This window comes from Canis lupus, chromosome 36 (assembly GCF_048164855.1).
Source record: "Canis lupus baileyi chromosome 36, mCanLup2.hap1, whole genome shotgun sequence".
NCBI classification, from domain to species: domain Eukaryota; kingdom Metazoa; phylum Chordata; class Mammalia; order Carnivora; family Canidae; genus Canis; species Canis lupus.
Window position 1 is genome coordinate 29,526,439 of NC_132873.1, and position 72,089 is coordinate 29,598,527.

At 39.9% G+C, this 72,089-nt stretch overlaps 1 protein-coding gene, 1 long non-coding RNA gene and 1 other non-coding gene across 9 annotated transcripts; all 3 read left to right on the plus strand.

The window, feature by feature from the left end:
• The first annotated feature begins 24,144 nt into the window (after nucleotides 1–24,144).
• Nucleotides 24,145–41,358, plus strand: LOC140625385 (uncharacterized). 3 transcript variants are annotated; one of them, XR_012024710.1, is made up of 5 exons: nucleotides 24,145–24,239; nucleotides 35,831–35,949; nucleotides 37,863–38,003; nucleotides 38,862–39,087; nucleotides 41,064–41,358. It is a non-coding gene; the product is annotated as an uncharacterized lncRNA (long non-coding RNA). The 3 variants fall into 3 exon arrangements; XR_012024711.1 differs by lacking the exon at nucleotides 41,064–41,358 and adding an exon at nucleotides 39,686–41,007; XR_012024709.1 differs by lacking the exon at nucleotides 41,064–41,358 and having other exon boundaries at nucleotides 38,862–39,672.
• Nucleotides 41,359–46,127: 4,769 nt separating this feature from the next.
• Nucleotides 46,128–46,232, plus strand: LOC140625922 (U6 spliceosomal RNA). The gene has a single exon (XR_012025190.1). It is a non-coding gene; the product is annotated as a U6 spliceosomal RNA (small nuclear RNA).
• A 7,988-nt stretch (nucleotides 46,233–54,220) lies between these two features.
• Nucleotides 54,221–57,931, plus strand: LOC140625388 (serine protease 58-like). 5 transcript variants are annotated; one of them, XM_072812660.1, is made up of 6 exons: nucleotides 54,221–54,297; nucleotides 54,959–55,035; nucleotides 55,578–55,758; nucleotides 56,188–56,441; nucleotides 57,041–57,189; nucleotides 57,679–57,931. In XM_072812660.1, the coding sequence occupies exons 2-6, from the start codon at nucleotides 54,978–54,980 to the stop codon at nucleotides 57,826–57,828; spliced, it is 792 nt and encodes a 263-aa protein (XP_072668761.1). In that variant the 5' UTR covers nucleotides 54,221–54,297; nucleotides 54,959–54,977; the 3' UTR covers nucleotides 57,829–57,931. The 5 variants fall into 5 exon arrangements, with proteins under 5 accessions (XP_072668761.1, XP_072668758.1, XP_072668759.1 ...); XM_072812657.1 differs by lacking the exon at nucleotides 54,221–54,297 and adding an exon at nucleotides 54,304–54,618 and having other exon boundaries at nucleotides 54,943–55,035; XM_072812658.1 differs by lacking the exon at nucleotides 54,221–54,297 and adding an exon at nucleotides 54,304–54,618 and having other exon boundaries at nucleotides 54,943–55,035; nucleotides 55,581–55,758.
• Nucleotides 57,932–72,089: the final 14,158 nt, after the last annotated feature.

Below are 72,089 nucleotides of genomic sequence, written 5' to 3' on the forward strand. Positions count from 1 at the left end.
TCTTGATTTCGACTCAGATTGTGATCTCAGGGTTGTGGGATTGAGCTGCATCAGGCTCTGTGCTATACATGGAGCCTGCGTAAGATTCCTTCTCTCCTTCCTCCTCTTCTACTCCTCCCCCTCCCTCTCTTGAAAAATAAAAATAAGATAAAATGAGGGTGCTCATGAACTTTGAAGGAATAAAAGATCATTTGGATTTAGTATCCATGTGTATATTTTTCTCTATGTTTTATGAGGTGGTTACATAAAAGGGACTTCTAAAATAGAAAAGGATGACAAAAATGGGCTGAACATTTCAAACAAAGTTCAGTGTGAAATCAGTAGTATATTCAGTAGAGGTGACGGAGAACAAAGATGTGGGGGAGAAAGGAGAAAAAGAAAATCAGCAAGCAGTAAAAATAATGATTGGGGTCAGTCAGTACCAGTAAAATCAAGAAACTTGAATATGATGGAAAAAGCCATGGGTAGTTATAAAAGAGGCATTTGAAATAGGAAATGATGTGAGATGAGAAGATAATTTTAGTACAGTTAAAGGAAGTAGCAGCTATGGGTGCTAAGAGAGAGGATTAATTTTAAATGTGTCCCAGAAGTAAAAGAAATATTTTTAAGGGGTGGGGTAAGGCTGATGAGCAAAGCCTAGTGGAGTGTTATATGGCTATTTCAAGCAAGATTCCACATAGTGTATTATATCCATTTTTGGACACCATACTTTCACCGGAGCCCTGATGAACTAGAGGCCGGTCAAGACATCAGGCTGGTGAGAAATGGCAGCTCTCCTCAGATATCCGTAGGTCCCCCATAAGGAAGAAAAATCGCATTTGGCTCTATATTGTTTGAAAGAAAGAACTGGACTCAAGGAAAGGTAAAGGGAGGCAGGTTGTGCTTGTACCGTAATGTTCTGACAAGTAGACATGCCCCCGCCACGGAAGGGCCGTTGTTCAGTGACGCTTCCCATCTTTGCAAGAATTCGAGTGGAAAATATTCAATAACTAGACCAGCTAATCGAATGGTTTCTTTTGCCTTATAAGGCCCTTTCTGCCGGGAGGAACCCGTGATTTTGCAGGCAGTGGACTCAGGGCCTCACAGCTTGGATGCTGCACTTTGATCTTTGACGGGGGAGCTGCTTCCCCCCCCCCCCCCGCCAAGAGGAAGGGAAGCCGGACAGACTTCGGTGACCATCCTTTTGGCACAATCTACTGGCTGATACATTCAGGGTCAGCTACTGGTTTTTGCTGCTTCTTGTTATTAATTCTAGACCCACAAAGAAAAGTTTTTGAAGGCTTTTTCTCTTTGTTTTTTTTTTTTCTCTTTGTTAATTAGAACATGAAACCAGTCAGAGTCCAAGCAGAAAACAGATTCGCATTCAAACTGAGTAATTCGAGGAGAGTTAATAAAGGAACAGTTCACAAAGGTGGGGACAGTGTTTACAGAAACCAACAAGGGATGGCACCGTCTCCCAGGGCTTGTGATGGGGACACATGCTACCCCAGGCCTGCAGATGGAAGATACGGAGCCGTTTCCAGGTCCTGGAGAGGGTAGTCTGAGTAGGAGTCTGAGTAGGAGAGGCCTGCCTGAAAGGAGAACCTGTGGCCAACATGCAGCAAGAGAGCCAGGGGAAAACAACCTAACCTCACTCTTCTTCCACTGGTGCCTCTTGCTGCCAGACCTGACCATGAGCTGGCACGAGGGGAGCCCGCTGATACCGTGGGTCACCCTCCTGGGGCACAAGGCCACACAGAACTGGGAGGAGAGAGTCTGGAGAGGCTAATGGAAGAAACCACAAAAAGCAAGTCCGTCCCTAAGGGACGTGGCTTGAGCAGTATGTGTGCATCGGGGAGGAGGAGCCTGGAGCCTCGGACCCTGCCGGGTCACGGCTCTCTGCAGGGTTCCTCCAGGGGCCACGTTTAGTCCCCTCCACTTTCAAGGAAAGCATAGCGAGTAACATTATTAAAAAGAGGACATGTAGAAGGCCTTCATTTTGGTTCGGTATTCGAGCTCCCCTGTCTTGGAGCAGAGAGAGAAACATCTATACGGAAAGGCCGTCTTGCTGCCAAGTACTGGAAGCTTTGGGGCCCTTTTACTTTCTGGCATCTCTGTGAATGTTGGGAGTTTCTGGGAATTGCAGGATGTTCTAAGTGGGGAGGAAAGTCAGATTGTACTTTTTTTTAAAAAGATTTTATTTATTTATTCATGAGAGACAGAGAGAGAGGCAGAGACACAGGCAGAGGGAGAAGCGGGCTCCATGCAGGGACCCGACACAGGACTCGACCCCAGGACCCCAGGATCACGGACTGGGCTGAAGGCAGATGCTCAACCCCTGAGCCACCCAGGTGCCCCCAGATTGTACTTCTTTGTAAGCATTTCTAGTAAATTTACTAGGAAAGTGTCACAAGAAAGAGGTCTGGCCTCCTCAAAACTCCAAGGTAATTTGTCATGAATCCTCTCCTTATCCTTAATAAATATTGCTTTTTTTTCATACTTAACTTTGTATTTTATATTTTATATTCTCCTTCTGAAGAAGGATCAACCAAGTAAGACAAGCGTTAGCCCTCGCAAAACCTGGACGCACCTTACCTACGTGGAATTTTCATTATTCTCAAACGAGGTCAGCAGTCCGTTCAGAATGTAGGAGTGCGAATGGCTTTGGAAAGGAGAATCAAAGGGATTTCACGTGTTAACAGTGGAAAGTTTACTCACGAGAGAGAAAGAGCACCCGTGTAGGTTGTTTCTGTGAATAAAAGAATGGCTCCTATCTACTAGCAAACAGGCATCAAGAAACCGAAGTTTAAAAAAAAGTAAAAAAAAAAAAAAAAAGAAAGAAACCGAAGTTTAGTCTTTGCCACCTTGTGGCTGTTGCTCCATCTCTCTCCGCAGCGGTGTTCCTTGAACACACACTTTATATAAGATGTACCTACCTCTTAACATCATCTCGGGCTCGGGGTCTACTTCACCAACCTCATTTCCCTTCCCTCTACACCCCCTCACCCCTCGAAGCTGCCCCTCCGCTAGAATATTGCAACTCCATGGAAAAGTCAAAGGACAATTCCCAGCGTTGTCATTGCACTTTCCGACTTGGCGCCAGTTCTCCTTTCAGCTGTGACTAGCGTGACCTCTGACCCCTGGCCTCTATGGGATCCTTTGCTTTGAGGATTGCATTTTACCAGTTTCTGCGTCTATTGGAGTTCCTTAGTCTTTTTTCTCGTGTGTGTAATCTAGGCTCAGAATCACTGCCCTATTAGACTAGCTCTGCCCGTACTGAGATCACACATGTCTCCTTTTCATCTTTTCTCCTCGGCTTTCACGTTGCCAAACCTCCTTTGCTCCTTCTTTCTGTTTTCTCCTCTCTCTAATCCATTTCCCTGCTCAGTCCATACAGTAGGGTCTTCTTTTACCCAGAGCAGGGGTACATGGCTTGATCAGGCTCTGTCCTCCAGATCTGACCTTCCTTGATTACTGCCCAGAGTGACTGTAAACGTGGGCATCTCAAGCCACTCACCAGATATCACTCCACCTCTTACGACCCTGTAGGAGCCTTGCATAATCCCACAAACCCATCCAAACCCTTTTCCAGGAGTCACATCATTTCCTTATTTAAGATTCACTTGCTCAGGGATCCCTGGGTGGTGCAGCGGTTTGGCGCCTGCCTTTGGCCCAGGGCGCGATCCTGGAGACCCGGGATCGAATCCCACATTTGGCTTCCGGTGCATGGAGCCTGCTTCTCCCTCTGCCTGTGTCTCTGCCTCTCTCTCTCTCTCTGTGACTATCATAAAAAAAAAAAAAAAAAAAAGATTCACTTGCTCAAATCCCCTTTTGTCTAATTCTATCCCTGCTTTTTCTAAAACTGCATGATGCACTTACAGCCACTCCTTCGCACCACTTACTATGTCTCAGACTCCATGCTATGTACTTAGTTTGACCTGAGTAAGTGGCCCAAAGTTATAGGCTTGGCAAGGATCTCAGGCATGTTTGAAGTAGGTATCTCTGTTCTCAGAATCCATATTGTCAACCACTGTCCCATGTTTCTCAGAATTTAGGCCATTGACCACCTTCACCAGAGTCACCTGGGTGCCATTTAAAGTGCAGATTCCCGAGTCTCACCACACATCTATGTAAATGATGAAAAGGAATCAGTTATATGAAGATCTAATGAAAGAATCTTCTAGACAAAGAGAACAACAAATGCTGAGATGATAATAAGCAAGGATCAGAATAAAAGCTAGGAAGCTGGAGCATGGTGAGACCAGAGCGGGTAGAAAGGGTCCGATCATGAGGATCTCCAAGCATTGGGTACAGTTAGATAGGGCGCTCTAGTACAGCTGTAAGCAGATGAATAAGCTCTGGCTTACATTTTAACAGATGGCAGCTGCCTACTTAAGAGTTGTAGAGTCGTGGAGTTGTCTCAGGGACGCAGCTGCCCAGCCAGGGCATCTCCTTGCATCAAGAGAGGCCATGGATGAATTTTTGCAATTGGAATGTGAGAAGGAGTCATTTATGTGTCCCTCTTGGGCAAAAGTACCAGAGAAAGAGATGTGCCAGCCTCACTTTTTCTTCCCCCTTCTGTCAGCTAGATGGGTGTTAACTGCACATATTAAAGATAACTAGGCTATACCCTGTGCTAGTCTGGCCCTGACAAAGAATCCCCTATATGGGACTATTAGGCAAGTGAGAAGTAAACTCCATATTACTCAGATATGGGGGTTTCTTTGTTACAGTAGCTACTGTTACCTTAAATGATGCAAGTCATATGACTTATGCTTTGCTGAAATCATGTCAGCTACAGTGTGGACAATCGTCTACACTGGTGGAAGGGGGTGGCAGCAAGGATAGGAGCAGGAAAACCAGTTAGGTGGTTCTAGTGGGGTTGATTGTGTCTTAGATTAGGTTAGTGGCACTGGAATGCCGTGAAGTAGACATACTAGATATACCTGGGAAATTTTTTTAATGAAACCAGCAAGACACACGAATGCAGTGGATGCTGAGGGTGACAGGGGAGAGAAATCAGGGACTGTGAGATGTTTGGCTTGAACTCACTGCCATTTTCTGAGATGGAGACCAGGACATTCAAAATCGTCCCTTAACTGCAGTTCCCCCAGTTAGCTCCATTCGTCCTCAATGATCTCTTAGCTGTGGCCCTTAGACCCCATTATTCATCACTTGTGACCTCATCCATCTGCTACAGATCCTGTATGTACTTCACATGTTAATGCTCAGAAAAAAACTTGGCCTACAGTCTCTCAGCCTGAACATCTGATAAAATGAAAGTCATAAATATGAAAAATGGCAATTTTAACCTCAGATGGATTTAAGTTGCTTTTCTCATTGTCACCAAGTTAGAGGACAGAAAAAGAAGGATTGTATATTTTATGTCTGCAATTATGTCTGTAATTAAGATCATCGCCTGCCAAAAGGCGATGATCTTAATTACAAGTTTCCATAGTTCTGGGCTGACCTTGATCTGGTGTACAGTTACAAACACCTTGTAACCACCTAGTTCTGATGAGAGTTATGTTTATTGCTTCCTTTCCTCTCTGTGTCCTCTGAATGCGAGTCCACTGGGAGTCACGGTATCTCCAGGGCAAGATTCTCTAAGCGCTGTAGGGGTTGGAGATGAGCCTGCTCAGGCTACAGTGGTCGCCCAGCGGTGATTCTCCCTTTGGCTCCCCGGAGAGGTGGTTATTTCCTCAAACATGGTCGTAGGAGAAGCTCTAGTGTCTATTTGGGGCAAGCAAAAGGAAATCTCCAGAAAGGTAAGGCCAGACTCAAGAGGTAGGCTTTGCCTAGGAATATGTATAATGGTTTAGGGGAAGTACTGTGGTTCTTTTCCTTCCCTTCCAACCAAACTGTCACTATTAGCACTTGAGTTTTCTGTGACTCTCACTGCCATCCATAAGTGTGCATCGGTGGAACTAAGCCAAGTCCCCAGCTGTGAGGTGTCTCTTCAGTCTTAGGGGCGAAGGGGACTGAGGGTGAAGGGAGAAGGGGAGCGTTCATTACATATCCCTTGAAAAGCTATTCTTGTAGATCCATCAGTTCCCACTCTCCCCCCCAGCCATGCCTTCACACACACCCTACAATTCTCCATCTGTTTCCAGCCCAGTAAGTGGGAATTGAATATGAGTGGTTTCTGCAACCAACTGGGTGAGAGAAATGAGCAGTAGTGATGACTCTATGCGTTTGTTTTCATTCATTCATTCACTGATTCATTCATTCATGGTGTCTGATCCAAAGATGAAAAAGATACAGCCCTTGTCCTCGGGGAACTCTATTTGTAAAAATAAAAATACGAATTAATGGGATAACAGAAGTGTGAGAACAAAGAACTCTAGATACAACAGGAGGACCAATTAGTCTCACAGGTCTCTTGAGTGTTTATGTCTGCGTGTACGCGGGCAGACTGGACAAAGGACAAATTTTGCAGAGGACATGATATCAGAGCGATCTTGAAGGATGGGTAAGATTTCATCATGCAGTGAAGGGAGAAAGGCTAAGGAGAGGAAAGATAGGAAAAAGCATGTGAAAAGGCTTTATACTCTAAGTAGAATTGTGTCCTGAGGATATTCTTGGCTGAATAAATCAGAATGCATCACAACACCAGGATATGATGACCTACCAACAACGGTAACGGCCCGTATTGTAACCATAGAATCTCCTGTTGGTATCGTTAGTGATGCGAGCTGGAAACTTGAGCATATTCTATCGTAAAGTTATTTGTAACATAAGGCAGGGTTTACACTCTGTTTTATCTGCTTTAGTTTCATTTTCAATCTGTAATTTGACATGTACTGTTCACTAGGTATAATGAAGTGGATTTGCTACTAATGAAAAGTTGAAAAAAATGATGGTAAATAATCTACACAAAACTCAGATAAAACCATTTGAATCTCCCACTAGATGGCATAGGAAGAACCTAGAATAACAAATACCTAATTCTCCTGTTAGACACAATAAAGAGGAGTTTCTATTTCTATAGCCTGATTCTGAGTATTTTCTATTAAAAGCAAATACTCTATAAGTAATAATTTTGTAATTATGTTTCTTCTTTAACAATGATTTATTTTAAAGCAGTAATAAATGTGTGTGGTTTAAAATTCGTAGTAAATAGGAGACTATGGTGAGAATTTATTAAACTCTTTCTTAAACAGATTAAAACCATTCTTTTTTCATCAAGCTACTTTTTGTTCATTTTTAATTTTTCCAGGCTTTTTCCATATAGGGTCTTGGAGAGCCCAATTAAGGGTTTATCTTAGTGATACCACTCTCAGAGATTCCTGACTTGGGGAAGGAAATAAAAGCTAATAATTCTGTATTCTTGTGACCCAGGTAGACAAGGCACAAAGTCTAGTCAGCTACCAGCCACAGATTTTATAGAGCAATTAAAAAGGAAGGAATCCATATTTACTGATTAGGAGTAACAGGAAACTATCACGTGACCTGTGTAAGTAAATCCACATTACTTTAAGAACACAAATAAGTATTACCCAAGGCAAAAAGAAATCCTACTTAGGTCTAACACTTGACCTTTATTTTTTAAAAGATTTTATTTATTTATTTATTCATGAAACACACACACACACACACACACACACACAGAGGCAGAGACACAGGCAGAGGGAGAAGCAGGCTCCATACAGGCAGCTGGATGACAGAACCCGTCTAATCCCCATGTTAATTATTCAAAACCTTGAGTCACAATTAATTTTCTCTCCATGTGAACTTCATACAAGCCTAGTGTAACTCTATTTTAAGAAAGTTGAAGGACTGTGATTTTTGATTAGCTCCCATAAATGAATGATGGGGAGCCAGAGCTATCTATGTAGTTCATCTTTTCTGGGCACACCAGGACTTGAACTTCCCCAAATCCCCGAGTTATCCGGAGTAGAGCTACATTGGATAGGCACCCAGTGCTTGGAAAGACTGCTTAATCATAAATACTGAGCCAGATAAATATATCTTCCGAATAAGCCCCAATCTTTGACGTAACTGGCACTGGGGCACCACACGGATTCCATTCAACACGTATTTATTGAGTGCCTTCTTTGTGCCACATTCTGGGCTGGGCCCTGAGCTAGCTTTAACAATCTGACTGTAATATCGGGACAGCAGTTAAGGAAGCAAGAATAGTATCACTTTCAGTAATGCTCTTTTATTGCCTCATAAATCATGGTGGTTTGCAACACTAGGATCAAAAGGACACTTAACTTGAAACACAGTGCCCCCTGGTAATCATAACTGATTCTCTATTCAAATAATGAGAATCCTTATTGAATGTAGAAGTACTGCTTGACTCTATTCCAAAACGTACAGCAAGCAGAAGCAGAAACCAACTCCTGCTGGTTCCTAGAGCAATGCTCTCAATGTGGGATTTTTTTTTTTTTCTGCATCGTATAACCCCTTGGATGCCTTTCACCCAAATCTCCTGAATCACTTGTTTTTAATGAATATCCTGGAGCCCTACTGTTGGTCACTGAATCATATCTCTGGATTTCCTGGCCGGGAGGTTACAGCAGAAAGCATGAATGGAACAATTGCCAAGCACATCTGAAACCACCATGAACACTCTACGAACCGAAAGGGAGATAGATGAGGGGGTCTCAAGATGTAGTAAGTTCCTAAGCACAACGAGGGTCTTGAGACATCACACTGGGGCCTTGAAGTCAATGTGATGTCATTTCTTACTGCTTATCTTAGCTAAAGACAGCTTACAAATGTCTTCTCCTAGGGAAACATCAGAGAATTAATTGACTGAAGGCACTGTGTATGGATTCTACTTAAATAACTTATTAATAGGAAGTTATCTGGAATGCTCCACTTCACTATTAAGTTTTAATACCAGTAAAAATAATGTGACTTTACCAGGGCCTCGTCTGCCCTAATTCATTAATGTGTACAACTATCAGGAATCAAAATGCAGAGAAGCATTGACATGGAGTCCCCACATGTCCCAGTAAAAGTTGTTGCTTTGAGGTAGAATTAAGTTTGGGGAACTTATATAGAAAAATCAGAAAGGGATTTTTTTTTTTTTTAGAAAGGGATTTTTAAACAAATCTTTTCTGTTTGGTGATATATACATATACACATGTATACGTGTATCTGTATAAAGGTCATAGGTTCCAAAACAAGTCCAGCATTGTACTGGGTATTTAAATGTTTTATTCCACTGATCTTCACAACTGTTCTGCTGAGTGGTAGTTATTATGTTACCCTGTTATACAGAGTAGGAACCTAAAGCTTAAATAATTTGCTCAAGGTGACATAGCAAAGAAGCTCACAAGGCAAAGGAAGATTTTGAACCTTACAAAGTTCGTTTCCATTATACCATGCTTATAAAGAAACAGAAAAAGAAATTAAGACATAAAAGAAAGATATTAAATATTAAAACTTTCATGACAGTTTTTTCCTTTGCAATATCAGAAACATCCAGTAGGCTGTACTCCTGAATCAGTTTTCTAGTTGAAACTGAAAGCCATCAAACAGTGACTTTGTTAGAGCTTCAGGTGTTTTTTGGATGTATTATGTGAAATCTACAACAATAATTTAAAATTTTCTATATGTGCACATGAACATAAAAATATTGCTTCTCATGTTTTTGGACCATGTTTTTGGTCCTTAACTGATTTTTAATATTAAAATAGTACCATATTAAAATTGTTTGTGAAACTTATTGGTGCTTCCCAGCCAGGGACAGAGCTTTATTTTATTCCATAGTCATGAGAGTTATGCTATGTTATCACAGGCTGCCACACAGCTCAGCCTGATTTACTGAAGGATGATTAGTTTATCTGTATGTCTCCAGGTGTGCCAAGGCACAGTTATTTGAGAATCATCAAAGACAGTGATTCACAAAATATGGTCCCCAACATGCAGCACAACATCATTTGGGATCTTGTTAGGTAAATTCACAGGTGCGGCTCCAGACCTACTAAACCAAAACCTCTGGGAGTAGAGTCCAGAAATCTGTGTTTTAACTGGTCCTCAGGGTGATTCTGAGGCACACTGAAGTTTGGAAACCACCAATTTAGGATGGTTATTAAACGTGTAGATTTCTGGGGTGCCTGGGTGGCTCAGTAGGTTGAGCAGCTGACACTTGATTTTGACTCAGGTCATGATCTCAAGTTCCTGAGATCAAGCACTGCATTGGGCTCTGAGCTCAGCAGGGAGTCTTTTGAGATTCTCTCTTTTTCTGTCCCTCCCCCTGCGTGCTTGCTCTCTCAAATAAATACATCTTTTTTAAAAAAAAAATGTAGATTTCTCTTTAAAAAAGATTTTATTTATTTATTCATGAGAGACACAGAGAGAGGCAAAGACACAGAAAGAGGGAGAAGCAGGATCCCTGCAGGGAGCCCGAGGTGGGACTCAATCTCGCACCATGGGATCACACATTGAGCCAAAGGCAATGGGGTCAATGGCTGAGCCCCCCAGGCATCCCTAAAAATAATATAGATTTCGGATCCTCACCCAGATTGAATCAGAATCTCTGGGGCCCAGAAATTTATATTTTTTATGAATATCTCAGTGATTCTTAGACACATAGAAGTTTGAGGACCACACTGGTCCATATGGTATGATTTGAGAGGACTAGGAAAGATTGTGCTCTCAATATTTTTCTCTACTTCTTCCTCAGAAGTCAATTAATTTTAAAGAATTAAGTAAGGTTATTTCCATTAGTTTCTAAGTTCATTAAGTCATAAATATTTTAAGTATTTTTTGTTAACTAGGTACTTCACCTTTGTAGGAGATCTAGATAAGGGAATAGTTAAACAGGAGGGATGTTACAAAGAGAGACTACAAAAGCCTAATTTGGATGCTTTGCCTCTGAGATATGATTTATGGATGCCTCCCATTATCATTAGGGAGATGTCATAGTTCCAGTATAACACCTTCAGTGTAACATCCTTTAGCCAACCCCTGCCTCCTGTGAAGAGAACCCTGTACAAGTCTACTTGACAATAACCAAGCAAGACTTATACTCTGAGTATAGGTAATAATGTTTTGTCATGTTTATTGTGTGTACTTTCTTTAGTGTAGATAGAACCTGTATACTCAAAGACAAAAACAAAATGTGAGACACATAGGAAAATTAATATCATTGCTTTATAATATCACTTATACTTTTTTCAAATAATATAGATCTAGCTTATTAACTAGACTAGGCTCCGTATGACTTTCTGTTGCCTCAAAATAGATACAGATACAACATGGATGATGCTGGTAAACACTATAAGTAAAAGAAGTCAGACACAAAAGGACACATGTTGTACGGTTCCACTTATATGAAATATCCACCAGAATAGGCAAATCCATCGAAATAGAAAGCAGATTACTGGTTGAGAGGCCCTGGGAGAGGAGGTAATGTAGACTGACTGTTTAATGAGTAGGGGGTTTCGTTTTAAAATGATGAAAATGTTGGGTGGGAAATAGGTTAAATGGGTGATGGGTAGTAAGGAAGGCACTTGTTGTGATGAGCACTGAGTGTTACATGTAAGTAATCACTAAATTCTACTCCTGCAACAAATATCACCTTACATGTTAACTAATGAGAATTTAAATTAAAAACTGGGGGAAAGAAACCCAAAAAGTTCAATATGAAAATTGAAAAAAAAAATTAGAATGATGAAAATGTTCCTGGACTAGATTGTGATAATGGTCGTACAACATTGTGAATACCACTGAATTGTATGCTTTAAAATGGTAAATTTTATGTGTATACATAACACAGACACACAATTAAGTAGAATAAAATGTTCCCTCAAGGGATGAGGATGTGGAAAAGAATGTGCCACTGGTGCTGGAGGGAATTCTAAAGTATATACCCCAAAATAGTTTAAGAGGTGACACTAAATCTGGTAAAATGTCAAGTTACAATGTTGAAAGCCAACTTTGATTTAGGTAGACGCTTTGGCTTGCCAACACAACAAATCAACAGCAACCTCCTCCCCCACAAAAGCGCACAGAGTTAATGATCACCTAAATCTCCTGATAAACAGCTAGAGCGCTGCATTCACGGGTAGGGGTAGGCCGGAGTCCCAGTAGGTCAGCTCATGGGGTGTGGCCTCCTAGCAGCTGTGCGCAGCTGGTTTCTCCTGTCTGGGAGTGGGGTTCCTAACCCTAACTTCCCTGCCCCACCCCCGTCACCGAGGCCCAGGCCTATACAGGTTTCTCCTATGAAGTAATCTAAGGATGGAAGTTTATTTTTTATACTGGTTTTAATTTAATGATTCTCAGTGTCCATGTGACTGTCCATAAAGGCTACTCCCCCTTCCATTTACTCCTTCAGAGAATTCAGATACATTTACAAGCCGTGGCCTCAATTCTTATACGTTTCTATTCCCTCTCCCACTCTCTGGAAATCAAATTCCTTCCTAAAAATTGCCTTCATGATATTATATCAGGTTTAGATTAAAAAAAGAAAACTGTATCTGAAAGCTTCAACTGAAAACCTGGAGAAGACTGTGAACTGCTTTGGAATGAGGCAAAATGGTGTCTGCTGTGCCTTCTGAAGAAGGGCTGCTCTCTGTGTAGGCGCTTCTGTGAAATTCTGTGTCACCCACGCTACCCATTACAATGCTCATAACATTCACATATCTGATCTGGAGGAAACGTAGCTGGCACTGTATTTATTCCTGTTACCTCCTGTCTTGAAGCTAAATGCCAGTGCTTCCTGCAGCCTGGATGGTAAACATCAGCTGGGGAGAAGCTTTTATTTAGGGAATTGATCACAAAATGAATTTCTGAAGGCCACTATAAGAAAGTGGAAGCACTGCTTACAAACTATAGTGTTGGTGCATTTGTATGTCCACTCATTAATTTCGGATGTACCCATGAACATCGTCTCTTTTGTGGTTTCCTGTTTTGGGGTTTTAATATGATACACAGATTATCTCCCTTTGTATGCCCACCAGTTGCGTGCATTCATAGAACAAATCTCTGTGCTGTTAATATAGGAGGCCTCATATGGGCCGAGGATTTGATAACAGTGCTAATAAAATTAAATTATTTCTTAAAAACCTGCCAAATGGATAAGATGTTTGCCCTATATTAGTGACTATCATTTTGAAGTGAAACCTACTTTAATGAATACCTGACAAAGAAACCTTTTAAAGGAATGATTATCTTTGACATGAATATATTCAGCTACTGTTTATACAATGAAATCTTAACTAGTTGGTAAAAATGGCACAATATTACGACGGGCATAGAAAATATTCCATAAAGAAAATGTAAAGTCTGCTTGAAGAGTTCATGACTAATTCTGTTATTTGAGTCGGTGCTTCAGTGACAGTTTGCTCTGAGAAAAGCGTGTGTTTATGGCATTGTGAATGCAATCTGTACATTTGAATTATACCCAGAGCCTTATTAATGCTATGTGTAAATTATAGAAATTACCAAGGGCAGAAAGCGTTATGTTTGCATTCTGCTTTCAGACACAAAGCAAGGTAATTGTAATTTATGACCTGGTGACTATATATTATGTCTTAAAACTGAAAAATAAGGGGGAAAATGGAAAGTGCTGGAGTATGAATGTAATAATACTTAAATGATGACCTTATTGTTAGGGGCATCTGGGTGGCTCAGTGGGTTAAGTGTCAGACTCTTATTTTCAGCTCAGGTCATGATCTCATGGGTCCTGAGATTGAGCCCCGCACCCATCAGGCTCCAAGCTCAGCAGGAACTCTTCTTGAGATTCTCTCCCTTTTGCCTACCCCCCCCCCAACTCATATGAACTCTCTCTCTCTCTCTCTAAAATAAATAAATAAATCTTTTTAAAAAATGATGACCTCATTGCATTTTTCACCTTCAAATGACATGGCAAAGTACAGGGAAATACTGTATCATACAGTGGTCTGATTATGTTCAGAGAAGAGGAATGAAAAATTAAGTGGCTGTAAAATATAGGCCATAATGACAGGTTACGTTATTTACTATTAGCCTGAAGGAAAAAAGGCTAAGTTGTGAATTCGAGTCTACAACTAAACAAAAGATAAGTAAAGAGGCGATCTATTTGTTGTTCTTTATCGCCACTAAAGACAGCAGCTTAAATTGGTTAAATAAAAAACATTCTTGGCAGTGTGACTAAGAATGACGAAGGACAATATGGAATTCTTCTCCTTGAAGACTTTTAACAAAGAGGACATATATCTATTGGTAAAGATTTCCCTGGTGACTGAAATATGAATTATATTCTTCTTGCTGGCATGATTCTATGGAAGCCTATTCTCTAAAATAATGTAATACCATGTTGTCTGACACAGGTGGTGATGTTTTTTGTGTTTAATGTAAAATTAAATATTTTTAGCATTGAACTTAACTAATTTAGGAAGCTCCTACCGGTCAGTAGTGAAACCCAGAATGAGGACTGTGCATTCTGTGTCTCCTAGTTAATCATAGAGTGTAGTGTGAAGGAGAAATTGGGAGAGGTGGACAAAGGTGTTGGAAAATAGATGAGGACATTGAACAAACTATGTTAGTTGTTTTTAATACCAGTGTTCGAGTCCTGTTGGCTTAGGGTAGGATCCCAGCATAGGTCTTTTTGCAGATTTTTAAGATCTGTGATGCTCATAAAATTAAGCAAAGTATGATGAGAAAAAAATCTCTATACGAACGATTGTTTCAGAGTAACAGACCTATGAATGATGGAATTTAGTGAAAGCTTATGATGTAGTACTAAGAAGAGCGATGAGTCAGAACAGGTACATCCTAGCCCTTATTCATAGTTTGTGAGGTGTGTGACATTGGGCAAGTTACTCTATCACCTGGGGCTTTGATTTCCTTGTGTGTAAAGTGAAAGGAAACACATGACCTTCAGGTCACCACTGGTTTTCCTGGTTATCTAGCAATATGATTGTACAGATCTTTTATAGGAATCTGTGCCTAAAACATACTTTCCAACTTTAAATTTATAGCAATAAAGAGGATCAAGGCATCTTACTAATTCTATTTCAGTGTATTTTTCATAACCAGTTTTAAATAAGACTATTGACTTAAGTCAGATAATCAAGTTGAAGACAATGTAGTGTAAGACTTTTCCCATGTGTAACTCAGCAAACATTTTTTGAGCAACTATTGTGTTCTAGACACTGTTCTAAAAACTGTGATGATGCAAAGGTAAAGAAGACACAGTCCTTATTATCAACAAGCTGATGGTTTTGTAAAAAAAAGACAAAGTGAATTTGAAAATGGAATCCAAATTCTTTTAACCTTTAAGAGGCACATGCTCTTGCATCAATTATCTCCAGAACAATAGTAATAGCCCTCAAAATTGTGAGAAATCTGTTACTGGATTCACTTCCTGAATAATTTCTATAAATCCCCAAAGATAACTTCCATGTCCCACAGTCTATCCAAGCGGTCACTGATCAACTGACCAGCCATCCTGATCTAGATATTATAGCTTCAGATCCTACAACTTGTTTTTTTGATGTCCTGTGAATGCCTTTCCATCCTGTTGTTGCTCTTTTCTATTTCATACTAGATGTACACACAGAGTTTTCCATTAATTCCTAGAGCACAGGGATCCCTGGGTGGCGCAGAGGTTTAGCGCCTGCCTTTGGCCCAGGGTGCGATACTGGAGACCCGGGATTGAATCCCACGTCAGGCTCCCGGTGCATGGAGCCTGCTTCTCCCTCTGCCTGTGTCTCTGCCTCTCTCTCTCTCTCTCTCTCTCTCTCTCTCTCTCTCTGTGTGACTATCATAAATTTAAAAAAAAAAAAAAAGATTTAGCCTCAAAGAGGCTTGATTTAAAAAAAAAAAAATTCCTAGAGCACAGCCAAGCCCATCATGACACTTAAGACTTAACTGAAAGCTTCAGGATAACTCAGACACCATACAGAAAGTACCTTGTAACTCAGCTGTCCCTAAAAGTTACTTGCTACTCTTAGGATCTTCCATTAATATTAAGTGTAAATAAACTGACATTGTGTGTTGGAGAGTGTTCCATGTGGCAGGTCCTCCAGGCATCTTTGCATGTAGAATTCTTATACTTAAACCTCTCCTTTGTCTGTAACTAGGAAGAAATCTACCCTCTTCAAGTCCATTCCCAGGGCTTGCCTCACCCTTGGATGATTGACCATGGAAACGTCCAATTCCTCCGATGTCATCCACCATGTCTACACCCTAGGAAAATAGGCAAGGTGATAGTAACTGTTTAAAAGACATACTTCAAAATCTGGGTCATTAAAATAATCCATGGATGGGTTGCCAACAGTTCAGCCAGGGTAAAACTGTTCCAAGGCCATTCTAGGTTTTCACTGCAGCAAGATATTAAGGGAAAGTAAGACCTAGCTCCTCATATAGACTATTCTAAACCAATCTGTGAGAAAAGTCTTGTATAAAAGACATTCATAAAAAAAAAAAAAGACATTCATATCTTCCAAAGGGAGGAGGGCAATTTTCAGGCATAAGACTAAATCTGTATTCAGGGGAAAAAAATTCTGTCTCTGTCTCTGCAAAGGTGTTTTAATGCTAAAGATAGCACAATGTACATTGATCAACGGCACATTTAACCTGTTTGTCTGAAGTGCTAGCTTTCAGATTAATGGTGACTTAACATTTGTCTCTAAGAATAATAGGTGGTTGTTGTGTTTATAAAAGTGTTCTGGTGATTTTAGTAAAGCAAAAGAATCTGCTCCAAAGGTGAATTAATGCTTCCACTAACACATTGAGATGTCTTTCCAGTTAAGAAAGAAACCAAACTTGATTTCATTGAATACCCTACTCCAAGGGTGAGAAAGGCCCCTTATCCAGACTGGAGGCAGGAGGGAGTGTAGATGGAGAAGCTGTCCAGCATGGGGAATGACTGAAGACAATGCCAAACGTAGGTTAGGAGTCAAGTAAGCTGGAGCAGGGACACCAGGACACAGTGATCCAGACAGATAGAACAACATTTGTGAAATCCTAGAGACCAGAGAGGAGGAGGGTGCCTTCAAGAGCAGGTGACATTTTGGTTGTGAGGCAATAGAGGGGATGACATTTTGGTTGCAGGGTCATGGAGGACGTGACCTTTTGGTTGGGCAGTTTTGACATTCACACCTATTTCATGACTCTAAAAAAACCCAAACCATTAAACATCAATTTTTGAAAATCACTAGGCAATTTGTAAAACAGGCACTCTCACCTCCTCTCTTATTCTCAAAGATGGAAGGGTACCTGGGAGAGGTGGCTAGGTTGAAAGTACAATGATTTGTTGTAGACTATGTCAAAGACTACATAGTGTGTAGACTATGTCAAAATGGACATAAAACATCTTATTTCCTGAGGCTTTATCACAAAATCCTCTCTGTACCTAATGCCATGCCTGTAGTATTCTATATCTATCTGATGAATGGATGAGTATGGGAAGGTTATGAAGGATTTTAATACAATTCCTCAAATAGGTATCTCATTTTTAATTCTCCAATACCTAAATAAGAGATCTAACTACCTTAATGAGGTAGTTTATCATTTAATCATCTCAACAATGATGGATATATAGATCCATGAAGTATATATAGCATGTGATTTTTATTTTATGGTTGTAGAAACCTAAGCTCAAGGTAAGTGACCCAAGGTCACAGATTAGAAATGAAAAAAAAAAAAGTGAGTTTTGAATCTAGGTTCATTGCTCCTACTTCATTTGTTCATTTATGCATTCAGTAAACGTCCACTGAAGTATGTCTGCAATCTGTACTGAAACCTCAGTTTAAACAACTCATTGTTGAAACAGTCACATGAGGACAATAACTTAGAAATAGGCTCTGTTGTTGACTAGAAGCGTTTTATGAACTGAATTAAAAGTTTCCAATATTTGTCACAAATAAAGACTTGGTTGAGAATTCTTGCTAATCAATTGTACATTATATGAAACTGTTCTATTTTGAGATATAAAGAAGGATTGTTTGCCCAACCACTGAAAAGGTCATGATGCCTTCCCCACCCCTCAACCTCTCATATACATATTCAAAAAAGTTTTTTATATGATTTGATAAGTCAGCGTAATGTAGTTCATTAAAGCTACTTTCACCCCCTAATGACTACTTATAACCTGTTTTGGCATTTTGTGGTATCCTAAGCACATGCTTAAGTTTCCTCTTTGCTTATTCCAATCTGGGATACCAAGTGTCCATTTATACATTTTCCTTTTTTTTAGGTTTATTTTATGCATTTCTTTATCAAGATTTATTTGAAAGGGAGAGAGAGAAAGAGCATGAGCAGGGGGAGGGGCAAAGGGAGAGAGAGAATCTTCAGAACAGACTCTCCGATGAGCACGAAGTCAGACATGGGCTCGATTCTAGGACCCTGAGATCATGACCTGAGCCAAAATCAGGTCATGATGTCAGGCCAGTCAGGTCATGATCTCTTAGCCAACTAAGCCACCCAGGTGCCCCTGTACATTTTCTTTAGCATTGTGCCCTACTTGTATACTTTTTGATTAATTTGTAAACCAGGGATCTGTTGACAAACTAGTTTCCTGGTTGAAGGCTCTAATTCTGATCTCAAGTGGATAGGAATTATGGCCTCCTGGGCTTCAAAGGGAATAATACAAGCTACAGAAATTTTCTTGCTCCTATTGCAGGTGGGTAGAATGGTTGATATGGTATATATAACTCATTATGCCACTAGAATGCCATAGAAACCTTTTTCAAAAATTGTGGTCTATGTATTTTGGTATAGGAAATGTTGATACTTTTGAAGATAAATATTGGAAGAGGTTCTTGCTGCCCCCAGTGAGCTGGAAATTAACATTTTTGAAATATTGTTCCTGCCATTTTGAAACTTGAGAATTCATTAATTACTTTTAAATTAGTTGTGGGAGTTGCATAATCTTATAATTGTAACCTGCCAATAAATCTCTCTACTCTTTTAAAGAAACATATTACAAACAACTTGAAATATATAATTAATTAGGAAATAACTGGAAAAGCTGTGAGACAAATAATACTCTTGGGTAGATAAATGCAGATAAAATCTTGAGTTACAAATTAAGTCCTGTATTAAATTTCTTTTCTTTCTTAAGGGCAAGGGAAAATCAGAACACAGAAATATTTTTGAACACCAATCATATATTGCGGTGACAAAGATCACAGATATTTTACGGATACTGAGCAGTGCAAAATTTAGTTTGAAATTCCCTGATCTCTGTGGATATAATCCATGAAGATTATATGTTCTATGTTTTTTGTTTAATGTCTTTTGGCTTTCTTTGTCAAAAATTCTAGTGATAAATAGGGAAGTCATTTGACTTTTGCCAATCTCAGTTTCTTCATTTATAAAATAAAATTCACACACACATGAATGCGTGGGCGTGCGGACCAGGGAGGAGGAAAAAGATATACATTTCATGGTAATTAAATCTTGAGCTCTGGGGTCAGAATGGTGTGGACTGCTGTCCTGGCTCTGTCATTTTCTGTCATGACCTTAGGTAAGGTGATTCTCTAAACTCCAGTTCCTTTATTTGTGAATAAGGATAATAACAGTACTTACTTCTAGGTCTAAAATGAGGAATGTTTTAAAAATAAATAAATAAATAAAAATAAAATAAAATAAAATAAAATGAGGAATGCAGTTGAGTGCATAGCACCGTGCTAATATCTTGGACTTTGTATATAATGATTAAATTAAATCATTTTATTGTTTTATTAAAAGTATTTTACAAATTCATAGTGCTAGTTGCTTTAATCAGAACCATTTACCAAAAGTGAGGGTCAAGTGATGTCTGTATCTTTCTCCACAATATCAGGGGCTATAGCTTCCCTCCTCAGATTCCCCATGTAGCACGTTACTAATTTCATAGACTAGCATCTACTTCTACAACTAGAAATGACTAGAGCTAGCCAGAAATGTCTGAGCCTATCTTTCTCATTGGATTATAAATTCTGGAGGATGGGGACCATATATTTTGAGGTGAATTTTAACTGCATCCCCACTGCAATTATATTGTCTGCATGTAGTTAAATTACCAGCAAAGATAAAATTTCAGTCAACAGTTTCTCCCTGCAATATTGAGTTGTACAACAGAACAGCTGAGAGGGAACCTCTACCTGACTTGTCTCTAGTTAGGAGCCCAGGTCTCCTAGGATGAATGCTGGTGGGGCTCCTATATTGAGCTTCAGGGTGAGGCCTTCAAGGGGTGCTAAGAGGGATGCTCAGTGGTTGAGCATCTTCCTTCAGCTCAGGACGTGATCCCAGGGTCCTGGGATCGAGTCCCACGTCAGGCTCCCTGAGAGAAGCCTGCCTCTCCCTCTGCCTGTGTCTCTGCCTCTCTCTCTCTCTCTGTCTCTCATGAATAAATAAACAAAATCTTAAAAAAAAAAAAAAAAAGGGTGGTGGTGGTGGTGGTAAGAGTACTTTGGCTTTGCTGGTCTCCGGGAGGAAAGCTAGCACTCTTGATGTTAACATGTTGTTTGCGCCCTGTGCCTCCTTACAGCCATCCACAGACCCTATTTTGTGCCGATCACTGTCTGCTCTTTGCAAAGAATATTTGTGAAGGGATTATGAGACCTGAAGTTCTATTTCTGCTTAATAAATCTGCTCTCCTTCTAAACATACCCACACAGGCACACATACATGCACATATACACAACCATATGTAACCATATGCACAATCCTCATTCAATGTTAGTCCTGGCCTGGACTGCAGTTGGGTTCTTTATAATACCACGTTAATGGTGTGAAAGTGTCTGGAAATAAAATTAGAGAAATCTGTCATGCAGTGTGTTTATTGTTATGCATGAGTATATCCATTTTAGAAGCGGGTGGTACTTTACATGCTATTTTGTATTACTTGAGAATAATTATTTCAGATCTTTTTCTGATGTCTCTATATTGTTCTGGAGAAAAATTTTAGACATAAGTGATTTAAAGATCTCATCATAATCATGTCGAATTAATTTAATTCATTAAATTGCTTCTGAGCTTCTATTACATACAAAGCACTGAGCTAGGCGATGTCAGAGATACACAAATGAATAATAGTGCATGGTCCCTGGTCTCTAGAGAAGTAATAATTTAACATCATTGCCATCGTCAAAGTGTATTTCTTAATGGTGATTCTATCATATGTGGTATGCCTAATGGGGGATGAAGCTAGCTAAGCAAACATCAAAGCCTGCTCAGACCTTTTGTTGAAAAAGAGAATGTATAAACATAAATAATAATATGCTAGTTCCCAAGACTTACTCTTGACAAACAAAACAAACACCAATAAATATGAAATACATTCAATTAAAATTATAGTAAAGCCTAATTTTTCCATATTATGGAGGAAAGAAAATGTTTAGGCATTTTAATTTTCCTGATAATGGAAACTTACATTCCTTTTAAAGCATCGAAGCATTTAAAATACTAACCAATTTAGGCTATATCATTCTAAAATGTATGATCTATTTCTCTTCTCTTCTAAAAGTATGTATCCCAAACCAAATTTAACATTTTCTTAATGAGACTGGGATATTATTGTGAACATCAAATAGCATGCTGTATTATAAATAGGAAACTTTTCAGGAACAATATTGGGATGTACAATACAGTTACTTGACAATTCTAAGTATTTTTTCAAAAATCTTGTTCCCTTTGTGGTTTAACTGTCTGAGTCAGTTACAACTGCTATGTAATAAGTCACCCCAAACCCAGCAGCATGGAAAAGATCGTTTTATTATGCTGTTAGATTCTGTGAGTCAGGAATTAAGTATAAGCAAGTAAGGACAGCTCTTATTTGCTCTGTCTGGCCCCTCAGCTAGGAAGACTCAGATGAGCAGGAGTGACTTCAATAGATCACATCTGGAATATCTGGGACTGGAGGATCTAGTTTCGTGATGGCATCTCATTCACTGTCTGGCGCCTGGGCTTGAACACCTCAAGGCTGGGTTGAACTGGGATCATTGACCGGAACACCTACACAGGGCCTCTTCACATGGCTTGCGCTGTGCACAGCCTAGTGATGGCGTTCTGAGAGGGAAGTCCCAAGGAGGGGCTCCCAGGAGGCGAGTGTTCCAAGAGGAACAAGTGCAAGTTTCATGGCCTTATCTCATGGCCTCAGAAATCATGCAGTGCCGTTGTATTAGTAACAAGTGAGTCCTAAGGTCAGCCCCAGATTCAAGGGGACGAGACTTAGACTCCACTTCTTGTTGGGGCCATGGCAAGGTTACACGGGAAGAGAACATGAGGGATGGGAGAGACCCCATCTTTGGAAAACACAGTCTGTCAGCAACCACTTGTTACTGCTATCAACAGTATCTTCTCCCTCTAGGATTCCCACATAATTAGTGTACAGTTTCAGTTCTAAAGTAGCAAAACAGAAAACCATCTTTTAAAAATTAAATGTAAAATCAGAATATGCAGTCATTTGGGTGAAGCCTAAGGGCTCTCTTATGAATGGGGTGGCTGAGTTTTAGTACAGTGACCTGAAGTAGCTGGTCAGGTCAGCTACCTGGCTGCTATGAGGCCATGGGAGGATGCAGCAAGAAGGCAGCTGTCTGTGAGCCGGGGAGAAAGGCCTGGGGAGAAACCAGACCTGCCAACACCATTTTCTAAATACAGGCATACCTCAGAGATATTGTGGGTTTGGTTCCAGACCCCTGCAATAAAGCAAGTCAAATTAATTTTTTTGGTTTCTCAGTATATATAAAAGTATATTTAAACTATATTTTAGTCTGTTAGGTGTCCAATATCATTATGTCTAAAAAAACAGTGTGCATACCTTAATTTAAAAAGACTTTATTGCTAAACAATACTATCATCTGAGCTTTCAACAAGTCATAATCACCGATCACAGGTCACTATAACAAATACATATCATAATAATGAAAATATTTGAACTATTGGAAGAAGTACCAATGAAGTAAGCAAGAGCTGCTGGGAAAATGGTACCAATAGATTTGCACAATCAGGGTACCTGGAAAACCGTCAAATCATAAAAAAAAAAAAAAAAAAGGAATTATCTGCAAAACACAAGAAAGCAAAGTGCAATAAAATGAGATATGCCTATAGTGCAGGTGGTTGGACATTATGGACTGAATCGTGCTCCCTCCCAAATTTGTACATTGAAGCCCTAACCCCCAGTGTGACTATTTGGAGTTAGGGCCTTTAAGGAGGTAATTAAGGCTAAATGAGGTCATAAGGGTAGAGTTCTAATTCCATTCCTACTGGAGTTCTTTAAGAAAAGGAAGAGGGGTGCCTAGGTGGCTCAGTTGGATAAGCACCTGACTCTTAATTTCGGCTCAGGTTATGATCTTGGGGTCTTGAGATCGAGCCCTGCATGAGGCTCCGCACTCAGTATGGAGTGTGCTTGAGATGCTTCCTCTCCCTCTCCCTCTCCCTCTGCTCCTCTCCCCACTTGTGCTCTCTAAAAGAAAGAAAGGAAGAAACAATAGGGGTGCACACACAGAAGAAAGTTATGAGAGGATGCAGCAAGAAGGTGGGTGCGTGCAAGCCAGGGAGAAAGGCCTGGGGAGAAACCAGACCTGCCAACACCTTGATGTTGGACTTCCAGCCTCCAGAACTATGAGAAAATAAATTTTTGTTATTTAAGCCACTCCGTCTGTAGTATTTTGTAGGGCAGCCCTAAATTACTAATATACTGGATAACTGACTTCTCAGAGCATATGGTCTTTGTCCTCCTGCCCCCCAAGTATGCTCACCTACGCTCCCTTTGCTCTACCCAGATATTCACATGTTTCTATCGCCCAAGCTGTTCCTTCCTTCTTGTCTGGACCTATTAACTCATTTCTCAAGGTTCAGCTCAGATGCCATCTCCTCTGTGTTTTACTTAACCAACCATCCAGACAGAATTAGCCGCTGGATCCCTGTGCACATACCTTGATTTTATCATTTTTAATATTGAGTGGTAAGTAGTCATTTCCGATCTCCTCTCCCTTGCCAGAGAATAAGGTGGTTGATGGACCACATCCTGAATCCCCCAATTTCTGGTACAGAGCCTGACATTTAGTAGGTGCTCAATACGTGCTAGTTGATCTAATACATTATTACACTAGAAACACATAAAATTTAAGACCTGGAAGACACCTTAATGATAATCTAATCTAGACTTTCATTTTACAGTGAATAAAAGGTTGTTTCAACAGATAGTCCAAAGGAAGTCACCACCACACTTCTGTTAGTACAAAAAAACATCTTGAGAGGTAATAATTTTAGGGATGATTGAACAATTGGAAAGGCATGAGCTCATAGAGCTGAGAAGGGGAATGTGTTCAAGGCATCTGGGTGGGGCATCGAGAAGGTTCACAGACAGAGGGGGATGACTGAATAAAGTGAGTACCAGGTTACTGTGTGCACATCTAACATATATTATTGTGATTTGGAAGGTCTTTTCACAAATATTCAAAGAAACTACAAATGAAAATGTTATTGTTTTTATTATCTGTATCTCTTCATTTTCCCTACCTAGTTTTTGATGCAGAGGTTGTTAGTGACACAACTCAGAACTTTATTTAAATGTAGATTCCTTTATTTTCTGAGTTAGAATTCCACTGTGTGTGACTGCAGATAAATTAAAATAATAAAAGCACATTTCTCCTCATTTTGGTTTTCCCACCCAATCAAACCTAGAGTAAGAACCAAAATCTTAAGCACCTCCTCCCAGTTCATTTCCCACTGGCAGGGCTGCCATCTTTGATTCCTCATCCATCTTCCTTCATAAATACTTTCCGTTCATTGAGGTTCCTGGGAGACTCCGTCGGTTAAGCAGCTGACTCCTGATTTTAGCTCAGGTCATGATCTCAGGGTCATGGGATCAAGCCCCATGTTGGGCTCCATGCTGAGTGTGGAGTCTGCTTGAGGATTCTCTGGCTCTCCCTCGGCCCCCTCCCCCACTCTCTCTCTCTCAAATAAATGAATGAATCTCTAAAAAAAAGAAAAAGACTTTCCATTCAGTCCTTAGGGGAAAATGCTAAGGGTTTTAAGAGCAGGATTACTTTCTTGTCTCCTAAAACACACTGGCAGTTGGACTCCAGGCAATAACACGTGAAAGGACCCGTTTGCCATCTGTTTTTTGGAATGGTCTTTATGTCTAAAGAGACAAAGGAAATAAAAAATAATGACAACAACAAAATAGCAGAAAAGGCACAAAAGAAGGCTAAAATTCCATGCTCTCAGTTATGGAGACAGAGATAATAACGTTATCAACACATGAATAACAGTGCAGGAAGGGCTGTGAGCCTTCACGCAGAGGACGGTGAGGAGCTCAGGTCACTGCCTGGCTCTCCCAGGTGAGCACACACAAGCTGTGAGCTTGGGCAATGAAGTGGCACCCGGTGTGCATGTGAACTTGGGATAATTACCTTCTTGACTCTCGGTTTTTTATCTGTCAAATGGGGATAATGATGCCTTTCTGTGGGGTAATTGTGAGGATTTGGTGAAATGATAAAAGGGAAAGGCACTGTGCCAGGCTCTCCAGAGACAGATTTCCTTTTGTCAGTGGCAATTCTTGGGTCCTATTTCTAATTTTTTTTTTTGAACGAATTCCCTAATGTCTTTGGACAAGTCAGGCCTTTGAAGCTCATTTTTCAATGAAGAGTTGGGCCAAGGGTATCTCTTTTAACTGTAAACTGCTTAATGAATAGGGACCCCCTGATGAGGCCATCACTGAGCGTTTGATCTTGGCTTCCTCTTTTCTCCCTTTGCTTGTTGGGTCACTGCAGGATCTGTGTTAGGAACCTTTGTGAGATAATGGCAAGTGACTTGTCCTTGTACATACCCAGGATTTATCTTCATGCATGGATACCTCCTAAAAAATGTTGAGATTCCTAAGTAGGTAATGCATGCAGATGAAACATTTAATTGTGCTTTCATGGTCTGGGCTAGTATAAGCACAAAGTTTCTGTCATTTGGTCAGAGCTTGGATACCTTCAAGGTATCAAATCCTTGTGCCTCCAGGTTCCCACACTTTGTAGAAGCCATTCAGTCAGCATTTATGCCTAACAAAAAAATGGAGACTTGAGAGTTAATGATTTGAAAGGACTTTAGTGTAGAATCAAAAAAAAAAAAAAAATCAGTGAGAGTTGAGTATTGAAAACTGGAATGTCAAATGTAGGCTGACTGCTTAAATTGCCCAGGCCTGAGATTTCCTTTGTCTCTGCGAAGGTAGACACTTCCCAAACTGTCTGTTTTATCTTTTGTATGTTAGAGGTAATGAATGTCAAACCCTCCTTTTCTCTAAGGTGCGCAAGAATTAATGGGTAGCTAATAAGCATTGATTCTATGATGTAGTAAGCATGATTTGTCTTCAATGATGGGAAGAAAAGTCCCTTCAAGTTGCGGTTTTCTAGAATATAATGGGGACATAACATAGAATGAAGAAAAAAAGCTTTGGAAAAGCAAGAATGTCCCTCTGAAAAGAGCACTGAAGTGAGAAAGGAAATGGCAGTGGGAAAGGACGTGGGTGGAAGAAGATGATTCAGCTGGAGGGGGCTGGGGTGAGTACTGTGGGTGGGCCTGACCGAGTGTGAAGTAGGCGGGTAGTTATGACTAGCATTGAATGGGAGATAATTAAGAGCAAGTTGGTACCAGTAACTGCCAGGGAAGGGAAGAGAATATGTCCAGAAAAAGCAGTTCTTTATTTTAATGCTGAATTAAAACACCTACCCATTTGGGGCTTGAGAATTTCATTTTGAAATGAAAAAGTATTTGCTGAAAACAGAATGCAGAAGATTAATTTGAAATTTTACATGCTTGCTTCTAGTTGTTGTGGTGAAGAAGTTTCAAAATGATATAACTGTGCGGGGTACTCCTTCGTGGAAAGGAACATGTATTTTAAAATATCAGCCATTCCATAAAGGAAAAAGCAGTGCTGCTCAAAGTCATGCACAACACGAGTATCAAATTTCAATTTGGGATTAGCTACACATACATTTCTGAATCGTTTTTAAGAGAAAGGACTGAAAATGCACAGCTTCCATCGTCCTTTAAATAGCTTTCTGGATTGAAGAGCATTATAATTAAACCGCACCAAGTGTCACTGTAGAGAAGCTTCTAAATTATGGGTCTGAATGGGGGCGAGAAATGCTGTTTGATTGCTTGACAATCAAACCCAGAAAATGTTCAGATATGCGCAACCCAGACTTATTGTAATTATATCAGATGGAGAAGTGGGAGGAATAGGTGTAGCCTTGAATTCAGTAATTACTTGTTTATCTCTCCTTGAAAAATTTCAAAGAAAAACTATTCATAAACACTCAGGAGTGCATATTCACAGAATAGTCTTGTATAAGAAAAAGCATATTAACAAGTGATCAGTCCTTTCAGTGTATCCTAGAAATCGATTGTGAAAACATGGCCATGTATGTCCTCAAAGTACTCTCAAGCTTTGGAAACTGATACATTGAACTCTTCAGGAAGTATTTTATTTCAAAAACAGAATGTCAGAAGGGATGTTCATCAGGGCACTGAAGTCTATTGCACCCCATTTCACCTAGCTCCTTGCTCTCCTGAAGCTCTTCCTTTCTCTCTTAAGGTGGGAAGGAATAGGGAGATGCTAACAGACAATTCAAAACCTACCTTTTAAACCCAAAAGATTCCTCTTGGAAGGAAGGTGAGAACTTAATGCCACACAAGCACCTTTACCAAGTGTTCGATGCCCTACTAGGTACTACATATGGGAACAAACAGACATTTGACTGGGAAACGAATTTCAGTGCCTGAGAACTGTCAGGGTGAACATGAAGACATAGCACATTTTTCATGACCCTTCCCCAAGTGAAAAACTAAGACCATAAGTTATATCTAATACATGTGCTATCCATGTAAACAAAGGATCTCATGTTCTCCAGTCTTCTGGATTCCTTTAACATTTAACTAACTATGGATCTAGTTTCCATCTCATGTAATAAGGAAAGTCCATTATCATCTTCCAACCTTCCCCCTCCTGGGCATTTTTCACTCCAGATTCTTACTCCTGGTTTTGTATAACAATTAACAATTTTTATTTCATAGATAAATGAGTGAAATGTAGAATATATTCAAGAATAATTAAACAATTTAAGAATTGGGTCGAATGGTTTTTTTCTAAAGAGGAATATTTCTCGTCCCATGAATGAACCATTAGCCAGTCGTAGAAAGACAGTTTACTTTTGTAAGGGGAAGATATTTCTGTGGGTCAGAGATTTCCCAAGACAGTCTCAAGGGTCTGGGGATGCAGTGAGTCCCTCATCTCTGGAGGTGTTTGAGTATTTACTGGCTACATTAACTTGAGATTTTCTTATAGAAGTAGACCCTAAGATGAGGATCCACATGAGTAGCTTATCCAGTGGGTATTCCCAGGAAAGAGTGACAGGAAATATGGATGTAAGACAAGGAAAGGATGCTGGAAGTGAAGGATATACTGTTCACACAAGAGTCCAATGTAGAAACAGGAACTCTAATTGCACTTGGAAATTCTGGAGGCTAGTGTAAAATACTCACCTCATTTATCCTTCCAACAAACTGAGAGCTGGGATATTCATACACAAATTTCCATCAGTTGAGGTTGAAAACTACTCCAGGAAACCATTAGTCCTCTGCCACTTTCTGCCTACCTGGTGCTAGACTGGCAGTTGAAAGCCAGGCTGGCACACAACGAACTGGTAAGAATGAGAATATGTCAGGATCTCACTAGGTTACACTAGCTAAAAATTTGAGAAGCTATGGTAGAGAAGAGACTGCAATATGACAACCCAAGGACTGACTCAAGCAGAGAGATGTATAGTGATTGGTTTTTCAGTGTTGATTTTTTACATTGAATTTGAATGACCACAGCTCCTACCATGCCTTCTTCTTAAGCCCCATACTTTCTACTCTTAGTTTCACACATTTGCATTATTTGACTGCTCTTAGACTTTGCTGCCCTGGAGGAAATTCAAATCTGAGACGATGGATGGGTCTGGGAGACCTTAAAGGTCACTGCCACCTGTGAAATTCTGTGGTGCTCTGACTAGATGATCCCTAACACTTTCAGCAATAAAATTCTGTAGATTCAGTTATATGCTATCTTTTTAATTATCTTTGCAAGTTCCTTGAGGCCAATAGTATAGGCCTATACATGCTCTTGACTGATTAACATGCAATTATGTGTTTCTAAATGCTAATAAGTAGAGCAACATTAGTGTATAAATTCACTGCCACCATAGTGTTTGCACTGTAAAAGTGTAGCTTGACACACATCCAAATAGATAACAAAGAGAAACAGCTTAGTATTCTGCAGGTTTGATTCAGGGCCTACCTACAGTCCAGTGAATTTGTTAAGGCAAGTGTGCACATTGATGCTTACGCACTTAGTCTTAAATCACAAGGAAAGATGACCTTGGCAGACAACATTAAAGCTTTTAAAGATTGGCCTTACATTATGCTAAGTGCAAGAAGCCAGATATACAAGGCCATACACTGTATGATTCCATTTATAAGACATTCTGGAAAAGACGAAACTATATGGATAGAAATTAATTCCATAGTTGTAGGGTTGGAGGTTATGATAGGGGTAGCTGACTACAAAGGTGCAGGAGGGAGCTTTGTGGGGTGATGGTAATGTCCTCTGTCTTCTTCATGGTGGATTACATTACGGTACACATTTGTCAAATATCATCAAACAGTACATACACACAAAAAGGATGAATCTTATTGTATTATATATTACATATGTATATACAATATATTTTTATATATATTAAACCTCAGTCAATCTGATATTTTAAAAAATTGAAAAAAAAAATCAAACCTCTAGGCCCCAGGCAAACTCCTTACCTGCTGCCACACAGGAAGCTTCCTCAGCATCCTGAGAAAACCAGGGGAGGCTTGACTGGATGTCCTCCCAGATAAAAACACATAGTTCCCCTTGCCCCTGAGTTACCTCTTATTTTAACATTCCAAATCATCTTTGCTCCTCAAACATGATGAAAACAGGTCAAGGATGAAATAAGATTTGTTTTGTTGCTCTTCTCAGCTTCCTACAACGGTATCTGCCTTAAGTCTTTTTACCTCCAGTGTTTTTCTCTAGGCCCTATTTCAGAATTCACATTTTATTATTTTGACATATTCTTTTACTTATTTAAAGGATATTTATAGGGGCTGTCTAATTTCCAAGCAAAATCCTAAGCTGTAAGAAGCATAAGTTGAGAGGAGAGATGATGTGGTTTGATGAAGCCTGAACACCTCCAAGATTCTACTTCGAAAGCTGGAGGGCTTGTCTTCCCTGTCAAACCCATATCTATTTTCTTGAATTCTCTGTACACAACACATTCCTGAAGAAACTTGTCCCCGTTTCTTCCGAGGGTAAGCTGCTCTCTGGATGTGGTTAGATCTGGGGCAGCTGCCAAAGGCACTAACCTGAGGAGCAGACGCCGGGATGCAGTATCAGGTGTCATTTCCATTTCCTTGGACAAGGGAGGGCTCTCATGCTGCTCCATCAGGGAATGAGGTATGGTTACACTGACCTGGGGCCAGCACCATGTGCTCCATGTCTCTATTTGCCTAGAGCATCTGGCACATTCCCCAGCCTCACACCAGGTACTTGGTAGCTGTCGATTATTTGACCGACTGATCTCTACTCCTAGGATTTCCCTCCTGAGGGACATGCACTCACCCCTCGTAGTTCTGCTCCATGTTCTGAACCTCCAGATCCAGGGCTTCCCTCCCAGGCCAGCCCTAAAGTCTATCCTAGGTATCCCTTGTTTGAGCTTTCCAAATACCTTCTTACACTTATCATAGCCTAACTCACCTAAATCACTCCGTATTTTAATTGTACCCAGATTTCTCTGTCCACCCCCTCTTACTGTTCCTCACCACCCCCTCCTCCAACACTAAATTATGAGCCTACTGAGAGCAAAGTTGTTGTTTTTTTTTAATTTCTGGTGTATGTGTGTGTTTCTATCCATAACATTATAGAGTCCTTATAAATGTTTGCCAATTTTTATTGGTTATGTAACCAATAAAAATTTGGTCATGCTACTTTCATAAGTTTGCTGTATTAGTTGGAAATGATTTCAAATGCAAGTAAAAAAAAAATGCCTTGGTAACTTGTATTGGCTTATACAAGTAGACATTTCTTTTTCTGGTATAAAAAAGGTTTGGAGAAAAGCAGCTAGTGACCATGGTATAGACAGGCAAGAGGTCTAGGCCAGAGATTCTGTGATGTATTTGACTTTTCCTTTATGATAACGAGATGGTTTTTAAGTGCTCAGCTTTGAGATTAAGTGGAAAGGAGTTGTATTAGTTTTCTTTTGTTGTGTTACAAATTACCACAAACATAGGAACTTAACACAAATTTGTTATCTCACAGTTTCTATGGGTCAAGAGTCTGGTCAGTGGTTAATTGAATTCTCTGCTCAAGGAGTCACCAGACTGCAGTCAAGATGTCAGCTGGGGCCTGTCATTCGGAGGCCCAGGGTCCTCTCTGAAGCTCACTGATAGTTGGTAGAATTCAGTTCCTCGGGCTGAGGCTCTCACCTGCTAGAGAATGCTCCGCAGTGGTTCAAAACATGGCTGGCTGCTTTCTTTTAAGAGGCCAGCATGAAATGATCTCTTTTGAAAAGTTTGCCTGATTAGGTAGGCCCACTAGGATAATCTTTTTTGATTGACTCAAAGTCAACCGATTAGTAACATAATCATGGAGGTTCTACCCATACTCAAGGGAGGGGATCCTACAGGGCGTGCACACCAGAGGCCATCTGAGAACTCTGCCTACCACAGGAGTGATGTCACTTCTTTCCTTCGAAAAGCAAATGGCTTCTTAGATTTCCCCATACTAGAGTTCTGCTTATGACTCATTGGCCAGAACTAGGTTACATAGCCGTTACTAACTGCAAGGAAGGCTGGTAAAGAGGACATCTGGCTTTTCCAACTTCTATAGAGAAGATAAGAAAAGGAGAGGGGCTGGGAATAGATGTTGGATTAGTCTATCAACAGACTGTTCCCCCAGTCAAATCCCCTCAAAGCCTTAATTATAGAATATTAGATCTGAAAGAGCACTGAAAATCATCTAGTACAGGCTTTCCATTTTCTAGATAATAAAACTGAGGTCCAGAGAACTCATGTGACTTTCTTGAAGTCCCACATTATTTCCTTTGAGGCACTAGACAAAAGTGACCCTACCACATTCAGCTTCTCTGGTAGTAGTCAAATCTCCAGAAAAAAAAAAATCATATAAATAAAGTAATGGTGGAATAATTGCTCTTGAAGTTGATCACTCAGTTGATCAGGGCTCAATCCTGATGTACGTTCCTATCACATAAGGCAGGTTTCTGCTTCTAATCATAATTTGTGAGGCAAGCAGCTCGGGCAAGAGTCCTGGCTGGTACAGAGAGCAAGTCCGCATGAGTTTAGAGGAAGATAACCCCATCTCAGGAAGTCAGGGAAAGCATCAAAGAGTGCCTGGAATTTGAAATGGGGCTTAAAAGACAGATAAGGCATATCATGGAGAGATCAAGGGGAGCATTCCATCTAGAGGGAAACATCGAAACAGGACTAGATATGTTAAACTAAAAAAATGTACAAGGAGTACAGAGATCAACTCAACTCAACCAAGGCTGGGTTTCAGAGGGGCTGATTTATTAGTGTAGGAAAGAGGTGATGCTAATTTGATCTTGAAGGGTGACAATGGAGGTGAAAAGGATGACAGTGAGGATGGAAGGAAAGTTGTATATGCTCATTGGACAGGTTTTCACTGAGTTTTTAAGCACAATTGTAGAAAGTGTGTTTATTCACTTTCTAGCCCCAGGCCTATAACCAGTGCCTGCATGTACTAAATATTCAGTGTTTTTAGTTGAATTTGTGAATGGTTTAGTGCAGAGGATAGAGGAAAGGATGATATGAGCCACTTGAGGCTGGATTGGAGATTGGGAGGAGGTCCAGAATTGAAGAAGGTACAAAATTTAGATTCAGACACGTTGAGCTCCAGGTACCTCCTGGAACCCAGGGATGATGTCTAGTAGGTCACTTGGGAGAGGCACCCAAGAAGTTGATGAGCCTGGAAAGGTTTACTTGCAATTTGTAGCTATGAGGGCAGAAAAAGAAGGTAGTGGAGAACCTTCGGTAATGCTTACATGTAAGAGGAAGACAAGCCAGAAAAGGAGAACGACTAGTTGTAGAATTGCCTAGAGAAAGAAGATTGTGGATCCAAGAAGGCAGAGAATAAGAGTGTCTAAAAGAGAGTAGCTAACGGTTGTTGAACAAGATAGTTTTCAGAGAGAATGAGGCGAGAAACAGAGAGTAAGAGTTTTAGGAGTGAGTAGGGGGAAGAACTGACAGCTAGTATTGTTCACCTTTGGAAGTTTTAAAGATTTTATTTTTATTTATTTTAGAGAGAGAGTGTGTGTGCATGAGCAGGGGAGGGGCTATGGGAGAGGGAGAGAGAGAGAGACTCTCAAGCAAACTCTGTGCTGAGCACAGAGGACAACGCAGGGCTCAATCCCGTGACCCTGAGATCATGACCCGAGCCAAAATCAGGAGTTGGATGCTTAGCCAACTTAGCTTCAGTTTGGGGTGATGGGTCAGAGGAAAAGGAGAAAGTGAATATAAAAGAGAGATCCTGCTTTAAAGGATGAGGTCCTAGCATCTGGAGGGTGTTGGAAGGTGGATTCAGAGAGGAGGCAGTCCTTTTTTTCTTCTGAAGCAAGAGGAAGAAAAGAGGAGAGAGGAGGAAAGGAAGGCTTTTTCCATTGCCCTGTCACTAACGGCTTCGGGCCACTCTGAAAACCTCCCTAAATCTCAGTCTTCTCATCCGTAAAGTCAAGCCTAGGCCTCAGTGGGCACTAGAGTATGATAAACTCTACAATTTTGCCCTGGACATATTTCTGAGGGTTCCCTCCCCTCCCCTGCTGTTCTTAAGCAATCAATTGCCAATAATGATGATAACAGCAATAATAGCAGACACAATTTATTGCATGTCTCAAAGGTCATGCCCAACCAGGATGAATTCTGAAAAGCTAAACAGTGGAGAAATCACCAGAATGTACCCTGAAGGATGGATGTATATGTATGTACATATATAAAATATCTTAGTATTCTCAAATCATATAGGTAACACAGTGTAATGCTTATTCTGTTTCTTTCCTGAGTTCAGTCAACTCTCATCTCATTTCTTCCTGGATTTTTGTCTGTTCCTGTACATAGTTTTTGAATTCATGATTCAAGACATTTCTCATATTCCCAAATGCTTGCTTGAGGATATATAATTCAGTTTGGACAGTTGGTGAGTTTTCTCCCACTTTGCCATTATTTGCAAGAGGAGTTTTTAATGAGTTGAATTGTTTGGATTCCTTTATTTATTTAGTTTATTTGTTTTTTAGATTCCTTTTATTTTTATTTTTATTTTAATGATTTTGCTTGGATGAAGACTGATCTGCATTTCCATGGACAGGGCTGAATGGTGTGGGGTGGTTGCAAGATTTCTGGATCAAGAGTGCCCTCTTCTGTCAGTGTAGTAAAGTATGATTTTCTTTTTTCTTTTTAATGATTAATTAATTATTTTATGGAAGAGGAATGATAGGAAAAGAGATTATGCTTCCTTCAATTAATTAATTAATTAATTAATTTCCATTTTAGAGGGCTAGAGGATCTGATATGTTCCTAAATTTGCCCCTCACGTCTTTTCCACTTATTGTGCATAATTTCTGAGAGTCACCTCTATGGTATTTTCACCCCTCTGCCCAAAACTTTATCTTCCCAAGACTGCCTCCTTGCACCTCACACACGTGGCTAAGTACCTTTCCTGTTGTAAGTGTTCTGATCTACCAGCACGTTTTTTCAGTATTTTCAGAATTAGGGTGGACTTCCTCTTTCGGGTGGTGGTTTTAGATCAATCTTAAGTCCACCACTAGCTCCCCTTTTCTATATTCTGTACAGTTTTTCTCAAAACTTGTTTTTCTGAGAGGGACTTGCATCAGGAATGTGGGGGCAGCTTGCTGGGGTTCAGTGTTTGTTTTTCTATTTACAGTTAATTTGAAATTTAGACATTCTATGTTTTCTAGTTATTGGGAAGACATGGGCATTATATAGTGTTATTTGATCTTGTTCTTTGTGTTTTCTTTTTTTTTTTTTGTAAGATTTTATTTATTTATTCATGAGAGACAGAGAGAGAGAGGCAGAGACACAGGCAGAGGGAGAAGCAGGCTCCATGCAGGGAGCCAGACATGGGACTCAATCCCAGGTCTCCAGGATCAGGCCCTGGGCTGAAGGCAGGCGCTAAACCACTGAGCCACCGGGGCTGCCAGTTCGTTGTGTTTTCTGTGAGGGAGTAAGGTGGGAGATTCAGATTTATACCACCACTGTTATGTTGGCCACCTAGAATTCCTTTATAATATTTACCCTAAATATAATTTACCAACAAGATATGTAGAAGTCCATTGGCTCAAATTATTTCATCTTGAAGCTTCTGTATCAGTGAGAATTCAGTTGGGCCACTGGTTGAGGAGACTCCAAGGCCAATGGCTTAAACAAATTAGGGGTTTTTCTTGTGTAAAAAGAGGTAGATGGTAGTGAGCATTGGGGCAGCAGCAGAGTGATATCCGTCTTTATACCTCTGTGACATCTTAACCTTTCTCTTATGGCTGCCATAGTTTTAAGAGGGCTTCTAACATTGCTTCTAGAATCCAGCCAGGAAGAAGGACAGAGTACACAGGGCAAAAGGCATTTGTTAGCTGCCAACTTCATTTTAAAGATCTTTACTGAAAGCCCCATCCAAAAACTTTTGCTTATGCCTAATTCAGAGCTGGGTGAGTGATAATCTCTAGCTGCAAGGAAAAATGGGAAATGTAGTTTTTGTTCATTTGGAGCTTTCTGTTTGTTTTTCCTAAGTACCTTATTGCCCACAACAAAATTGGGGAGCTATTAATAAGGAAAAGGCTATTGAGTAGGCACTAACAATTCTCTTCCACAGCTCCCAAATTCCAGAGCCAGAGAATTGTTGGTCTTGCACCATTGACTCAGAGACAATTCTCAGATCCATGACTATTGACCATCTTTGGGAGGTCCTTGGAGGATCTTATATCAGGAGAGGTAAGAGAGTAACAGAGGGTCTGACCAACTATGGAAAAGGGCCAGAATAAAGCAAGACTAAACATTGTTCCAGGCTGATTGACCCTTATCTCAGCAGAGAGCCAAAGAGCTAATAAGAAGTTCTTTTTTTTAAGAAAACACACACACACACATACACACACACACACACATATCAAGGAATGCCTTAGTTTATTAACAAAGACATAGTTCTTATATCTTTTCTCTTTTCTCCATTTTTTTCTCTAAGTGGACATAATTCTATAATGAAAAAAACTTCTTTAGGAGATAAAGTCTAGTAGAAGATCATCTGTTCTCAGCATGGAAAGCTCTAATGGGCTAAATTCATTTCCAAAACGGTGACATTCAGCCATCTCATCTAACACACACACACACACACACACACACACACACACTCATAAAGACTTTCATATGTGACACCCTCATATCTCCAAGTAATCATTAACTCAGCTACATGTCCATTTGAATAACCTTATTTGTGAAATACAGACACTATTCATTTCATTATTCTTTGGTCTTAAATGTAAGCTACTTTTGTAGGTACCCCAATTATTTAAGATTCATTTCAGAGAGTAGAGAATTAGATAGTGAAAAACCTCCAAATCCACACATAAGCATCCAAGTTCATAAACACATCCATTTATTTACTTTTAAATTATTGTTACCTAAAGTGAATCTAGATAATGTGGTTCTTACCCTTGTGCAACACAAAAGTGAATAAATGTTTTTGCCTCGAAAAAAAAAGAAAACATTATGCTAAGTAACATAAGCCAGGCACAAAAATTATATAATTGTCCATTTTATGTAAGAATATGAAATATCTAGAATAAGCAAATTCAAAGAGACAGAAAATAGATTAGAAGTTATCAGGGTTGAGAGAAGGGAGTTATTGATTAATGGTCACAGAGTTTCTGTTTGGGTGAAAAATGGAGGGAATAGGAAGTGGTGATTATTTGTCTGATGGTGTGAATGTAATTAATGCCACTGAATTGTACACTTAAAATCGATTGAAATGGTAAATGTTATGTTACATATATTTTAACCATAATAGAAATCCCTTCCCCTGGGATTCCCCCACCAAAATTAGAAGGTGACATAGCTAGGCAGGAAGATTCGGAGACAGCTTCCTTTATGGGAAGCCATTGGCTGTGCCTTGAGACATGCATGCAGATGTATGCAGTTGTAGACTTATACATGCATAAACACAACCCAGGTACCTAAACACAGATACCCAGATAAAGGCAAGTGTTACCTACCTCTTGGTATATACACACCTACAAACCTACAGTCTGTACTTTGTATATAAAGATGGTTGGTTTTCAACCACCATCAGAATTCAACCATCCACACAGTAGAGGTGCATGCACCTACACAGTACACCATGTGATAATATAGCTACGCAGGTTGACCAAAGAACCTGTTCACCTACTGAAATGCATGTTCTACATGCCTACACACACAGAGACACCCCGCAGAAACCATGGTGCCTGATGTAACAGTGAACGGGTTCAAGGGCATGTAAATGGATTCACTGATTGATAGGTGGGAGAATCAGGGTAAGAGCAACAAGGTAAGTGTTGGAAGCTAAGAGTTGTCCGGAAGGGAGGCCATTAGAGGATGGGTGAAATGAGTGGGTGGGAACATGATGGCTGTCATAAGAAAACATCATACAGTTTCTTTGTCAAAGAGATTCAAATCAGAACAAGCTTGAGTTGCCAAATTTTACTTTTCTCTCACCTTTTACTGTATGATCTCTGGTTATTAGAGAACATGCTATACACTCGATTGCCTTGTAATTACACCAGCCCTTCCAGCTGCTCCCAACACAATTCTAGGGGAATTCTCAGGTGAGTTCAGTGAGCTTCTTTCTGTGTCTTCTTCTGGCCCCAATACAGTGAACCTCCTCACATTGAGTTCAACAGGGAAGGTGCTGTGCCCCAGCCCGGGGCTGGGGACTGTGGTTGGGGAAGGAAGTCCCAGGCTGACCAACATCTTTTGACCAATGATCAAGCTGAGGAAGTGAGATGCTGGGCATGGTGAGTCAGGAGCCAATGATCAGCATTTAGAGCAGGTTCTCCCAAGGGCATAGCCAATGATGAGGAGACAGACAAGATCTTCAAGGGGAGCAAGAACATTGAGGACCGAGTGCAAGGTCTCCCCCAGGACATATCTTTTGGGTTGCTCCTGGTGTCCTTTGTGGTTGCAAAAGCTGCACCTTAGCAGACAGTGGCTTATGGCAACACTTGGCAGGAGTCCACCAGGGAGCTCCCAGAGGAGGCAGAAGGGCCCTGTCTCTAATCTCCTCCCTGGGCCTTTCCACCTCAGCGCTAGCTCTTTATTCTCTCTCCCGTTGGGGGGCTAATTCCCTTTTACCTCCCATGAGAATCCTGAATGACTGTGAGAGTTAACATCTTCCTCTTCTCTGTCAGGAAAGAGAATTCTCACTGCCAACCAGTAAAGTCAGAATGCGTAACATGGAATTATCAGTACCTCCCCTTTTTTTTTTTAATTTTTTTTTAAATTTATTTATGATAGTCACACAGAGAGAGAGAGAGAGAGAGAGAGAGGCAGAGACACAGGCAGAGGGAGAAGCAGGCTCCATGCACCGGGAGCCCGACGTGGGATTCGATCCCGGGTCTCCAGGATCGCGCCCTGGGCCAAAGGCAGGCGCCAAACCGCTGCGCCACCCAGGGATCCCTACGTCCCCTTTTTTCAACCTGTTTTTGAAAAACCATAAAATAGCCTAGGCTGGCACAAGATGTTACAGTTTAGCAAACCAAGCAACATCTTGGTGTGTTCTGTTTTTTCCTGAGTTCCATAATACAGTGATTTCCGAAGAGAGTAAACTCACTGATTGAATAAAAGTTTTGTTTGTTTGTTTGTTTGTTTTTAAGATTTCATTCATCCATTCATGAGAGACACACGGAGAGAGAGAGAGGCAGAGACGCAGGCAGAGGGAGAAGCAGGCCCCATGCGGGGGAGCCTGATGCAGGACTCGATCCCGGGACCCCAGGATCACATCTGGAGCCAAAGGCAGACGCTCAACCACTGAGCCACCCAGACGTCCCAGATGTTGGTCTTTAATAGAAAACCAAGATTGGCTTTGATGTTTGATTATAGGTATTATCTTTTTAAAAAGTACACTGCTTTCGATTAATCTTTAAGTATAACTGCTATAATTTTAACAGATATTAATAATATTTGGGATGTGTGTCTGTGACAGAGATACATGACTTTACTGAGTGAAGTCTACAGTTCATAAAATCACTATTCTCAATATCTGAAGTAATTACAAGTGTTTTTGTCACTTGGCTGTTATATAAGTCCATATTACAAATTATTTGAAGATAAAGATTTTGATTCTTGGATGAAATTATCATGTTCTGGCTCTTATTCTGAATTCAATTGAGGTAGAAAAATTATTCTATCTTTGAAAATAATTTAACTTTTGTAAGCATGCATGCATGGATAACTCCAAAATGAATAGTGAACTGCAAAAAGCTGGAACCTCTTCTGACAGCAATTTAATTCTGGAAGAAATTAAGTAGGCGAAATATCAGAAGTGTGTGGCCTCTTTTAGGTATAATACAGACTCAAGGCAACTAGACAAATATTCTTGACTTGGACCATCTGAGAAAAGATTCTGACTGTCTTTCCATGTGATTTGCATATAACTCACATGCCTACACAAAATATCACAAGCCAGCTGCCTCTGCAGGTTTCCTACTCAGAGGAAAGAAAGCAGACCATTGTCAGAAGAGGGAGGTGAGGAATGAAGAGCAGCAGCTATGCGTGGACTCCACGGTTTGTCTAAGCCGAGCACTGAGACAAGGGCCTGCACCCAGAACTTGGGTTCCCCAACCCCGTACCCACCCACCCACACACCCTGAGAGCTAGGACTGCTCCAGGTGCTCGGGCTTGGGGGCCTGAAGATAGAGCCCCTGTGGGTAACCAGGTGGCATTTTGTTTTGTGTTTTTTCTTTGAGATGTACATGGATAAAAACTCTGTGTTTCTGTTTTAAATATTAGGGGGTTTTCATTTTTTTGCTATAAAATAAAAAATCTAGGGGCACCTTGGTGGCTCAGTCAATTATCTGCCTTCAGCTCAGGTCATGATCCCAGGGTCCTTGGATTAGCCCCACATAGGCTCCCTGCTTACCGCTCCCTGCTTCTGTCTCTCCTTCTCCCTCTTCGCGTCCCCCTACTCCTGCGAGTTCTCTTTCTCTCTCTCAAATAAATAAATCTTTTAGAAAGTAAATAAGATAAAAACTAAACTTCTTTTTTAGAGAATATCACTTGTTTATGTTGGAAAATTAGAAAACATAAGCAAAACAATTTTATATATATAAAATCGTCAGTTTATAAATCTATGCCTCAAATATTTCCATTTTGATTTTGATTTAATATATAGTGTGTGTGTATATAATCATTTAAAAAAAATCAAAATGGATCTCTGTGTCCCAGACTAGAGATTTATAAACTGATATTTTTTAATGTATACGGGACATTGTTTGATACTACTATATAGACATTTGCGGCATCATTCTTGGCCACATGATATTTTATTAGAAGTAGTATTAAGTTACCTTCCATTGCTGGACACGTGTCATAGAAGTGTTTCACCATTATTAGCAATGCTATGCTAAAGACACTTGTACCCGGTGTCTGTTTATAATATCTGTTTATTTCTCCTGGCTAAAATTCTAGAAGTAGAATTATTAACTATACTTTTTTTAGGGTTTTGATTCATTTAGGTAAATTTCCCTTCAGTAAGGTTATCAGCTTACATTCCAACCAGTTCCAACCAGCTGAGTGTTATCATGTTCACTTCTGTATACTCTCAACAAAGCAGAATATTAAAGTTCTTAAAAACTGGTTCTTTAAAAAATAAGATGAAGAGCTTGTGGAGAGCAACATAAAACTATAAATGAAGGAAATAAGGATAAGGCAAGAGATATAATATGTTTTCCCCCAGATACCTCTAACTCTAATCAGAATGCCTAGTTTTTCTTCCCCGTATGTATGTATTCAGGTCATGTGAGGGACGTTGTAGTAGACACTCGCCAAATTGATTTCTTTTCTTCCTCTGCACACAGCAAGACTACATATCCCAGGCCCCCTGAGGCTAAACGTGATTGTGATTTTTTTTGGCTAACGCCATGTGGGTGGAATGATAATATGCTGTGGAGCCTGGCCCCTGATCCTCCCTGCCGTTCTCCTCCTTTGCTCAACGCTGAGGCCTCTGAAACCTTGGAGGACGGCAAAGTCTCAGGAAGGAGGAGCCCAGGTCCCTAAATCACCGCACGGAAGGCCATTTGTCAAACCCCAACACCAAATGATTAACATATGCAATTAATAAATTCTGTTGTCTTAAACCACCGAGAGTATAGAAAAACAGTAAAATTCAGGTAAACAAAAGAAAAAATTACCCAGATTCTAAAGCCCAGAGGTTAACTAATTGTTACAGAAAGCAGCCTACCCTGACAAATCCAGACATGTTGCTGCTTTTAGTCAACCCACATTGGAATTAGTGGTAAAAAAATTAGGGCTTGGTATTATTTTCTCTTTCACAATATCGTCCTCCTTTTTAGATACCTGCTGTGGAAAATAATAAGCTCTTATGTATACAGTGATTATATATGTACATAGAAAACTGTGTTTATGTGTAAGGTGTATTCTTCTCTACATACATCTCCCATGTAAATATTCATGCCAAAGGGGTAGGAAATTAACTTAAATAAATAACTTAATCTTCTTTGATTTTGGATGATGTCAGCCTGTGGTCAGAAATGCACACTTCCATTTAAGGGAGCGACAGTTGTAACCAGTCATTCCATCTGTTCCCCAAATTCCTAGCTCCTTCGAAGTTAGGCAGAAGTGTGAGCAGAAGCCCCAGGTATTTCTTCTGGGGGGAAGCAGTGAAAAGCCCACCTGAGATTCTCTCGTCCGTGTCCCTGTTGCAGTTACCAGGGGGCTGGTGCAGCCACAAGACGGAGAGCCTCCATCATCCTCTTCCTCTGTAATGCATATGTGTGTGGCCCAAGCAAGAATCCAACCTTTCTTGCGTTAAGCACTGGGATTTCCGGTTAATTGGATAGCAGCACTATTAACCCATCTTGTCCTAAAACAAGGCTCACACAATTCTCTGCACCCTCCACATCAGCAGCTCAAAGCTACCATTAATCATCCTCAGACTGGTTACATGGGATTTGACTTTCCAGCTATGAAGGAAAAGGTGAGGTAAAGAAAAGACTTTAGAGAGAGGGAAGAGTTTCCTTCTTGTGGTGCAGAAGAGATCTTACCAACACTAATAAGGGGCAGATATAGAGTTTGCTTTGTTTTTCTGGCCCCAAGTAGCTTGTGAAATAAATTTAAATTACACTCACACTATGTGAACACCAATAATGGTGTAGAGACATAAAGGTAGTAATGACAAAGAGGAAGTCAGGTTTCTTGCCCTGCTGGGCAAGCACATGTATCACTTATTTTCCACTAGTTGATAATGAAAAGTGATACATGGTAAGGAGTTGAGAAGTTAGTTTACAAAGAGAGACTATAAAATGAAGCACAGACCCTTTGCTCCTGTGGCGTCTAATAGCTTTAAATGAATCTCCTTACATCAATGAATGATACTTTTCTATCCTATCTGAATTTTCTTATAATGAACTCATATTATTTTTATAATTAGAAAAATGTGTTTCTATTTTGGGAGGAAAAATCACTGTTAGTGAATGAAGAATTAATAACTTTCCTCCATGACTTGTAGGTAACAGCAGCTAACACAACGCTTCTCAGTTTAACTGTGTAATTCAAGGGCTGAGCTCCCAGAGGGCAGATGCAGAGCTGTAATTTCAGCGAGGAGGCACATCCTAGAGGCTCAAATATGTGAGCTGCATATTGAATGACCCTACCTACGCTGTGAATATTTGTCCATCATCTCTTTCATTCTGGAATTATTCGTTTTAGGTTCAAGTGATATTCCAAACAGCTTTGCGGGCTCTGGACTTGCCCATAAGGTGACACTTAGCAGGATCCAGGGGTGAAATAATGGAATTGCCAAAAATATGATCTGAATTTCTTGTTAAACAGAAACCTCTGTGCGTAGACTCCACTTTACTGGCATCATTACTCTCCTGGATAAAACCAAGCAAGCAATTATAATACCAATTCCCTATCTTTTCATACTTTGGTATATTGCCCAATTACTGCCTGTAGATAAGTATATCAGAAATCATCTTGTTACAGCTGTAGATAAAATTTCGTTATCCTATTAACAAAAGGAGCATTTTGGCTCCTTTTTCCTTTGCAAGTTATTTGCTCTCATTCCTTATTCTATGCACAGCTGAAGGTCATTTTCTAGATAAGCAATTCAGCCAATTTATTTCAATTTTCCCATTTTTAAAAAGTTTTGGCTATCAGGAATATAAGATAAGATTTCATTTGTGATAAACCAAATTTCAAGTAAGTGGTAAATGAAAATTGCCTGTTACTGCGTAAGGTAATTTAAACTCCTTGTGGGAAGCGATTGGCATTTTGAATAAACCTTCTGTTGACATTGTTTAGCTAAAACTATTTGTTTTATTTTATTTAAATCCAATTTAGCTAAAACTGTTTTAAAGCCTCCATGAAGCTCTCTGTCTTTACATTTACTTTACTATTACCGTCATTTTACTAGCTCCGAAACTCCAGCCATGTAGCTCTGGCTGCCTCTTTCTGACACCCACAGATGCATCCACCCCCACTCACCCACGCAAACCTACACTGTGACTCACATTCAGAAGGATTGTCAAAAAATCCCCACTCCCTGTCTAACTAAAATGTTCCTTTCAAACACATGCTACTCGTTTGATCTATTTCCATGTATCTGTGAGTCAGCTGAGTCTTGTCTCATCTACCCAGTAGACGAGAGCCTACATGTATGTTTTTTTCAATATGGATTTGGCAAACCTGATACATATTCAAGCAGTTGGGATCCTAAAAGCCTGGTGAGCAGTTTTTTACTCCCAACACTTTTGACATCAAATGTGTGGGCTTTTTCCTCATACCGACCAATCTTACAACTCCCCAGGCACCAACTGTGTGTCCTACAATTCAATTCTGGCACCAACTCCCACGGTTGGTAGATAGGTTAAGGGCTCCTTCCCATGAAACTGCCCCCACTTCAGACACCAATCACAAATCCCAGGCCAACCATATTTCTGACGGACAGGTTATAAATTAATGGTTCCCATGACCCCCCCTTCTCAGGTTCCATAATTTGTTAGAATGGCTCACAGAACTCAGAAACAGTTTACTTATTATTTACTGGTTTTTACAAAGGATACAACTCAGGAACAGACAAAAGGCTGTTTGAGCAAAATATAAGTGGGATGGGGGCAAAGAGCTCCCATGCCTCTTCAGGCATATCAGCCTCCCAACACCTCGACATGTTCGCCCACCAGGAAGCTTTCTGAACCTCATCATTTAGTGATTTTTAAGGTGGTTGCCTCACATAGGCATGAGTGAGTAAATCATTGACCATTGCTGATTAAGTCAATCTCCAGCTTCTCCCCCCACTCCCCAACCCCCCACCTCCCCACTCCGGGGAATTTGGGAGAATGGGGCTGGAAGTTCTAACTCACTAACAAGGTTGGCTCCTCTGGCAATCAGCCCATGTCCTAAAGCTACCTAGGGGCCCACCCACAGTCCTCTTAGCGTATACAATTCTGATGTGATTGAAAGGGTCTGATTATGAATGAGAAACAAGGTGCCCCTAACACTCTTTTCAGGAAATTCTAAGGGTAGAAGCTCTGTGTCAGGAACCAGAGACAAAGACCAAATGTACAGTATCACGTTTGGGAACATTTACTATAAATGAATTCTTATCCAAATTCTGGCAATTATTTCTAATTTAAAATATTATTCTAGAACTGGCAACGTGTGTAGGGCTGGCATTTCAATTAGCCTGAAGAAAGAGAATAACTACAACTTAATATCATAAGCATCTACCTGGATTGCTATTAAGCAATTTCACAAGGGAAGGAAAAAGGATGCAACTCATTTTATTCCATGACAGCAGACCATCATTTCGCTTAGATATAGAACTCTTTTATCCAGTGTCATCTAATATCTGAATCTGAATCACAGCTGGGATCCAAATATAAAGGATAAGACAAATCTCCAAATAAATGTACTAAAGCTTTTTTTTTTCGTACATTGCTCATAGGAGTGACCCTTGAGCATACACTCTATGCTCATTTGATTTAATTTTACATAGACTATTAACAAGTTTGTTTATGTGACTTACCAACCAGTCAGCCAATTGGAGAGCATCAAATTAGGACAACAAATTCAAAAGAGAGATGGAGTTATCTGTTATCTATCTGCTAAAGATCGATGGGGTTCTGTCAATATGAATGACAGCTAACAATCTCAGCAAAACATTCTGAGAAATAAATATGAAATCTGAGGACATTTTGTAGGAATAAACCATTTAGAACATGCCAGGACTACCTGAGGGTATTGTAGTACGGAGAAGAATGGAGTTTTTTAGTGATGATAATCATCATAAGAAAACTCAGTTTGGCTCTGAGAGGTCAAAATATGTAACCCATTTATTTGTATAAAAACAGTTTCAAGTAAATCTTTAAAAAAATAAAATAATATGTATTAATTTTATTTAAAAATGTACTCTTTATTAGAAGAGCATAAAGAGAGAAATAAAAACTTTCACGTAACCGCTCCTACCCCTTCAATCAAATTCCACAGAAGTCCCTCCATTTCCTGTAGTTGAAATTTTTTTTTTTTTTTACATTTGGTACTCAATGGGGGGAAACTCCAGAAATCTAGGAAATTCATTTATCTGGAGAAACTATTTTCTTATGATCTCTGCTAAAAGAAGCAGGGCTATATCTATAACTCAGTCCCCATACACTAATCTGGTCAGGATGTTTTTGCTACAGAAAAAGATAACACCAGTCCCAAAATGGAGGTCAAAGAGGATATTATCTCTCCTTGATACTAGCCTTTCTATTCACATCTCTCTATAGCCACTATTCTAACTTCTTCTCATTAGTTTTTTGGATACAAGACAAAATTCTAAAGGAGTACCGCTGCTTAGCTCAATGAGTTCAGTCATCGATGCCTGATGGCTCAACATCCTTTTTAAAGTATGCCAACAAGTGCACCCTTCAGCAGCACATATACTAAAATTGGAATGATACAGAACAGATTAGCATGGCTCCCGCACAAGGAAGACACAAATTTGTGGAGTGTTCCATATTCAAAAATAATAAAATAAAATAAAATAAAATCAGCCAACAAACCTAACAACACCTGTAGAGTGTCACAGAAAAAGAGTTAGGAAGCTTGATTGAGCAGGAGGGCTGTGCTGACCTTTTGGCCTGACCACTTCCTGTCCCCCATCCCCCACCCCATTCCTTTTCAAGCCTGGACCAGATGGAAAAAAGCACCAAACTTCCACCACTACCATCACCTCATTTTCAGACATAGTTTCTAATAGGAGCTGACTTCCCCCAGGCCCTGAAGAGTCTCAGTCATGGACTTATCAAGCAAAGGCCTGATTAAGTCTAAGCAGAAACTGATGTGCACCAAAAATATCTGTCAGAATGAAAACAACCATTTCTTATTTGCTTGAGGGGTAGAGAAGGGTGTTTAAAACAATAGATAACATTAGGGTACAGAATTAAAAATATGCTTAAACCATTTGAGGTCAAAGTTTATTCAGCAAGAAACAAATTTCCATTTGTAACCACTCTTTTCTCATGAACTCTGTATAGGTTGCAATTGAGACATAGCTATAGGAAACTCACAATTCTCACAAGTTGCACTTGAATTTCTGATGCATTCAAAATACAGATTGGACTGAAGTTATCAAAATAGAATCATATTTCAAAATAAGAAATACTGTGAAAAAAAAAAAAAAGAAATACTGTGAGTCAGGACAGTCCTACCAATTATAGCAACCCTGTTTCTGAAAGGCTTAGAACCTGGGTCAGCACAATGGTAGCAAAGCAATGTTTTATCAAAATGGTGTAATTAGGAATGGATGGCAATATTTTAACCCCTCCTTCCAAGAGTTCCAAAATGATTTTTTAACGTGTTTATAAATATTTGCTTTTGTGCCATTTTAGGGGGAGCTTTCCATACAAACATTTGGCTTTCAATGAGTCATTCCCAGTCTGGTTCACACCCAGAAGCTTCCTGCTTGGCTATCAGTGAATATTGGGCTCATTAGCTGCCTTATTTTAATAATTGCCTTGAATGAAGATGAGAAAGGTGGTAGAGGGAGAAAGACGTTATGATAAACATAAGAATGTTCTTGGTTCCTTACCAGAGTTTGACAAATATGCACCAATACCCTAACTACCATTTGAACTTAGCTTAATGTTGGGATTGTGATGGATTTGTGTTTGGCCTTTTAAAAAACATCCAGATGATTATACCTGATGTTGCTACTTTTTTTAGTCATCATGTGTATTTGTTAGCTTAAGGACACCCCAGAATCCAAATTATAATATGCAATTTTACTTTTACTGTAGTAATTACAGTTATTGGATCCTAAAACCATCAACTAAAAGCAACTGGAAGAATAAATTACCCTTCCTCATATTTAAATGGAAAAGAATGAGGTCCTTAGTTAAGATTTTAATTAAATCTTTCTTCAGCTAGAATTACAGAACTTTTATGTAAATGAGGAAGCCACAGTGATGAAACACATGAATTAGTAATGAATCTCTATTTCCATTCCTAAAGGGAAAAATTTGGGAGTTGTATCTTGAGCACAGTATGTATCTTGGGGGTAAGAAGTCAATATGAAAAAAACCCTAAAATTGTCAAGCATGAAAATGTGAATTACAGATTTAAAAAAAAAAAAGGAAATAAGTACCTTGCAAATTATACAGTAAGTAGAATATATTGTGTATTCCTCTTCACTGGATTAGAGGAAGGGTTGCAAACTCAGGTCCTTATATCTTGAATTACACCCTATGTGTCTAGTCATACTTTGTTTGCATATTACATTTTAAATGCTTAGGAATGATCTTTGTTCTCTCTTGCCTCCCCAAAATACTCTTCCCATTTTTCTTGAAATGTGTATTTCTCTCTGTTTACATTTTATTCTTCCCAATTTTTATATGGACTTGGATATAAAAATGATATCACTTTTTCTTCGCTTTTAAAAAAATGGTCTGATTCATACACTGGTGACTGATAACTGTCCCTTAGCCTTCATGTGAGAGAGGCAATGAAGAGTGGTGAAGGGTGTGATAAAATAGAAAGGCACATGCCCTCTTTGAGATAAGAATCCACTTCTAGGCACCAGTACATATGGCAATAGCCATCTTTCAACTCTTCAAGAGAAATATTTAAAATATTTAAATATTTTATTGCTCAGTGCTTTAAAAGCAAGAAATTCCATTTTAAGAGGCCAAAAACACCAACAATTACCACTGGAAGGTTGAGAGATTAAATATATGTACTTCACATTAGAGAAGGGGAGAGAGATCAGAGGTACTGAGAATCTGGAAGTTGTTTCCCCCATGGTGGGCCTTCGGCCTCTCAGCCAACCACCAACACACCTACTGTATCATAGGACACTTGAGGTATATCAGTCATCCTGATCCTCTTGCAGAAACATTTCCCCGACTTGCTCTAGAGTGAATGCTTCACACTTGAATTCATACTTGCTGGGATTGATGGAAAAATCTTAGGGTAATTATAACAATAACAATAATAAACTTATGTTGAGAATCAGGCACTATTTATTCTTTCACTTAACGAGTATTTACCGAATGCCTGTTGTGTGCTAGAACTATGTTTCTGGGATGTCTTAGGCAATTTGTAGGCATTGGAAATATATCTGTTTTTTTTAAAAAAAGAAAAAAAAGGCTCATCCTTATGGAAATTAGATTCATTGGGGAGACAAATAATATAATGAATAAGTACATTAGGTATATTAAAATGAATTAAGTATATTAAGTTATACTTAATAAGTACTATTAATAGATGGTGATAAGTGCTATGGAGAAAACTAAACTGGGATAGAGTAATATCTCTGGTCCCCTGATGTGTAACTGGAATGGAAATACTTGCTAACTGGCAGACCTTCCACACTGGTTTCTAGTACTATGGGATAAAAGCTGTATAAGTGGGGAAGACAAAGTGAAATATCTGAAATTGATTTGCCCCTTCACATGATAGTAAATGAAAAACGGTAGCATGTCCTAGGGCAAGTGGCAGAGTGTGGTGCCACCATTTAAGACCTAAAGGAAAAAAAAAAAGACCTAAAGGATATGGGGTGGTGGCCCTCATTTATCCGCATTTAATTCACCAGTCTGGCCCTTACAAAAATGCCTGATCCTGGGAAATAATAAAGTCAAACAAACAGTTGCCCTGATTGCAGTGACTATGCCAGAAGTAATGTCTGCTGGAAAAGATTAATATGGCCTCAGGTACCTTGCATCGATGAGCAAATGCATTCGTTTCCATCCCTATCAAGGAAAGGGAATGGGAGTATGTGAATGACACAGATGTTTACAGTCTTGAGCAGGATTAAGTCTCTGGCCCTGTCATTATTAACCGAAAGGACCCTAGACTGCCTGACCGTTCTACGCATCATCACAATGATCCACTATATTGAAGATACCATGTGTGGTGGTCTTTAAGTATGCCCACAAATTCTTTGAAACTTCTTCCTTCAAGAGACAGAGCTCAATTCCTGTCCCCTTGAGTGTGGATTGGCCTTAGTGACTTACTTGTAACAAATAGAACATTGCAGAGGTGATGATATAGGACTTCTAAGACATTACAGCTTCACTCCTTGCTCTCTCTTGGATCACCGACTGTGAGGGGGGTCAGGTACCATAGGATAAGGACACTGAAGCAGCTCTTTCAGAGAGATTGGTGTGGAAAGGCGCAGAGGCCTCCTGCCAAAAGCCACGTGAAGGAGCCATCTCAGAAGCAGACCCTGCAGCCCTCGTCAAGCTTCCAGATGACTGCAGCCCTGGACAGCATCTTGCCTCTAAGCTCCTAAGAGACCTCAGCTGAACTCCCTGGCCGACCTATGCTGTTGGAGGCCTCTGTGATGATGAAAGACACTTCCTGGAGTACAGCAGCCCTAGTAAGAGAATCACTCTGTAGGGGTTAGCGTTCTGGACAATGTTACACGATCTATTGCAGATACCATTCAAAATATAGATCCTGACGTGCTACGAGGCCCTGGTAGATGCGGACCACTTGATCCTGGGACATCCAGGGGCTATGCAGCCGGCACTGTTTGTGATCTTTCAGATCCACTAAGTCGTAAGGTCACGTGAGCCTAACAGAAGTCCACTGTGAGATGGAAGTGGCATATTAGAGGACAAGCAAGCTGCGTGTGTAGGTGGCTTAGACTCCTCTTTCATCCACCACTATGGCACCATTGCCTGCCTCTCAGCTTACATTTGTGGTTTTGGGGGCGGAGGGGAGTTGGAGGGCACAGGCAAATTCCCTTATAATCAACTCATGGAAAAGGAAAAAAAACCTGTCTCGATACACAACTGGATCAGCTTGGTATGTGGTGAAGCCAGAAATGAACCACTATATTATAATCCCTAACCAAAGATGGCCGTGGGAGACAGCAGTGATGGGAAGAGCGTTGGTGGTACGTCTGGTCATCTACATTGTATGGAAAGAAAAGTAGCCTGAAATAAAAATATAAGACTTGTGTGATGAATAGTGTAGCTGGTTAGTCAGGGGTTTGGAAGGAGGAAGATTCAAAAATTGGGAACAAGCAGGTCTAGAGAAGAGGCATGTGGATAGACTTATGGGAGTCCATTCCTCCAGCTCCTGAAGTATTGCAGAACTCCTATCCAGATTATATTAGAAACCCTTCACATCTCAATTACAAGGAATGAAATAACTCAATTTAAAAATGGGCAAAAGATTTGAAGAGACACTTTATCAAAGAAGATATATGGATGACAAATAAGCACATGAGAAGATGTTCAACATCATTAGGCATAGAGAAATGCAAATTAAAACCAAACTGAAACACTATTTTGTGGTTAGGAGAATAGTTGAAATTAAAAAGACTGAACACACTGTATACCTAAAATTAATACAATGTTATATGTCAATTATATCTCAATTTTAAAAATTTTTAAAAGACCAAGCACGCCAAATGTTGGTGAAGATATAGAGGAACTGAAACTCGTTCTGGTTCTCGATATAGAGGAACTGAAACTTGTTCTCGTTCTCGGACTTCTGGTGAGAAGGTAAAATACTTTTTTAAAAAAGATTTATTTATTAACTTTAGAAAAAGAGAATGGAGAGGGGCAGAGGGAGAGGGAAAGAGGAATTTTAGCAGACTCTTTGTTGAGCTTAGAGCCTGATGAGGGGTTTAGTCTCACAACCCTGAGATCATGACCTGGGCCAAAACCAAGAGTTGGAAGCTCAACTGACTGTGTCACCCAGGGGCTCCCAAGAATGTGAAATACTTTGGAAATCAAGTTGGCAGTTTCTTTACAAGTTACATGTATACTTACTAGATATAATTCGGCCATTTCATCTCTAGTCATTTACCCAAGAGAAAAGGAAGCATATGTTAACATAAAGACATATATCACAGATGTGCCTACATAAAGACCCACATATAGAAAGTGTTCCCAGAAGCTCTACTTATAAAATCCAAAACTGCAAACAACCCAAATATCCTTCAGCTGTAAACAAATTTCATAAATCAATACAATAGAATACTACTCAGCAGTGAAAATAAGTGAACTCTAGAGTCACACAACAACATGTATGAATCCAAATTAATTATACTGAGTGAAAGTAGACAGACCAAAAAAGAAAACTTACTGTCATGATTCTATTTATCTAATATTCTAGAAAATACAAATTAATATATCATGACAGAAAGAGATTAGTGGTTGCCTACTGATAGGGTAGCAGGTTGGAGGGAAAGAGGAGGAATTACAAAGGGGCATAAGGAATTTTTTGAGAATATGCTCATTAATTTACCAAATTGTACATGTTGAAAATGTGCAACTTATTGTATGTCATTATACTTCAATTAAGTTTTTAAAAGAAAAAAAAAGATTAAATCTCAAATCCCTGGGCTCAAAGAACATAATCTGGAAATCCTATTCCCATTAACTCACCAGAGAGTGACCTGAAGCAAGCCAAGGAGCTTATGCCATCTGGAGGGCAGGTGAATGTGGCAGGTTGTTGGGAGTTTTAAGTCAGGAGATAAGCGGTATTCACTCATTCATCCAGAAAAAAAGTGTATTTGTATGTCTGAGTGTGTGTGTGTCTGTAATATCTACTATGTGACGCCAGATACTATTTTAGGATCTGGAGACAGAGTTGAATCTGATGCAAATTCTCTCTGAAGTCAGGGTTATGAACCTTGGAGGTAAATGGAGCTTCTTAAGCCTGAGACCATCCAGAAGCACGTGAGGGTCTGACAGGATGAGCTGTGAACATGGAAGGGTCAGCCTTCGATCAGACAGCCAGGTTCGGGCATTGAAGTAGAGTTACATTGATCCAAGAGGTGTTTCTGAGGATCCACATTCTGGCCCTTTGACATCCAAGCTTGAGTCACTTAGCAAGGGTTGTGGGCTAGGAGCAGACTTCCTGACAAGGGTTAAGGTGAGATAGATTCCCCCCAAATATGTCTGTAGAGTAAACCAAAGAATGAAAGGAAGCATGTAGGGAAATGATCAACGTGAAGAATACCGAAGAAAGTAGCTGGCTCAGAGCAAAAAGTCTACAGTAGAGAAGAGAGACAAAAAATGCACGGGGAAACAGTTGGGTGAGAGGGACGGTGGACACAAACTGGAATCTGAGAGGCTCCTACAACCCAGTCTGAACAAGTGGAGCTCAGTAGGTGCCAGACAAGGATTCGCACAGATAGGTAGCAGAGGATGGATGGGAATCCTTTCTTATGTGAACCCAGGAAATACAGCCAAGGACCCACAGCCAATCAGAAGAAGGCCACTGTTAGACCACATGCAGGAAGGAGGAGCCAGCCCTCACTCACCAGTAGGGACACAGATGATGGTAGAAGAGTGAAAGTCAAGGAATTTTTTACAAGGAGCCAAGAGGAAGATATCCAGGTCAGAGCATAAATCGGTGCCTGTGGGGTGCTGATGGGAGATGTTCACCTGGGGTCATGCTAAGAGGGCTAAAAGCCAAAGATTATAGCCAATTTTAAAAGAGGTTAGGACACGCAGGGACTAGAGTGGGTCAGAGAGATAAGAAGTTTATCAATAGATCTTTCAAGGACAGAGGCTGCTTTTGCGATTGCCCAGGAACTGACTCTGCCCATTATGTCATATTCTTACAGAGTCATGTGTTAGTAGCAGATTACTGGGGGCCTTCACAGCCAAGCAGAGGAGTTTAAACATGAAGTAACAGGCACGAAGAACAACTACAACTTAACAACAAGCTTTTAAGCAAGAAGCACAACAAATGAAAAAAAAAATCAATCTGTCAAATTAGAGAAAGAGATAGCTTGTCAAAGAAGGCCACTCGGAAAGCTGTCACAGCATCTCGGGTTACAGGTGACGGTGGCAGCTATGGGAAAAGCAGTTGCTATCAGAGAGGTGGGAGAGGAAGTCGGGTTGTAGGAGATTAAGAAAGAGATGAGCTGGTTGCCTCTGTGGTAGACTAACAAGCACCCCAACTGTAGGTGGATACTATATAATAACACAAATATAGTCAAGCGTTAGTTGGAGAAAATCGGTTGTGGGCCAAGGCAGGATTCACAGTGCGTATAGTGCCTTTAAATTGTTTGTATGTTTAAAAATTTATACAATAAAATGGCAAGAAAAAATGATCCAAAACTATGCCCCTTTTTCTACCTGGGCCCTTGTATTATGATTTTACACATTCTCTTGTTGGGTAGTGGGTCTCTTCTGCTCTGTGAATCTGAATTGAGCATGCAACTTGATTTGGCCAGTGTGAGACATTAGCAAATATGACGTATGCAAAGGCTTGAAGAGTTGGGCATTGGGATTTACCATTTTTCTGATCTTGGGAACTTTGCAGTTAGCATCGTATGGATGATCTTGGACTAGCCTGTTGCGTGATAGACAGACAATGGCCTAGTTATCCTCATCACTCTAGTCAACAACCAGCCAATCTCCGGACATGTTTGTGGAACCATTGACTGCCAGCTGATCACAGCTGTATCAGTGAGCCCTGCTGAGAGAAAAACTGCCCAGCTAAGCCCATCCTAAATGGGCAACCTGCAGAATTATGACCAAACAATTGGCTACCTTTTCAAGCCACTAAGTTTTGAGGAAATTTGCCCTGCAGCAGAAGCCAACTGATACATTCTACTAGGTATGCCTTTGACTCCATTCCAAGGGACTCCATGCTGAGCCCTGTCTGTCTCCATGTGCCTCTGCAAAGTTTCAGGGAGAGACCAGTGGTATCTGGGGGTGAGAGGGATGATGACATGATTTAGGGACAGTGTGACATGAGAGGATGCCATGCGGTGGAGCCAGTGTGACATTAAGGCAAGAGTCAGTGTGACATGGGGGAAGGCTCAGTTTGTTAGGTGAGAGGGGTCTGTGGCCCAGAGAAGAGGGAGTTTATTTTGAAGTTGAAGGCCAGTAAATGTCGCACACAGGGGTGAAGATCAGCCACGCTGAATGAGGACAGGTGAGTAAACAGAAGGGGGCCGGGGCTGACGTATTACTGCCAACTGTGGAATAAGGCAGACACAGCTGGCCATTTGAGATTTCTCTTTGCTAATAAGGTGAGCTTGGCTTATAGGACATGCCTCTGTGGTCAGGCATTTCATTTAGAAAAATTTCCCAGACTACAATGCGAGGGCATACACCTAGAGAGATGGGGTCTGGCTGTCCTTCCTCCCTTTGACGCCATCCTCCCTTGGTTCAGAGCACTTGGCCCCCTTGAATATTCCCACCCCACCTTGATATTTCTCCCTTTGCAAAACTTCCAGGAGATCAGGCTTTTTGGTAGTTTATTCCCTTTCCAGGTCTCCCCTGCAAGAGGGCATGGAGATCAGAGACATGAACCACCTCTTTCTAATCTTCAGCATTCTGGCAGTGGCTGGTGAGTGCAGGTTCCCGTTTTTGGCTTAAAACTTTGAAAATGTCATATTGGAGAAAAGTGTAGTAAATGGGTCTAGATAAGATGGGTGGAGAGCACATTAGAAAGATAAAAAAAGATAAGACTTTAGGATCCCGGTGATTGGAAGTTTCCTAGCACACTCAGGTATCTAGAGCCCACTGGTTTTCCTCTGGCTGCATGGCTACAAGAGAAGATGCAGACTGGGACAGTAAGACTTGACACAATGGATGGTGGGTATTGGCAAAATTTTGTGATTTTGCTATATAGCTAGGAAGGAAGCTTGAAGAAAAGAGAGAAGAATCAAGCTGAAGGAAGGAAGGAGACGGGGAGTGGAAAAAAGGAAGCTACCAATACAGAGGGAAGCCTAAGGGGAAATTAACAGAAGGACCCAGAAATGGTTCAACAACACCTCAACTATCAATAACACATTGACCATCTCAAAGCACTTCCACATAAAATGTTTCAGACTTTTGTCTTCTGGAATGTCTGCCTGTCTCTAAAATTCTGTCCTCCTTTCCCGACAGTAGTAACAACAAAAACTCTAAAAGCAACACCGATACAAGTAAAGTTAGCCCAGCAGTTCAGTCAGATATACAGCAAAATGGCACCAACCTTTTTGGTTTTCCTGAACTCAGAATATGAGGCTTGTCTGGGGACCCTGATCCACAAACAGTGGGTTATCACTGCAGCCCACTGCTTCTTACCGTGAGTAATGGGGATCCTAGCGGGAGAAGCACTCCCCCCTTGGTCCCTGGGATTGCTAAGGGGAACTGAGGCTCAGCCCTAAAGAGACTTGCCCAAGGGCTCTCAAGCCTGAGAAGTGATTGGAAGGAGTCAGGAAATAAGTGGTTGTGAGTTAGATTTCTGGGTGGGGTGATGTAGACAGGGGAACTGGGGAAGTGGAAGACCAGGGGATGAATCAATAGGGAAGAAAAGCCTATATCCAGTGTGGTACAGGTCAGAGTAACAGAACTGCAATAGAAACTTCTCACTTGCCAGACAAGGAAATGGAGGTCTTGGCAAGTTATGGAAGGGACTCATGCAAAGTCAGAAAGCAAGTTGGGGGAGAAAGGATACAAGGTGACGATAGACTGGTATCTCCTGCCTCTACTAATCCTTCGTGGCCTGTTCCAGATTTCTTGAGATAAACATTGCTACTTCAAAACACAGTTTCCAAAACAAGATTGAAAACCTAAGGCCCAGGCTTACTGTCCAACACCCAGATTTTACCCCGGATTCTGCTGAGCATGACCTCATGCTCATCAAGCTGAGTCATCCCCAAAAGCTCAACGATCAGGTGAAGCTGGTGGCCCTGCCCAACACCACAGATGACAGAAGAGGGGGAAAGTGCACTGTCTCTGGCTGGGGCTGGGAATGGAAGGATTCCAGTGAGTGGCCCTCAAGACAGACCTTAGTGCTCCTTAAGCAGCCACTCAAAGAGGATTATCACACAATTATTATTGTAGATCATGAGAACTGGAAGAAGCCCGAGAACTTATAGCTTAACCTCTAGTTTTATTCATTTGGAAATTGAGGCCCAAACTGGTAACATGACTGTTTATGGCTGGAGATCGCTGAAATCCAGCATTCTTGCCTCCCTTTTCCCCCAGGTGAGGGTGAAAAGGTATCTGGGTGGGGAGGGAGTTTGCAGGTAATCCCACTGGATGCTGAGTGTGGTTCATTCATCAGAAACTGAGAGACCAGCATTCACTAATGAAAGCATGCACGCACAAGCCCAAGTTACGCAGTTTATGATACTGGGACCAGACCTTGGTTTTCTCATTTCACTATGTTTATTTTTCTCTGGTTCCTTTTCATTTTGTGTTTTTCTTTCATTGAATGATGGAGAGGTTAATAACAGAAAAAGAGGGAGGGAAGGGAAGAAGAAAGGGAGATGAATATGTGAGGATCAAAGAGAAACAAAGCCTTTTCTCTCCCTCTCTCCCCTTCTGTGTGTGCGCATGCACACATACACTCGTGTGCTCAGGCTCAGAGCCTGACGTCCAGATAAACCAGACCGTCTTTTGGTTCTCTAATGATGACTGCAAGGAGTCCCCTGTAAGACAAATTCCTGTTCAAATCACGGAGAACATGTTCTGTGCAGGATCATCTCTGGAGAACAAACACATGTGTAAGGTAACTCTTTTCCCTCTGCCCCCTCTGAGTTCAGTCTAGGACACTGTTTTGGGGTCCACATATCTTCCTCGACCAAGCCAATTTCCTGTCTCTACATTCAATAGTAAATGGGATCCAGGCAAATGAGATCAAGGTCAATGGGATCCAGGAAACAATGTGTCCTTCTAATAATGAAGGAACATGGATGCTAGGGCGGAAGCAGCTCAGAGTGTTCTTAGTTCTTTACGGCTAACTCTGATGTGCCCTGGAATGAGTGGTGGGATGGACCCAAGATGTCCTCCAGACGTTTCTCCCAGCCCTTACCACCTAAGTCTTTCTTTCTTTTGTTTTCTTTAACCCCCTAGGCAGATCCAATGTGCCCCAATCGCCCCTTCCACCACCTAAGTCTTTCCATCCTGGACTCCTCACATGGGACTTGGCATGAGGCACTGAGCAAAGGTCACTTTGCTTTGGCTATCCTGTCTGCCCCATCTGTTCTTCTTCTAACAGGAATTGGCAGCTGCCCCAGTCTTGTGCCAAAATCAGCTCCAAGGCATCCTATCTTGGTCAGCAGGGTGCATTCTGAGAGGCGATGTCGGCTACTACACCAAGGTTTCCCGCTATACAGACTGGATCCGCAAAGTCATCCACAGCAACTGAGCTCTCTCCATTCCCTCTCCCAGTGGCCTCAGACCTGGGTCTACCATCCTTGACCATTCCTTTCCCTCAGAACGAGATGGGAATAGAGTCTGGCTATCCGAAAGTTTATGCCCCTTCTGTTTTCTTGACTTCTCTTCTCCTTTCTCAGTCCTACCCTGAATGATCATCAGATTGAGCTGGATAACATTCTCCTGCATAAACCAGCTTCTCACCGCTTTCTTCCTCTCCTCCAACTTCCTACTCACCTGCTGTGCTTTCCTCAGACTTTTATGAAGCGGTTCTCCTTCAACCTGTACCCCCCAAAGGGCATATGGGCCTCAGGAATGTGATGGTGAGACTGTGGCACCTCTATGGCAACTCCTTTGACCTCACTTAGTGCTGAGCCAGGCCTCTGAGTCAGGTCTGGGTCTTCTCACTCCGTCATATCTAATAAGGTTTGGCAAACACCGCGATAGTAAGCAGACTGATGGCAACATAATTGTTAGAGACAGAAGCTAGAATTTCATGACAACAAGGACTAAAAGGGTCTCCAAAAGGGTTAGGAGATGAAGCAGAAGTGGGTGCACAGAGGAGTTAAATGGGTCAGACCACCAACAGGAGGAGGGATGATCTCCTGAGAGATCTTTCCTAATGCTAAGCACAGAGAAATCTAAGCTGGCTGGAAAGAGAATGGTAGAAGGATAATAGGGGAACACTGAAACCTAGGTGAGTATAATTGCGTTTGTGTGTGTCTGTGAGTGTACATATGCACATATGTGTGTATAGATCGGTGGACATGTGTGCAAAGAATGATCTCACTGAACCAACCAAAATCTATCCTACACCAGTTGCCAATTCAGCTAATTTTCCCCAAATCCCACATTTATCTATCTGCTCTTATCCTACCTTCTCAATTATTAAATTTTAAAAAACTAAAATAGGTCCTATTTTTATTACAATATTTTATTTTGAAATTAGTTAAGATAAGAAATTGTAAAAAAATTATATATATATATCTATATATATATATATATAGAGAGAGAGAGAGTTTCTGGGCACTCAGACTTGCCCCATGGATACTATTTTCTATAACCATAATAAAATGTCAAAACCAGGAAATTTAATGGTGTTCATTCAGATACAGATTTTATTTGGGTTTCACCAGTCTTTCTTTACATATATTCTTTTTAAGGGTGAAATTTGAAATCTTATCACATGTGTGGATTCCTGTAACAGTTACCACAAGGAGAATCCGAAGCAGTTCTATCACCGTATCACCAGAAAGAAACTTCTTTGTGTTACACTTTAATAATCACACCTTTTCCTGGCCCCAAACCATGCAACCACCAACCTAGTCTCCATCAGTACAATTTTGTCACTTCAAGAATGTTCTATAGTATGCAATCTATATAATTCCACTGCTTTTTTTTTTTTTTCCATCATGAAGATGTCCCAAGAGTCCTTTCATTGTCATTTCCTTTCTGTCTGAATAGCTTTTTTAAGTCATTCTTTCAGAGCAAGTCTGCTGGGTGACAAATCCTCTGAGTGTTTCTTCACCTTCTTTCTTGAGGGATATTTTTTGCTGAATATAGAACTCTGGGTTGACAGTGCTTTTCTTTCAGGACTTGGAAAATGTTTGCCTCTTTCTTCTGTCCTCAACGAGTTTCTGAGGAGAAATCTGCTAGCATGTGATTCGTTGTTTCCCAGTTGGTAATGCCTGCTTTCTCTCTGGCTCTGGCTGCTTTTGAAAGTTGGTTGGTGTTGTTTTTCAGGGATTTGATTATAACATGTCTGCGTGTGAACTTTTAAGCTTATTCTGTTTGGGGGTATATTCAGTTTCTCGAATCTGTAAGTTTGTGTCTCTCACCAAAGTTGAGAAGTTTGAGCCATTATTTCTTCTGGTGTTTTTCAGCTCAGTGTTCTTTTCCTTCTTCTGAAGCTTTGATAACATGCATGTTAAATCTTCTGTTACTATCCCACAAGTCCTTGGGGATCCATTCATTTTTTTAAAATATCTCTTTTCCATCTGTTGTTCATATTGGTAATTTCTACTGCTCTACCTTCAAGTTCACGGACTCTTCTGGCTTGTTGATTTTGCTATTGAACTCATTATCTTAATTATGTTTTTATTTTCCATATTTATGATGCTTTCACATATTGGGAGTCTTGCTGGCTAGGGAAAGAGGGCCCCGCCCAGAGCTAACTAATTCCCGGAGGTAGTAAATGACTGTCTACTACATACAAACCTACCAATCCAGAGCTCTACCTCAACCACCAACTCTAACTAACTTTCACACACCAAGCCAATATTTCCCCTGCTCCGAATCACAGTGGGGTCAGGTACTGAACAACTAGAGATCACCACCACAGCTCAGAGCCTGCTGAAATTATTCAAACTATTCATTCCTAAACTTGCTCAAACTTGACTATCCTGCCTCACCCATTCTTTCTTTTGGTTTCCAAATAAAGGCTTGTGGCTGTGCTTTCCTCTCGCTCCTCCTGCCTCGGGACTGACCCTGGTACTTCCTCATGTAGCTGTGCATGGTACGGCATGCCTCTTAATAAACCCTTCTTTCAATGGCACTGACCTGGCCATGTTATCATTTAGTCACTTTTAGAAATTAAATCATAGGTTCAATTAAAACACCCATCTAGGGCAGCCTAGGTGGCTCAGCGGTTTAGTGCTGCCTTCAGCCCAGGGTGTGATCCTGGGGTCTTGGAATCAAGTCCCACGTCGTGCTCCCTGCATGGAGCCTACTTGTCCCTCTGCCTGTGTCTCTGCCTCTCTCTCTCTGTGTCTCTCACGAATAAAATCTTTTAAAAAAATAAATAATAAAAAATAAAACACCCATCTAATGAATTTTTTTATTTCAGTTTTATATTTTTAAATTCTAAAATTTCCATTGGGTTTATCTTTATATCTTCTATAAATCTTTCCTAAGATTTTCTATTTATTTTTATTTCATTCAAGAGTATTTGTAATTGTTTATTTAAGGAATGCTTTTATAATAGCTTTTTAAAATCCTTGTCTGATAATTCCAACATCTTTGTCATCTTGGTGTTGGCATCTGTTGATTATATTTTCTTTCTTTCTTTCTTTCTTTCTTTCTTTCTTTCTTTCTTTCTTTCTTTTTTTTATTATATTTTCTTACTGGAGTTGAAATTTGCCTAATACGGTGAGCAATTCTGTATTTATATATCCTGGACAGTTGACTATCATAAGACTCTGATTCCTATTCAAATATTCTAATTGAGGGGCACTTGGGTGGCTCAGGTAGTTAGTGTCTGACTCTGAATTTTGTCTCGGGTCATGATCTCAGGGTTATAGGATATAGCTCCATGTTGGGCTCTGTACTGGGTGTGGAGCTTGCTTGGGATTCTCTCTCTCCCTTGCACTCTGCCCCCTCTCCCCACTTGCTTTTTCTTTCTCTCTCTGAAAAAAGATATCCTAATTGAGCAATTCTAGCTCACATTTGTGGCTGTGATTCAAATGTCAATTTGGTTTATAAAGCTTCTACAGTGTTATTCAGTGGGAGTTGCTGTGACAGAACAATGACCACACACCCCCACCTCCCCACACACACACCCCGCTCCCCAGTGTCTACAACCTAATCCTTCGAACCTGTGAATATGTTACCTTCCATGGTAAGAGACTTTGCAAATGTGATTAAGTTAAGGATCTTGATATGGGAAAATTACCCTGGATTATCAAGGTGAGCCCAACGTAATCACAAGTGTCTTTATAAAAAGAAGGCAAAAGGATCAAAAAAAAAGAGGGGAGATGTGATCACAGAAGTAGAGATTGGAGTTATGCTTTAAAGATAGAGAAAGGGGCCGTGAGCCAAGGCATACAAGCAGCCTCTAAAAAACGGAAAAGGAGAGGAAATGGATTCTCCCCAAAGCCTCAGAAAGGCTTCCAGAAAGAAGGCAGCTCTATGGATACCTTGATTTTAGCCAGCAAGAGCCATTTTGGCCTTCTGATCTCCAGAACTGTAAGATAATAAATTTGTGTTGTTTTAAGCCACTAATTTTTGGGAATTTTTTATAATTGCAACAGGAAACTAATAGATGGTGGAAGTCAGAATTCTGACAACCAGCCCCACTCCTGCAGCACTGTAGGGATGAGGGAGTACATGGCTTTTTCATAGGGTTTGTCTTGAGAACAAGGAAATTACCAATAACTTAGTGGTTTAAAACAACAAAAATGTATTAGCTCAAGGTTTCCTTAGTTAAGAGTCCCATAGCTCAATGTCTCATAAGGCTAAAATCAAGATATAGGCCCACTCCATCCCCTCCTGGAGGTTCAACTAGGGAAAGCTCCACGTCTACCTCTTTCACATCGCTGGCAGAATTTATTTCCTCCCGGTCATTAGACTGAGGTCACTGAGTCTTACTACCTGTCAGCAGGGGTCTACACTCAGCTCCCAAACTCTCAGATCTTTGCCATGTAGACTTCTCCATCTTAGCGACAGAAGACCACCCTCATGTCAAATGCTTCTCACGCTTCAGTCTCTCTGACTTCTCCCCCTTCCACTACCAGGCAAAGAAAACTCTTGACTTCTAAAGGGCTCATGTGATTATACCAGGAGCACCTGGATAATCTCCATATCTGATTTTCTACCATGCCGTATAACATAGTCTAACCACAGACGTCATGTCCTTCAAATTCACAGTTCTAGGTCAGGGCATGTACTCAATGGTAGGAACCTTGGGGGGAGGTGGGGAGGGGCAGGGGGTACAATTTAAATTCTGCCTACCACATATAGTTAAGAAGTTTCTGTTCCACTGGGCTTCCCCTGTCCCAGTCCTTTGGCTAGAGAAATAAGGTTTTCTTATTTTGTTGTTGTTTCGTTTATTTGTTTTTTTGTCTCTGCCCACTGTTGTTTCAAGGTTACAGATATTTTTAGCATATAGACCTGGATATATAGAGGGCAAGAAAAAAAAAAAAAACACAGGAAGTTCACTACCAGGTCATAACTCAAGTCTCAAGATGTCTAGCTAATTCACTTTTCCCCCACTTTTCAGATCTTCTGGTAAATGACTTGTATATTTTGTTCGGGTTTTTTTGGTATTGCTGTTGTTATTAACAGGAGGTGTAAAATGGGATACACTTACTCCATCTTGTCTGGAACAGAACTTTAGTTACATGGGACATTAGAAAGATGAAAGGTAATGCAGTGAAGAGGAAAGACCACTGAACTATATAAGTTAGACCTGGGTTCTGGTCTAGACTCTAGTACTGACTAGGCAATGATTTTCATGTTGTATATGCATGAGCCCTAGGAGGATATAAGAAGTGAGTATTAAAACTTCTATTTGCAATTAGTTTAGCTCATCTTTTAAAAATTTCTTTTTGGGGGGCACTCAGTTAAGCATCCAATTCTTGGTTTTGGCTCCAGTTATGATCTCAAGGTCTTGAGATTAGGCCCCACGTCAGGCTCCATGTTCAGTGTGGTGTCTCCTTAAGATTCTCTCCTTCTACCCCTCCCCTCACTCAAGTGCACTCTCTCTGTCTTAAATAAATAAGATCTTCTAAATTTTTTTTCTTTTTTGGGATATGTTTTATAATATGCACATGTCAGTTCATATATAAGCACCCGGATATATAAATATACATATATTGGTGATATATGCTCAAAAATGTTTTATACAATTGGTGACAACACCAGATATCTAAAATTAGACTGCCCCAGATTTTCTGGGACATCTAATTGCCTAAATATGTCATATTTGATTTAGGACAGCTCTCTTCAACATGGAACAGACTGTAATTCATCAATTAAGATTCTTTTATATATCTTTAGTTAAAAGCATAATTCTTAGCTCAAATAATGCTTCCTACATTCCTTAGAACTTTCATATGGAGAAGTGATCAAATGAGGGCAAATCATTCTTAGAAAAGTAACCCTTTAGCAGTAAAATCCAATAAATAAATTCTGTGTTTATACTTTGAACCTAATAAAATTAAGTGAACTGAATGAAAAACAGTGAGTGCTTTCTAAAATTCATTTAAGATTATACTTAGTCAATTTGCTAAAATTCCATTAATTTAACCTCCATCTTTAGCTCTAACACACAGAGGCACATTTACATATGACACTCTGAAACTGTGACACCCAGTTCTCTCCAAGTGGCCTTTCCTTTGCTTTTTCATTGTCAGTGACATTGCAAGAAAACTGGTACCCACTGCTGCAGTGTCTCTGATCTTCACATGGCTGCATGTGACAGAAGCCACTCATTGATCTTCTATCTCCTCATCTTTTTGTTTTTTTTTTTGTAATGGATACCCCTTAGCTGGCTTATGATTGCCTTGTTAGAAGCTATCCTTCTCAACATTCTTTGTAGCTCACTGTAGCCATATGACTAATGTCTGAGAGAATGTGACTAGAAAGATGTGCACAATATTTGTATCACTTTCTTAAAAGGAAGCTCTTTGCCCATTGTATCTTCTTCCCACTTCCCATGGGCTGGAACACAGTGGTGATGACGGTCAGCAAGTCTCAACCTTGCTCACAAAGAAAACAAGGGAGAGATGAAATGAGACTGAAGGCCATATGATCTATAGGAGCAGAGCTGCCTTCCTACCAAAAACTGCCCAAAAGCTCCAGACTGCTCTGTGAGAGAGAAATAAACATTTATCTTGTTTGCTCCATTATATATTGTGTTCTCTGTTACAGCAGCCTATCCTATAACCTAACCAATACACCTATTTAGTTTTTCAGCACATGTTAAGTTTTTACTATACTAAGCTATTGTCTTAGGTTCTAAAGATTTTTTTTAAAATGAATCAGGCATACTTCCTATTTTGAATAATTCCAAACCTAAGAAAAGAAATTTTGAGTCCAAGGAAAAATGGGAAGACAATTGACCTTTGTTAACCACCTATGTTTTCACATGCATTGGTTTATCAATCCTCACCCAAAAAATGAGTTGTAAGTGGTATAACTGTCTTTGTACAGCCATGTAAACTGACAATCCAGTGGCACATCTGCCTTATAAATGGTGGACCCACTATGCATTTTTTATCATCACCTTTGATGTAAGACCATTTTTTAATTGGTACTGATAAAGCCAGTAAAACTATATCTCCATGGCCACAATTGAGATTCCTCATAAAATAGGCATATGTGGCTTGTATTCTAGAATCCCATCCATTCCATCTTCCAGCGACAGCTCCCAATTTTCATACTAAGTTTTAGTCTTTCCTTACTCTCCCTTCAGTCCATGTGCTTGAGCAGGCTATACCTCTGTTCTTACCTAAAAGTGAAACATACTCCTTAGGCTTAAGCCAGTCAGTGCATCATTTCCCTTAGCCACAGTGATTGACTCAGGGATGAAAACGAGACTCAAGTCAGTAAATTTGAGTTCTTGGGGAAGCCAACTTGCTCTTGCTTTTTCATCATGAACCTAAGAGGATGGAAGGACTAGAGCACTACTGTATGGAACCTGATTATGAAGCCATGTGGAAGGAGAATTAATGGCGGGAGCACTAGTGAATTGTTTTGCTTGAATCCAGCTTTACTTCTTGAAGCCTTGGGACCTATACTTGGGCTTTCTAGTTAGACAAAACAATTAAGTTTCCTTTTAGGCCAGATTGGGTCAGTTTTCCTGCCACTAGTAACGAAAAGAATCCCACTCATTTTTTAGAGTTGCAACCTGTGCTGAAGGTGAGCTATTTCTGGAGAAAGCATACATCTTTCTATACTGTTGTTCATAATTGTATTACTTGCTAGAACATCCAAGATTTTTGATAAACAAAAATTTATTATGTAAAATACAAATGCTTTGTCAGGGACAGTAATGCAGAGTCAAAGGCCACCACTTTCAGAGAGATTTTATAACATCTATTTTACTTGGTAGTTTTGGGTTTGCCATGGTGTCTGGCTTGGGTAATTTTGGCATTGATGGTTTACCATATTTGTGTGTTTTAAAAATCTAATATTTGACCTAATTATAGCTTCCTAAATCTAAATATAGTACACAATCAGAAAGAGTTCAGCCTGCAGGGCAAAGCCAGTAGAAAGTTAAATTTAGAGTTTTCCTGCACCACCAGGACTACTTCTTCATGAGGCTATTATCATTAAGAGCAAGAGAAGCAGCTGACTTTCCTAACACACAGGGACAGATGTGGAAAGCCAGACAAAATGAGAGACAGGGAAATATTTCCCAAATGAAACAACAGAACAAAATCACAGCAAGAGACTAAAGCAAAATGGATATAAGTAACATGCTTGGTAGAAAATTTAAAGTAATGTTCATAAGGATACTCACTGGACTTGAGAAAAGAATGGAAGACAGCAGTGAAACCCTTAACACTCTTAAGAGAACCAATAAGGGATTAAAAACACAATAAATGAAATTAAAAATACATTTGATGGAATAAATACCAGCCTAGATGAAGCAGAAGAATGAATTAACAACCTGGAAGACAGAGTAATGGAAAGTAATCAAGCTGAACAAATGAGAGGAAAGAAAATTATGCAAATTGAGCATAGTTTTAGGGAACTCAGTGACTCCATCAAGCATAATAATATTCCTGTTACACGGATCTCAGAAGAAGAAAGAGAAAAGGGGACAGAAAATTTATTTTAAGAGGTAGTAGCTGAAAATGTCCCTAATTTGAGGAAGGAAATAGATATTCAGACCGAGGAGGCACAGAAATCCCACCAAAAACAGCACAAAGAGGTCCACACCAAGATACAAAGTAATCAAAATGGCAAAAAGTAGTGATAAAGAAAAAAATTAAAAGAAGCAAGAGAAAAGATAGTTACGTATGAGGGAAACTCCATTAGGCTATCAGCAAATTATTTAGCAGAAACTTTGCAGGCCAGAAGAGAGTGGCATGATATATTAAAAGTACTGAAAGAGAAAAATCTGCAGCCAAGAGTACTCTACCTTGCAAGGCTATCATTCAGAATAGAAGGAGAGAGAAAGAGTTTCTCAAACAAAAACTAAAGGATTTCATGACCACTAAACCAGCCCTACAAGAAATATTAAAGGGGACCCTTTGAGTGGAAAGGAAAGACCAAATGTGAAAGTATGAAAAGAAAAAAAAAACACAAAAGCAGTAAAAATAAGTATTTCTATAAAAATCAGTCAAAAGATTCATAAAAGGATGTAAAATATGTGATACCACACATCTAAAACATGGTGGGGGAAAGGAGTAAAGAATGGGTTTAAACTTAAGCAACCATCAACTTAATATAGACTATCTGTAGAAGATGTTATATACAACCTACTGGTAACCACAAATTAAAAACCAGTCTGCAAAAAGTAAAAACCAAACTGCAAAAAGTAAAGAGAAAGGAATCCAAGTTTATCACTACCAAAAGCCAACTAACTGTGAGAGAAGAGAAAAAGCAAAAGAGAAAAACTATAGCCACAAAACAAATAACAAAATGGCAAGAAGTATATACTTTCAGTAATTACTGTGAATGTAAATGGACTAAATGCTCCAATCAAAAGATATGCGGTAACAGGGGCATGGGTGGCTCAGTCAGTTAAGCATCAGGTTCCTGATTTCACCTCAGGTCATGATCTCAGGGATGTGGGAATGAGCCCCTCACTGAACCCTTCACTGAGTGTGGAGCCTACCTAAGATTCTTTCTCTTCTTTTCCCTCTGCCTCTCACCCCTGCTCATGCTCTCTCTCTCTCTCTCTCTCTCTCTCTCTAAAAAAAGAAAAGAAAAAGAAAATGACATAAGGTGACAGAATGGATTTAAAAAAACAAGTCCCATCTCTATACTGCCAACAGGAGACTCATTTCAGACCTAAAGTAATTTGCAGATTGAAAGTGAGGGAAGGGATCCCTGGGTGGCGCAGCGGGTTGGCGCCTGCCTTTGGCCCAGGGCGCGATCCTGGAGACCTGGGATCGAATCCCACGTCGGGCTCCCGGTGCATGGAGCCTGCTTCTCCCTCTGCTTGTGTCTCTGCCTCTCTCTCTGTCTCTCTCATGAGTGAATAAATAAAATCTTTAAAATTAAAAAAAAATACAGGCCTACCTCAAGAAGCAAAAAAAAAATCTCAAATAAACAACCTAACTTTATACTTTACTGCTAGAAAAAGAACAATAAACAAAACCCAAAGACCAATAGAAGGAAGGAAATAATAAATATTAGAGCAGAAATAAATGATATAGAAACTAAAAAACAATAGAAAAAAATCAATGAAATTAGGAGCTGGTCCTTGCAAAAGATCAACAAAATTGATAAACCTCTAGCCAGACCCATCAAAAAAAAAAAAAAAAAAAAAGAGAGAGAGAGAGAGAGAGGACCTAAATAAACAAAATCACAAATAAAACAGGAAAAATAACAACCAATGGATGAAACAACCATTTCATCTTATGAAAACCAATATGCCAACATATTGGACAACTTAGAAGAAGTGTATAAACTCCTAGAAACATATAAACTACCAAACCTAAAGCAGGAAGAGAAAGAGAATTTGAACAGACCAATTACCAACAATGCAACTGAATCAGTAATCAAGAATAAAAACCCAAAAAACAAAAGTCAGGACCAGATAGGTTCATAGGTTAATTCTACGAAACATTGAAAGAAGAGTTAATACTTACTCTTCTCAAACTATTCCAAAAAATACAAGAATCAGGAAAACTTCCAAATTCATTGTAGGAGGCCAATATCATCCTGATACCAATGCCAGATAAAGACACCACAAAAAAAGAGAAATATTTGCCAATATCACGGTTATAGAAGAAGAAGTCATCAATATTAGCAAACTGAATCCAACAATACATTAAAAAAAATCATATACCACGATCAAATGAGATGTATTCCCAGGATGCAACAGAGGTTCAATATTCACAAAACAATCAACATAAGTCACATCAATAAGAGAAAGGATACAAACAATATGATCATTTCAATAGATGCAGACAAAACATTTGACACAGTACAACATCCATTCATGATAAAAAACACTTAGCAAAGTAGGTTTACCTCAACATAATAAAGGCCTTATATGAAAAACCCACAGCCAACATCATACTCAATGGTGAAAAACTGAGAGCTTTTCCCCTAAAGACAGGAACAAGACAAGGATATCCATTCTCACCACTTTTTATTCAACATGTTGCTGGAAGTCCTAGCCACAGCAATTAGACAACCTAAAGAAATAAAAGGCATCCAAATTGCTAAGGAAGAAGTAAAACTCTCACTACTTGCAGATGACAGGATACAGTATAAAAAATCCTAAAGACCACACCAAAAAACTATTAAAACCAATAAATGAATTCAGTAAAGTTGCAGGATACAAGATGATTGTGCAGAAATCTGTTGCATTCCTATACACTAATAACAAAGTAGCAGAAAGTGAAATTAAGAAAACAATTCCATTTACAATTACACCAAATACAATAAAATATCTAGGAATAAACTTAATCTAAAAGGTGAAAGAGGGGGGGATCCTTGGATGCCTCAGTGGTTAAGCATCTGCCTTCGGCCCGGGGTGTGGTCCTGGAGTCCCGGGATCAAGTCTTACGTCAGGCTCCCTGCATGGAGTCTGCTTCTCTCTCTGCCTGTGTCTCTACCTCTCTCTGTGTGTCTCCCATGAATAAATAAATAAATAATCTTTAAAAAAAAAAGGTGAAAGACTTGTACTCTGAAAACTATAAAACACTGATGGAAAAAAAATCAAGACAATGGAAAGACATTCTATGCTCATGGGTTGGAAGAACAAATATTGTTGAAGTGCCTATACTACCTAAAGCAATCTACAGATTTAATGCAATCTCTATCAAACTACCAATAGCATCTTTCACAGAACTAGAACTAAACAATTGTAAAATTTGTGTGGAACCACAAAGGACCTCAATTAGCCAAAGCAACCTTGAAAAAGAAAAAAACTGGATGTATTACAATTCCAGATTTCAAGTTATATTACACAGAAGTAGTGATTAAACCAGTATGGTACTGGCATAAAAACAGACACATAGATCAACAGAATAGAACAGAAAACCCAGAAATAATTCCACAACTGTATGGTCAAGTAATCTTCAACAAAGGAGGAATGAATATACAACTGGAAAAAGACAGTCTTCGAATAAGTGGTGTTGGGAAAACTGAATAGCTACATGCAAAAAAATGATACTGGACCACTTTCTTTCACCATAAACAAACATAAACTCAAAATGGATTAAATACTTAAAAGTGAGACCTGAAACTATAGAAATCCTTGAAGATAGCACAAGCAGTAATCTCTGACAGGGCCATAGCAACATTTTTCTAGATATATGTCTTGAGTCAAAGGAAATAAAAGGAAAAATAAACTATTGGGACTATATCAAAATAAGCCTCTGCACAGCAAAGAAAACAGCCAACAAAACTAAAAGATTTACTGAATGGGAGAAGATATTTGCAAATGACATATCCGAGAAAGGGTTTGTATCCGAAATATATAAATAACTGACACAACTCAATACTCAAAAATCAATAATCCAATTTAAAAATGAGCAGAAGACATGAACAGACATTTTTCCAAAGAACACCTACAGATAGATGGCCAACAGACACATGAAAAGATGCTCAACATCACTCATCATCAGGGAAATGCAAATCAAAACTATAATAAGATATCACCTCATACCTGTCAGAATGACTAAAATCAAAAACCCAAACAGCAAGTGTTTGGAGAAAAAGGAACCCTCGCGCACTATTGGTGGGACTACAAACCATGGCAGCCACTATGGAAAACAGTTGGAAGTACCTTAAAAAGTTAAAAATAGAACTACTCTATTATCCAGTAATCACACTAGTGGTATTTATCCCCAAAGTACAAAAACATTATTAATTCAAAGGGACACACGCACCCTATGTCTACAGCAGCATTATTTATAATAGCCAAATTATAGAAGCAGTCCAAATGTCCATCAACTGATGAATGGATAAAGTAGAGGTAGTGCATTATTATATATATATATAATGAAATATTATTTGGCCATATAAAAGAATACGATCTTGCCATTTGCAACAACAGAGATGGAGCTAGAGTATTATGTTAAATGAAATAAGTCAGTCAGAGAAGGACAAATATAATCTGACTTCACTTATATGCGGAATTTAAGAAGTGAAACAAATGAGGAAAGGGAAAAAAAGAGAGAGAAACAAGCAAACCAAGAAACACTCTTAAGACTATAAAGAACAAATTGATGGTTACCAAAGGGGAGTTGGGTGGGGCATGTGGGAAACAGGAAATGAGGATTGAGTACACTTACAATGAAAAAAAATAAAAGATATAAGAAAACCCAAAAAAACTTCAGAAGAAGAAATAAAGCTATTATTTTCTTCTTTTTAGGATGATTAAAACTAATTTAATAGTACTGTTTTAATAGTACTTTTCCTCAGGAAATTATCAATGTATTTGTTTAGATATATTGTTATAAAAAATGGAGGATTAAACTCTGAATCACAATCTTTCTTTCTAACCTTATGAAATTAAGCTGGAGGAGCTGGCTATATTTTCACTGATTTTACTAAAGTTAATTATTCTGAAATAAATTATTACTGTTTCATTCAAAGCTTTTTTCCACAGGCTTTGTGTAATGCGCACATTTGTACATCATGCATCTGTGCTCCTGACTTTTGTTTCTCCCTCACACTATCTCCCAAAGATAAAGGAGATGGAATAATGTGTCAGGACTGTGTGTGAGGGGCAGGTGAGTGGCTGAATGTGTAGGTGTGAAAGCGGGGTGGGGGGGTTAGACTTAGACTGCTAGTGTGTGAGAGCAAAGGTTCAAAGAGCAAGAATGTGTGCTAGAATTCAGTGGTTGCTAAAAACTGTGCATAATGGCTTTATTTTTCTATCAGTTTTCCATTAAAACTCTGATTTTCAGGTTTCTGAGTGTGTGTGTGCACTATCACAGATCCCAAATTAACATAAAGAAGATTTATAATGGAATCCTTAAAATTTTAGAAAAGGGCTGTGTAGAACTTGATGTGATATGTCATTTGTCACACTTACAATGCAACTTGAGATTTTTCAACTCTGTATTACCATTCTCCAATATGTTTTTATTCAGATTATTTATATCTCTTTTTTCCCCCATGTATTGGAACTAGAAAATGTCCTTAAGACTATCACACACACACACACCACCATATCCCGATTGTTGTAGTGCCTTTTTTTTTTAACCTGAATTTTAATGCTATAATTTTTGGAAAGGATAATTTTATAAACATAATTAAATCATATTTTTCAGTGTGACACTTTTTCACAAAATGCAGCACATCAAAGGAACCTGTATAAGAATCAATATTCTTAGATTC

Coding starts and splice junctions, on each gene's coding strand:
- LOC140625388 (XM_072812657.1), top strand. Junction 55,036..55,577: donor CAGCATTCTGGCAGTGGCTG/GTGAGTGCAGGT, acceptor CTTTCCCGACAG/TAGTAACAACAAAAACTCTA. Junction 57,190..57,678: donor AGAACAAACACATGTGTAAG/GTAACTCTTTTC, acceptor TTCTTCTAACAG/GAATTGGCAGCTGCCCCAGT.